The sequence below is a fragment of the Falco biarmicus genome, chromosome 3 (assembly GCF_023638135.1).
Source record: "Falco biarmicus isolate bFalBia1 chromosome 3, bFalBia1.pri, whole genome shotgun sequence".
NCBI classification, from domain to species: Eukaryota; Metazoa; Chordata; class Aves; order Falconiformes; family Falconidae; genus Falco; species Falco biarmicus.
In genome coordinates, this window is record NC_079290.1 from 108650737 (window position 1) to 108721255 (window position 70519).

Genomic DNA, 70519 nt, shown 5'->3' on the forward strand with positions numbered 1-70519 from the left:
GCAGCTTACGGAGAGGTGTCAGCAGCCGGAGGGGTGGGCAGGACCACAAAGACACGGCTCAAGTCTTTGATTTTGCTCCTGACGGGCAATGTCGGCAAGTTCCTTGTGGTCTGTTCACTTTTGGGAGTCTGAGCTGATTAGCTCAAGTTCAGCATCATGCTGATACGGTTGTAACATCTTCCTGAGCTGCCTTGTGTCAAGCCTGTGGAGCAGGAGACCGAGCTTGGATCAGGGGGATGATGTATAGTTGTCATCTTGGTCTCCCTGTGCTTCAGCTCCCCTCTGAAATTACTTGGTAGTACCAACCTCTTTAGTAGAGATACTGTGAGGATAGGTCAAGCCTGAGAGGTTCTCTGCTAACGGGAGCCCCATTGAGTAACTGAGCTAAATGGAAGTAGCTCCCTCCAGCTCCTAGTGTTCATAGAACTGACCTAGCACTTCTAATTCTGCCTGCAAGGACAGAACCTTCCAGCTAGCTCCGTACCTGTTTAGCATCATCTCTGAACCTGTCTTTTTTTCCTTGACTCTAACAAACCTACTCCCAGCTGCTGCTAACTCAGCCTCTTACAATTCCCCAAGCAAGGAATCTGCAGCTGCTTCCAACCTGCTCCTGGCTTGTGCCGGTTCTTGTGCTAGGGGTTCTTCAAAACGGCGCTTCCCGTGCCATGAAGCAATCCCTGGTCAATGTGAACCCCAGCCTGAACATGGAAGGGGAATGCAGTGGGAGGAAAGGAAATTAGGGCCTTTGATCTCTGATTTCATCTGGAAGGCATTGAGAGCCAAATGCTTTTGAATAAACAAGCTGTCAGAGGTAGGGAGTGAACAGATCCACATGGATTGGGTGGGGTGCTCTCTGCACGAGCCGGCGTGGAACTGATGTAAGGCAAGTGATGGGATGTTTCCCAAGCGTTCCCTTGGCCAGTGAGGTAATCTCTCATTTGTCATGTGCCCTGGCTAAGGCTGATCTCTACACATGCCAAGGATGAGTGGAGGCAGACTTGCTGTCAATTCGAGGATAATTAACATTGAAAGAGACCTCTGGAGGTCTCTGGTCCAACCTACTGCTCAAAGTGGGGTCAGCTTTGGGGTTACTCAGGGCTTTATCCAGTTGGGTTTTGAAAGCCTCCATAGTTGGAGACTGCACAACCTCTCTGGGCAAGCTGTTCCGATAACTGACTGCACGACAAAAAAAAAATAGTCTTTTAATCCAGGTTGAACCTCTCTTATTTCAACGTGCCCATCACCTCTTGTCCTCCTGCCATACACCACCGTGAAGAGCCGGGTTCTGTCTTCTTGCTTACTTTTCACAGGTATTGTAAGCTTGCTAGTAGCCCCCCCTGCAACTCTTCTTTCCCAGGCTAAACAAGCCCAGCTCCCCAGGCCCTTGACCATATCACTTCTCAGGAGCTTGTGGGTGGAAAAAGGCAGCTGAAGACACCCCCCACTTCCTCGGTGGTGCAGGGAGTGTGCTCGGGGGTCCTCAGACAAGGATTTACAGGCCTATGGGTGGGTTAAGGCAATGATAAATGTGATCAACACACCAAACAAGAAGTAGAGGAAGGAGATCTCAAACCAGGGCACCCATCTGTGTGACCCACAGGTGGCTGGGTGCTGTGTAGCACCCAGGAATTGCCCAGCTCATAACAGAAAGTGGGCTTCTGGGATCACGTTGCCTTCCTTCTTATTTCCAGGGTAAGTACCTCCCCCCAGCCAAAGCAACCAAATTCTCCCCCACTCCCCAGCCCACCATCTCTCCGCTACGATCATGCAATCTTTTCCCCTACTAGGCTCAAAAGTCTTCACTGGGGTGACCTTTGAAGTTACTGGTATAACTCATTTGGAAGCACTGCCTGGTGGCCAGGTCCCCAGCTGGGAGACACCGACTGCACCCAGGCATTGCCCCCTTCTACAGGCTCCTACCTACCCCCCAGAGCAGCACCCTGGGCTGAACAAGGCTCTGGGTCTTTTGCAGCTCTGCCCTGCGCTTTTCCAGAAGCAACTGGAGCAGAGATCTGATGCTGGTGCACTGTAATGAGAATAAAGTTCCTCTTATCACAGCTGGAATTACAATCAAGGTCATTTTCCCCCTTCAAGTTCCTTCTTTTCATCTCAGTCCTTCCCCAAACAGGCATCTGTTTCTTCTGTAGTGACCCCAGCATGCACACAACTGGGACGGACATCCCTGCCTAGTGGCTGTTTCCACCCAGTTGCAATATTTATGTATTTCTTGCTGTCTCCCGCTCTTTGGGACCCTGCAGCTTCCTGATCACTGCATTTCATTTGTCTCAGGTTTTAGAATTTATTTCAGTGACTCCAGCCCTGATGTCTGAGACCGGCTGAAAATAGTAACTCAGTCTGATCTTATCTGCAGCTATTAGAGACTTCAATTATATCCTCCCGGGACTATCTGCTACTCCTAAGAAATTAGATCTTGGTTATTGTTTTCTTACCCCTCTCCCTGTCCTCATAAACCTTCCAGCTATGGGTTTTGCTTTGATGAAGCTTTTCAGGAGCCAGATCAGACTTTTATAAAGTGTAAGGTAATCGGGCACTTCCCTAAATCCAGCCATGCCTGGATCCCAAAGGCCTTTGATAGCTTTGCCATCAAAGAGGTAATGTTGCTGTCAATTTATGGAGGGAGAAACTGAGGCACGGAGTAGTTATCAGTTTCATTATAAGAACTATTTCCACTGGATTCTGTTGGAATGATGGGTACGGAGCCCAGTAAGAATCAGGGCATCGCAGACCATGGGTTGGCAGGCTGGCCCACGGCTATGGGCTAATGGGGTGGTGGGCTCCAGGAGTCCTGATTGCAATTAACTGCTCGGTTCTTCCTTTTGATAACAAAAAAGCAACCAGCCTTGCAGGTGGCTTTAAGCAATGTTCAGCACCAATACCTTCCTGCTCCAGCACTCAAAAGCCGATGTTACTTCGCACTTGCAGGAGAGAGAGGGTTCCGGGAGTAACCACATCCTCAGCACCTGGTTAAGGAGCTGCTACCCTGACTCTGTAAAGCTGAAGGTGTGGAGGGAAGGCTGTCCTCTCCGGTGCATCGGTAGGAGCTCTTCTCCCTTCTTCAGCACCCGTGCCTCTTGCTAGGGCACCCTTCTGCCGTTCAGTCACATCTCTCCTCTCTGTGCCCCCCCAGGTGCTGCCAAGGTGTGCCACCCATTGCTGTCTGCCGGAGCACAAGAGGCAGCAGCGGAGTGACCCACCACCCTGCAACACTTTGCGGAACAGTTTGCTAGAAGGCAAGTCAGAGAAGGATAAAACCCCACCAGACATCTTACTAGCCAGGGGTCCCCATGAAGGCAGCAATCAGGATTACCATTCATCATAAAGAAAGCCAGAATACCTACAACTTTTCTAATTTCTTACGCATAGCACCTCATGCTTGGGAAAATCCCTGTACAGCTGAAGATTCCCCTAACGTTCTTCGCAGCCAAACTCGGCCAGATTTGTTTTCAGAAGGGACAGAGTGTAGCACTCATGGAGAAGCCACTTGCTAGGGACTAGCCTAGCAAACTAGGGCAGAGACAGCTGAGCAAATGGTACAGGCAAGCGTGCAGTGTGTAAACATCTAGGGAACTACAAAAGACACTGAAATTAATCTAAGTCTGGGTTAGCTCCTGGCCCCCTTGATCTTAGCAGAGCCATAGATTCAAGCGTGGAGCTCAGCACAGCACATTTATAGGGGTGGTTTTCCAGCATGTGAAGCACTGCTTAATTGAGGTCAAGGCATGGAAAGAAAGACAAATATATTAGACAAGATAAGATCAGAAAGATTAGACCCAAAACTCCAGTTCTTAGCACCTCAATTGCTGGTATGTTTGCAATCAAGATCTACTATCTCTGGCTTGAGTCGTTCCCTAAAGTAAATATATAAAGTAAATATTTGTAACTCTTGTGGCTAGGATCTGTTCTGGATAAATGTTTTTGTAGTGTCCTGCGCTATGATGCTTCAAAGCCAACTGGAGCCATCTGGCATTATCCCAAATAAATTGATCACTGGCAACAACAACAACCTTTTCCTTTATTTAAAAAAGGCAGTATTATTAATTTTCCAGTCCCTTCTGTTGCTTATGTGTGGCGCACTTTGCACTACAGGCTCTTCGTGTGGAACTTCTCCACTTGTCCAACACTTCAGATTTCAATACGGCACATCAGCCTGCTGCCTGGAAAATAAACAGATGCTGTAACCAGACTCGCATTCCCTGGATCTTGGCTGTCAGGCAAAGCAGGGAATGAGATGGACCACACCACAAGGTGGGTCTTGTGGCCTTGGATGGTTAGATGTCCTTTAGCTTCCCTGCCAACTTGCTAAAGCACGCTGCTGTGCCGGGCAGAGGTGATTGCCTTGGCATCTCCAGAAATCGGGGCCATCAAATACCGGGCAGCAGGGGGTGGGGGTGTGGGCTTGTGGCTTTTTTGAGTTTTCATCAAAGCATGAATCAGTGTCTAGATTTTTCCACATTTTTTCCCATGTATTCATTGAAACCGATAATAAAAAAAAATGTCAGAGGAGAGGATGTGACCAGTATGGCTGAAGCTGGGATTTTAGGCAATGTTTGTGACCTGGCTATGAAAGCATAAGGCTGTGACAGCTTGACAACAGGGATGCAACGAGGCCAGAGCTGTACCACTCCATACCCACTGAGGATAAATAAATATTCCTGCATTACAGCCTGCATGGACAGAAGCCCCGGCTGATCCGAGCGGGACACTAGGCAGAGCTAGATCCACCTTGGGACACCAGTGTGGAACCCATAGAGTTCACAGATCTACACCAGAAGTGCAGGGATGCTCCAAGCTGCTCCGTATCTCCCTGGAAGCGCTGTTGCACTCACCAGGGAATTGGTTTACTGAGTGGGTGCTGTTCAGAATCAATAAAGTCTTCGGAATCTGGCTCAGAGCAAATATTTCTCTCCCCTGCAACAGCACGTATCGATAACTCCTTCCTTAAAAAACCCTGCTTTTACAAATGTCTTTAAACACTCCCTAAATTTCAGCGTCAAATGCCAGGTGAATGTTTTCACTAAAGATAATTAAAATTAATTAGCTCTCTAGCCCAGCAAAGGCTGGCTGGAGAAGCTCCTTTTTGATCAGCGTGTTGATAATTTTTAATAGGTTTCCTTTCTACATATTCTGTAATCAACCCAGAAGTTCAAGAAGGAGTCACACACAGACATTTTTTGGAACTGAATTCTTCTTCAAATATTTTGGGGGAGGGCTTTCCTTAAGAAGGCTAAATTTAACAACTCAAATCAATCGTATTTTCAGCTGACGAAACCACGGAAAAACTTGATTGAAGTGGGGAGTGGGGGGCACAGGGACTGGGGGTTTCGGTTGTTTTGGCTTGTTCTATAAAATCCTGCCACTTCATTGAAAAGATATTTCTCTTCCACCTGCCAACCCGCCCCCCCCCCCCAAAGTTCTTTGATGTAAAATTTTTGGCCAGTTTAACCACAAACATACATAGACAAGAAAAAGTCATCCGAAGATTTTGGCAAATCACAGCTGCATTTTTTTTCCATAACAGGCACTGTTCGTTATTTTTCCATAATCCCAAGTTATTGTAGCTCCCAAATGGTGTCTAAACTTCACTCTCATACTGACCAAAACGCGGCTCATCATTTTTTGTTAATTTGCTTTCTCTGTTTTGGGGGGCTTTGTGGGCTTCTGCAAAAGTTGTCTTTAAAATTGGGTATCTAAAGCCAATAAAACTGGGTGCATTATCAATCATTAATTACATGGAACAACATATTGGCTCCATCCTCAGTAATTCCTTCAGAATTCCATTTCTGAATTGGAAAACTTTTTTTCCTTTTTTTTTCCCCTGATCATCCATTTGAGACTGTGTTAAACAGCAGACACTTATTAGAGAACACAGCTAGATTTTAGTTATAAACAACTGCTTAGGTTCCTGCTCTGACTTTATTTTATTTTATTTTTACCCAGGAACTCAGCCCCTTACGAGCTCTGAAGGGCACATAGTGACATCTAGTGACTACGTGGTATAGGGCAAGCAAACAGGAAAACGAGAATTCCAAATATATTACCTTGTCCCCATAACAAATTTGAAAGTTGTTTTGAATTATTTATGAAAAAAAAAAAAGAAAAAAAAAGAAAATTATTTTTTATATCTCTGTAGCAAGGATGCAAAAAGAAGTGAGTTCATTATATGTACGCGAAATATTTTAATTTGGAGGAAAATGTTTTTTTAAAATAATTGGAATACACCTTGTAATTGTATCAGGGAAAACAGATGGATGATACCCGTGTGGGGATGCCCCTTCAAAACAGTTGGGCTGAACCCTCACCTGCAGCCGATCTGTTGTTTCCCAGCTGATTCCCTGGGATCATTCATAAGGTGAGGACTAACTGGTCCTTAGAAAAGCAGCAGGAAAAGGTCTGTGGGGTTGGTTTGTTTTTTGGTGTGGAGTGTTTAGGCTGTGAGAATAGACATCATCTTGTGGAAGTCACATCGGGTCAGTTGCTTTTATTTGCAATCTTCCCAGAAAAAAAAGATACGGTAGGTGAACTAAAAGGCTTCCTTTTGGCTCTTGGGCAGATGGTCCTTGGGCTGTGCTCCTCTAGCAACAGCTGCCTGTTGCAAATGGTTTGGGTTTAGAGGAGAGGTAATGTTTTGCTTGTCTATTCTGGAGTTATTAGGGAAAGATTTTTTTTTTTTTAAAAAAAAAAGGTTTTGCATTTCTCTGAAAGCTTGTATTGAATATCTGGTGTTGTGTATTAACTGAAACCTTCAGCTGATGTGACCAATTTAACTTGATCTTGTTGGCTAATGTGAGAACTTGCTTTGGGGTCAGTAAATGAAAAGCTGTCTGAAAGGCTGATCTCTTCGGGCTGAAAAACTGAGAACTACCACCACACCTCGCTGCCCATCTGCTAAGGGTGCCTACGGACCCCTGACCTGGGGACATTACCGATGGAAACAAACCCAACTATTAAAAACCGGCGCCAGTTTGATGACTTAGTTCTGTTGTGGCAAACAGGATGAAAAACTGTTGGATTTTCAGGGTTCGGGCACGTATCTTTCAGCAGGAAGAACTTGGGATCAGCTGATGTGTAAGATCAGGAATGCTATCGTGAACTTCCCGGCACTAGCCACACAGCACCGATGACCAGTTTGTAGCTTTTGATCTGTTGCCAGCTCCTTACATGATCTCGGACAAGTTTCTTCACCTCTGAGCTGACTTGTTTTCATTGTAAAACTGAAACACTGCGTGCCCTTCGACACTGATTGTCTCTGTATTTTTATGTAATAATCCATGAAGTCTATTTTTAGGCAACTTTCTTGGTTAGTAATATATATATATCTTCTCTGGTTGATGAGCTGGGCAGCCTCTTTTGAATTAGCTCCCTTGACTTATTTGTCAGTCTTCTCCTTACGTTCACTTCCACAGGAGTTTGATCATTTGTGTTGGAAGCAAAACATCTAACATCTCGTAGCAAAATAATTATTCTGAAGATTCAAGGTTTTATACTGGCGCCTTTATTTACCTTAAATTGCTTAGCCTTGGAATAATTTCAGAGCTAGCTTTCTTTGGAATCGGATGGCTGAGTTTGAAGCAAGCTTTGAGCAATGAAAACTTGCTGTGTCCCTGAGACGACAGTTTAAAGACATAGGGTGGTGAGGTCCGAGGTGGAGCAATAATGCATAATTCATAGTGCCCACCAGCAGACTTGGAGGCAGGGGGGAGGAACAAAACCAACAAATCTGGTCCCATCCACTTGCCCCTGGTTTCCTCAGACCCTTGTAGGAATTGATCAAGACTGATAATCAAAGATCATTCTTTTTTTATGACTCTAGGCACCAAGCAGGTTGAATAAATACCTCAGAATAGAGAATAAGCATGTTTATCCTGACCTTGAGATGGGCTCAAAAGCTCATTTCCCCGTGCAAGAGCACTGCTGTGGCCGTCTGCTTGCTACTTCACAAGTGGCAGAAGGAATACTGGTGTATTTGAAGCCCAGGTTCTGTTTCTGAGGTACACCACCCCTGCCCCTCAGTGCAGCGGCAGAGCAAGGGCGAAGGGTGCTGTGCTGCCCTCTTTCCCTGGGGCTGGCTGAAACCACGCTTTTACTCCCACTAGGAACCTCTTCCTCAGTACTGTGCTCTAATCTCCATCTTTTATTGAGAAACTGCTGCGGTAGAGGAAGAACAAGAGTTTCCCATTGAATATTTTAATTTTACCTAAGAGTATGCCTGGGTATTCCATGGTCGTAGTGCTCAGCTGAGTGCAGTGGTTGCAAAGACTCCGAATAGCATGCAGTACTGCTGAAGTCAAATTTCCTTATCCCCTCTTGCTGATAGAGGAATTAATTGCTTTTGGTCCAAATGCAGATAAAAGCTGAGTTTGTGTTGTGACCTAGACATTCAAACCCATGCACAGATTAAAAGTGGACGGAGAACCCAGCATCACTTCTGCAGCTCTGGTTTTGTCCTACCTTAGATCCTGCTGGGGAGCAGAAGCACTACTGCTGACAGAGCCTTTAAAATGATTCTGCATCTGGTTAGATACATCTGGTGGGATGATTTTACTATGCTAACCCAGGGAAAAAAAGGGAAAACCCTGAGGTAAATGATGAGCCAGACTGAAACAGCTCTTGTTGACTTGTTTAAAACAGATTCTTCTCTTCTCTGTACTCGGATAATCAGCAGAGCAATATCCCTGCCATAGCTAGAGCAGAACCAACGCGCTTAAATTGCTTCTCTGGCTGCACATGGAAGTATTAATGACATTAAATCCTTTGGTGTTTTCAGTATCTTGCATAGAACAAGAAAATAACTCTTCTTGCTAGTGTAACAGGCTACATGGTATGATCTCTTACAAGCCATTAGTGACGTCTTGGTTTTCAAATACTCTAAGGAATTGCAAAAAATAGTTGAAACAAATTCAGTATAAAGTTCCTATGTGAGTAGAAGTAATAAGGGATCTGCTGATTGATATCTGTGTGCCCCAAAGTCTACTTGTAGTAACCCCAAGGTTACTAATGAGGACTAGTAGATTTGACTCATCAGGTTAGAACTCTGTTCAAGTGTGTTTTTAACTACAGCATTACTTACTGACAATTCTTTAACTTGATTGACCATTGGACTTACTAGCTCAGTAAAAGAGGAAATTGCATGTATTTGGCAATTGTAGTGTTTTATGAATTTAATTAAAGCTCAATACCACTGCTGCTGGAATGAGGTGAGGATGAAATTTTGAATTTAATTACGACCTATGGGCCAGGATGCAAGAACAGATTCCCAGCCCCCTGCTCTGTATGGTCACTTGGCTTGTATTCCAGAGCATTGAATCCTTCCTTGTTCCAGCCCTTGTAGGTGAGGAATTTCAGATTTGCACTTCTCTTAAAATGAATTTTACTTAGCAACATATCTATAAATATCTTGCAAGACACAAATCTTACTATTAGGCTTTCTACCGTTCTGTATTATACTACATACATCAACCTCATACCTGTTGCTCTGAGAATGCCCTTACTGCCTGCAACTGCAACACGCTATTTCAGGGGAACGATGCTCCGGGCGCTTCCTTGCCTCACTTAAATGACTTCGATACAGTTTTCCAGGTATGCCATCTCCTCTTCCACAGACAGAACATCAGGTATGACAGCTGGACACAAAAAAGGCTTCTGTTCCTCATAGGCTTCTGCATAGTGGCAAAATACAAATCATAAGCTGCTGAAGATGTGCTAATTTTAGAAGTTAGATACTTAGAAATTCACAGGAAGGATGCATGTAGGACCTGAGATGGTTTTGGTTGCAATGCAACAGCAGCAAAAATGTTGTGTTGCAGTCCTAATTCCACTTTAAATCAATCTTCTTCAGACCTCAGTGTTTCTAAGTTACTAATGCACTGGAGAAGTGTTTTTGTTATTACTTCTCTATGCCTCTACCTCAGCAAATAAGGCAATATAAACACCTAACGTCCCTGAGCAGAGGAGTTAAATGTCACTGTGGGCTCGGTGAGAAGCGGACCTTTTGCTCTCCACTTAGGACCTAATTGATACGGCTAGCAACGTATAAAACTTGCCAAAGATTTCCACGTGTCAGAGGTGACTGTGACACTTTGAGATCACAGTATTAAAAGGGAAAATTACTCTTCGTTTCCTGGTCAGATTGTACTTTGTTACAAACACCTCCAATGACAGTCTTAGTAAGTAATTCAAGAGCTGCTAGTGAGAACCAGAACACTTCTGACCAAAAGCAACAACTCGGTCCTACTCAGTCATCTTGTGCTTCTGGGTTTGGTTTATTTACCAGAGGTGTTTCTCTGGGCTACAGCCCAGAATGTGCTTCCCAGGTTCTGGCAGCAGCAAGAACATGCTCGTTTTAAAGAGAATGGACGACCCATTTAATCAACAGAAAGCTAGTGCTATTTAAACTGCTTGAAGCATTGAAACGATTTGAACAGATTATTCTGGAAGTATTTTCAGTTCTTCTTCAGAATATCACTGGTATTTTGTTGTTTGTTCTTTTTTTTAACATAAAACAGGCCTGTAGCCAATGGTATTTATGGATGCCTAACTGCTTAAAATACTACTTGGCTAAACCCAGAATCAATAGACTTTTTAGTCCAAGAAGCCCTTTTTCTGACTGCATTGTGGTTTAAGTCCTGCCCCTATACTGCTACAAGCATCAAATTAGGATGAACAGGTACATGTATTTACGTATACACGTGTGACCCAGTGCCATTCCTCCTAGGCTGCTGATCAGTCGTTATTACTGACATTAACTGAAGCATTTTTGTGCCATTGCTCAAGACTGAGCCAATCCTCTCTGCCCCTCAGTGGCATAATACAATGAAAATAACCATGCTTGCAGCTTTTCTTACGTAGAACAAGCCACCACCTATACAGCAAAAGTCTTTTATTAAAAATCACAGCACACAGATGCTTTGGCCAATAAAGGCATACATGAAAGGACATAAATACATATACAATACGCTTAAGCAATTGCCAAGAGTTTTGATCATCACAGATAGCTTCAGATTTCTAGCAGTTTATTCCGTATATAAATGCTGAGCAAATAAACCGCGTGCCACACCCCACCCCCAACGGTACAGTTATGTGGCTGCAAACAATGTGCAATTTCATTCAATTGTTGAAAACGTACTCAGCACAGCACCCCACGCTAATTCTGTTTCATAAAGGCACACATGTAGTATCCTTCAGCTTCAGATAAGCTACAAGTAACAGACTGATCCGCTTCCAAGTTGTATTAGACGTTACTTCAATAGTCTGTACTAGGAAGTGGTAACTGGCATCATATGTTGCTATAAAGTTCCAGTTCCAAGGTAAAAGCATATCTTACACAGGTACGTGTAGCAACAGATTTGAGTCTTGCAGGCAGCGTGTTCTAAATAAAATATACAGTAGTGTAGGTGTTGACAGTTTGTCAGGCATACAACAATACCAAAAACGTATTTCAAGTCTGATGCTGGAGCTGAGCTGAACAGAAATTAACAGAAATGCAGTTCTCAATCCCCTTCCCATGCTGCTGGGCTTTTAATCAAATCTGCAAAGCTAACACCTTGGCCCCCAAAATATCAGCATTAACAGGTAAGAAATACAAATTTAAACACTCAAAAATGAGGCATTTCAACTACAGAAAACCTGACATTTGTCAAAAAGATGACACGTAGAAGCTTTATTTGAGCAAACTTCACACGAATAAGGTTAGACATTCAGAAAAGAAAGTATTCAGCTACAGGAATACTAACTTCTATGCTGGGTTTCTTTTTTTAAAATCTTGAACTGACTATGGGAATTCTTGGAACCTTGAGGGTTTTTAAAGTGGAACTGTTAGTTTTAGTATGGCAGTTAATGTTTTAGCTGCTTAGTTTTACACGCTAAAGTAATTAAGTCATGTTGCACGTTAAAAAAATCACTGGGAAATAAAATCAGCTTTCTAGCTGAGTTTATGCCATTGTCAGCATTAAGTATTTCAGTATCAAGTCTTAGATATGATCACGGAGAGAGGACGTCATGATCAATTAACTTCTCTATCTATTAGCTCTGGTAGAATGCTAAATGCCTGATTTAAAAAATAATTAAATAATGTGTAAATAATAAAAAAAAAGCTCAACAGTGTTACAGATCAACTTGGTACTGGGCAGTCCTGAATGGATGCCAACATAAGCTTAAAGACTTGACACAGCTGCCTAACTTATACTGCACATCACACTGGTATCTAGAAAAGCTAAGGCGATTATTTTCCTCCATACTAACAATAGCATTAAAAATGTATTTATGAAGAGAAAACTTGGAAACCAGCAGAAATGCTAGTCAAAAAAATAAAAAGCCCAACACATCACTAACCTATTGCCACCGAGAACAGTTACAAAAAAAGAAGATATATCTGTTCCTGGTTAATTTTGTTTTCACTAAGGCCCACAACAAAACTTTCCACTCTAATGTAGCTGCTCTAAAGACCAAAACCTGCTTATTTCTCAGCAGCCCTTAAACATCCTCCCAAATGCTGGACCCACTGAAGTCAAGACTCCTCCCTCTGACTTTCAAGTGAGACAAAGATTACATCATAGTTTTTTTAAGTATAAAAACATCATATACTAGACGTCTGAGATGATGTCGGGAAATATGGAACCTAATCCTGAGAAGGTATGAAAGACAGTCTTTAATTAGCACTTTTAAAATATGCAATTCATATGTTCAAAATGTGCTTCACATTTTGCTTTAGAAAAAATGGACTAAAACTGAATTTTGGACTGAAATTCAAGTTTTAAAGCTTTGAGTGACTGACTCATCCAATACACAGATGTTTCTGATTACTCAAAATGACATTAATAGGTCTTTCACATGCAAATTCTTTCTAGTAAAATATATATAAAAAAATAATAACCCAGTACTAGTTAAATGTTTTTCTGGGTTTTTCCACACAGCATGTGGGATGCCTGCTCTCTCCCAAGTGATTCAATTTGCTTTTAAAAATGCCAAAAACCCTCTAAAAAACTCCATCTTTTACTTTTGGGGAATTTCCCAGTTAACTGGGATTGAAATGTGTATTTGCAGCAAGGGGCTGTCTACTCAGAAAACTAAAGCCACTTACCAAAGGACAGGAATCTGTCAAGCCTTCCACATTAATTTGTTTTGCACCTAGAGCAAAACAGGATTAAATTTAAACAGAAAAGGGTATAACAAAGCTGTGTCAAACCAAAATCCAGACATCAAGTACGCAAGAGTGGTCACCATCATTTCTGAGCTTCATCCTGTAGATGTGCAGGCAGAGTGCGCTGAGGCAGGCAACGGGCTGTGCTGCTGCCAGACCTGCTGTGCTAACTGCTGCAGGGCGCACACTATTCCCGACACTCGCGTACAAAACTCTTCAAGAGAATTTCTCAGCTATTAAGTACTTGTATGCATCATGTTTTCCACGGGGTCAACTATCAGATGGAGATCCAGCATTTCTTCGTCATTCTTTTTGCTAGCAATGAAAAAAAACTTCTTTTTTTTTTGCGGGGGTGAAGATGGGAGTTTTGGGTAGGGAGAGTCAAAGTCAACAATGTAAACAACTTCCATGAACACAATTATTGATAGAAATGGATAAACAGTACATTCTTACTAGCTTGAGAGACATGCAGCAGACTTTTTTGATCTGCGGTTCAGATCCCAGTACTTTAAATAATGGCTTCTACGCCAATAAATTCAAGCGCTGCTTGATATGTAATTCTCATGGACGTTACAGTACCTCCTTAAACGAATTTAAAATGACATTTAACTATCTTATTTTTCCTACACATAATACATTTTCAATAATTATAAATAAATACTCACATTACAAGCATTTAATCACATATATATACACACAACACTAGTGAACCCCAAATGGCAAATAGGTATTTTTTAAAAGGCTAAAACCAATTTAAGTTTCCTGTAATCTTGTTAAAATTCTTGTTTTGGAATAGTATACCTTGCTGAAAAGCACATCTGCCTATCTGTCAATACATAAGCATGCATTAGAATGGACACATGCTAAAAGAACTTATTTTTTTCAGTACCTTAATTTAACTTTGTTTCAGAAAGAAGTCAAAGATTTGTTCAAATTTTCAAAATAATTACCATCCTCTGCAGAAGACTTTCCTTAATCCTCAACAATTTAATCAAAACAAGATAACAAAAAAACCCATCCTTGAGTCTTTTGATACAAATTTCTAATTTGCTAATTTAAGATGCAAAAATGCAGATATATTGGCATCTTTCCTTTTTTTTTTTTTTTTTTTTCCTCTCCTTTGGAATCTGTCTCTTCCTACAGGTGGGAACAGACACTGACCTAGGGAGATGAGGAAGTGAAATTGTATGAAAGTGCAGCGTGCAACAAACAGTAAAACTGATAATTAAGAATGCCCTTCAGGCATAAAAGGAAAAACTCTGCTTATACTGAAAGATCTGGGGCTGTCAAAGGCTACCAATAGTCAGTAGCTCTGTTCTAGTACTGGGAAAAAAGTATTTCTGTATATTAGAGCACCTGCCATTCATAAATGTTTGAATTACAGACGTACTTAAAGGTTTGAACATAAAGAACATGAAGAAATTGTCTAAGTGATCTGTTCTACAGTCAAGAATGTCCTGTCTGCATTTACTGTTCAATACTGCACATGATGCTGACAAGCTTTGTCAGTACTAGAATTATTTTCAGTGTAGACAGGACTAAGGGACATAATCCCATTTACTGACATATTACTTGAGCAATTAATTTAAACCTCCTGTAAAATTATTTTTAGTTGCACTAAAAGGTGCTATTGGAGAGAAGGAGGGAATTCACATAGTCTAGCTTTAGGCATATAAATGTGACTGTTGGGGAACTAGTCTCCTTAGATTGCAATGTATCTCCTGAAAAGAGACACGGTTCTCCTCAAACAGGAATTTGGGGGCTGGGGGAACCTATTTCTCTTGACTGCATACAGAGTTTACTTTCTTAGCTGAGGTACCCACATTAGTACAATCTCATTTGACCTCTGAATAGCTTCCACTGACCTAATCCTGCTAATTTACATTTTACAGAAGTAGTCCTGAACAATATAAATCTGAAACCCACAACATCTGAGTAGTAGTCAGTGAGATTACTTACTGTTGGGGGGGGGGGGGGGGGGGATAATGTTTCTTCATGCACAGTGTGTTTGGAGGATAAGCCAAGAACAACACCTACGCCTAACAACTGAAGGTTAGCTTTGTAGCATAACTACTTGCCCCCCAAATAAGATAATGTATTCCGCATCTGCAAAATACCATAACTAACCCATCTTTCTAAATATATACTTACTCTGTAGCTGCCAGATAATTTATGTACATGATGTCTTTAAAACAACAAAAAGCTTAAGAGACAAGTTACACAGAAGGTCTAATAATTCCATTCTTGTAAATCGAAGCACTTGCCAAAGACCAGACCTCTCCCTCCCCTAATGCAAATATCCTAGGTAAAATTGTTCCCTTTACTTGACTGCTTGTGTCAATACCCAGCCACCTGTTCCCACTGGCAACAGCAGCTGATTTGCGGCCCTATTAGAATCTTCAAATCTTGCCAAACTGACACATCTTCCTTGCCAAGAAATAAACAGCAGATGCTAGTTTCACAATCTTATAGATAGCATAAAGGCCTGTCATGATCTGTAGCAAATAATTCTTAGAATCTGTTAAAAATCTTCCAGCAACATTTCGTTCAAGTTACCTTCCCCAATTTTTTATACTATCCATATTTTGCAACCCATTATTTGCCTTCAATCCTGTCATATGAGCCTTTCCATGCTTTTTGTCTATTTTTTTTTTAACATCTTTACATCATGCCACATCAGTAGCTCTTAGGAGTTTCAGGATTTCACTAATCGTGACATAATGAATCGTGCAACATCTTTTTGAGTACTTTTTAAGCCCTAGTTACCAGGATTCTCCCCAAGTAACAGTAACCAAGCTCAGAGAGTCTGTCAACATTCAGCCTTTTCCTTCCTCAGACTTTCACGGGATGCCATCCTTCCTTTGGCAACACTGTGAAGGAGGCACTCCCCAGTCATACATGTAGGAAAGCCTGAGCTTAACCTCCTCCTTACAGAGCTTTCCTTCCTTAGCCAGGGTCTGGTGCTTTTCCAGCATGTCCTCGATGCTTTGCTTATGAGTTACTATGTACTTATTGTTGCAACCTCGTGACTTATACTCAGTGTCAAAACGAGGGTCGTGCACTCTCTTCACATCAATGGGAGCCAGCCATACCCCCAGGGAGACGTCTTCACTCTGCCACATGTTCAGGTAGTCTCTGCTAAGACGCAAATAGTGCACCAGATCTGCTGAAATCACATAACCACCGCCCAGAGCATACGGTAGGTAGTAGTCACAGAGCACCCAGGCACTCTCTTTCCATTTGCCACCAGATTTCACTCGACCACGGCCAGAAAAGAAGCCCCAGTAGAGGCGACGTGGCTCCTTGGCTCTCAGCTCTTCCACGAGCACATCCAAGCGTACAAAGGTGTCATCGTCAGCCTTCAGGGCAAACTGGAAGTCCAGGTGTTGATCCAGCCAGACGTAGGTGGCCAGGACTTTAGCAGTCAAGTTCTCATAGGAATCCCGCAGCTCTGGCAGGAGGAGGAGGTCTCTGTGCCGGCTCTGCTCCAGCTCCAGGCTACGCAGCTCCTCAGCCCCCAGCCCACCCGTGCCTATGACAAAGCGGCTCCAGATGTCATCGTGAGGGGGGCGGCCGGCAGCTGAGAGCCACGTGCTGCGGATAATGCTGCGCCGCTCGCTGTACTTGGGGCCGCTCGTGATGAGCACGGCCACGAAGGCGGTCTCCTCAGGGGAGGGCGGCGGGGCTGGCGGTGGCTGTGGCCCCCTGGCACCCCGCGGCGGCAGGACCGCAGGCTGGTTGTGCGGGAGCCCACGGGGGGCTGGCAGAGGCCGGAGGCCCTCGGAGGTGCACTTGGCGAGGTAAAGCAGGACCACGGCAAAGAGCGAGAGGCCACCCAGGCCCAGGGCCGTCTTGTGGCGGCACAGCAGGCGCAACAGCTTCATGGCCGCCAGGCCTCGACAGGGCGAACAGGCCGAAGTTCCCCCCCCCCCGCCAGGCCCCGCCAGGCCCCGCCCCCCCGAGATTTAGGCGGGAACGGCAGGAACCCCGCCCCGAAGGGGGGGGAGGGGCTGGAGCGGCTTACGGCCGCCGAGAGGGGACAAGCTTCTTGCAGGAACCCTCACCGTGCTTCGCCGTCCCTCAGAGGCAGTTTCATGTCTTCTCCCCGCTTCTCCTCAGGGAAGCACCAGCTCAGGCCGGGAGGAGGAGCGGCTCCTGCCCACCCGCCGGGCCTCCAGCGCGCACCCGGTGCGCGTAGCGGCCGCAGCTTCGCTCGCCGGCTGCCTTGTGGGGAAGGGGCAGGAGGAGTGGCCGCGCCCCGCACCACCTGACCGCGCACGGCGGCGGCGGGCGGCAGCCATCTTGCAACAGGGCAGCGAGGCCGAGGCGGTGCCATTTTGGATCCGGGCGCGCCCTGCCGGCAGCTGTTTTGGGTCACGGCAAGGCGAGGCGGGGGCTCAGGCTCAGGGGAGGTTTGCGCCTCGTCTGGCTGTGCTGCCAGCCCTGATGGCAGCTTTGGTGCGTGGCGGTGCTGCTGCGTTGTGGCCCAGCGGAGCACGTAGTCTTGTGAAAGTAGTGGTGTTAGCTAGCCAGTTTAAGGATTGCTAGCGGTGTGTTACGTACAAAAGGCTGTATTTTAAGGGCTCCTAAGAAAAATAGGTAAGCGATAAGCACAAAACTGGAGATGTACCTATAAGCAGGTTTCCTGACAGTTCCGTCACGCTTGGAGGAGGTCTGCTTTATTACTAACTGAGGTAAGAATGAGCACGTGAGCGACCCCATTCAAATTTTTAGCACCGGGGAGTTCCGCCTTCCGTTTTCAGGCCGTGGCAGCTCGCCCGGACCGGGGGGGGTCCCGCTGTGAGGGGAAAATGGCCGCTGCCCTACTCCAAGATGGCCGCTGCCCGCCCCTCACACACGTTGACGACGCTTGTACGTAGCGCGCGCGCGCTCCGCTGCCTCCGCCCCAGCGTCGGGCCCGGGAACGGGCGGCGGGGCCGCGCGCCGGCTGACGTCCTTCCGTGAGGTGCTGCCGCCGCCCGCCCAGGCAGCGGGGCGAGGGGGAGAGCGGCCTCCCCGCGGGCTGCCTCCGTGCTCGGAGGCTGCGCCCCCCGCTCCTACCGGGCAGCGTCCCGGAGCTCTCGGTGAGTGAGTGTGGCTCCTCCGGCAGCGGGGTGGGCACCGGCGCCGCCCTTGGAGGCGGGCAGGGCAGCCCGGGCCGCGCTGCCGCCCTCCGGCGGAGGGTTCGCCGCTCGGTGCGTGCCCGCTGGGCTCCGTCTGTGGGGCTGGGCTCCTTTGCCCTGGCCCCTGCGGCCTGCCGGCTCCTGTGTGGCACCGTTTTCCAGGCACCAGCGGGCAGGTCCTGAGGGTCCACCCGGGGGCTGCTTTTCCCGCCGGCTGCTCCCTGTGTGCTCGCAGCTCCGCTCTCTGGGGTGGCCTTTGTAACCGTATTTTCCCTCCGTCACCTCTTTCCAGAAGGACCTTCACGTCTTTCAGCCTTCCTAAAGAGGTGGCGCGTTGAGATCTCAGGTAAACTCTTGTGCTGTGGCGGTTGTTCCTGCAGATTGGGAAGCGCAGGGATGCTGCACCTGGGCTGCACCAGCAGCCAGCAGGTGCTTTGTGTGCTGCCTTGACTTCTCAGTAAATGGTTGGGTTCCACTTGTCAGGTCTGCTCATGCCATAACGCCTGAGGACAGTTTTCTTGAGCAGAACTAGGCCATTTCAAGGCTGTTACCTTCCACAGTCAGAGGAGGTTACAGTTGTGCAGAGCGAAAACAAATTGGAGATTATTTCCTGTCATATATTTACCATTTAATAGGCCTTTTTATTCTTTCACAGCAAATGCATGTGCGTAGCTTCTTCTAAGTTTCAGGTGGCTATGTTCTAGAGTTTAATTTGCATGTGTTTTTTCCTTTTTAGATCACTTAATCCATTCCCAGTAATTAGCCAATATTTTGAACAAAAAGGAAAAGATGATGTCAAGACAGGCCTTTCTCTGCAGCTTGGGATCTCTGTATTTGTCCCTTCTGTTTGTATTTCTTCTAATGGATGTTTATGCAAGGCCTGCAAATAATTCAGCCCTCAAAGAAAAGCCAGCTGACAGCAAAGATGAGAATGAGATCTTGCCCCCTGATCACTTGAATGGGGTCAAAATGGAGATGGATGGACATCTTAACAAAGAATTTCATCAAGAAGTTTTTCTAGGAAAAGAGATGGAGGAGTTTGAGGAAGATTCAGAACCCAGAAAAAATAGGAAGAAGCTCATGGTCATCTTTTCAAAGTAAGTTGCATACATTGCCAAGAACACTGCAGCCTCCTTCTCTGATCATCAGAGTGAATTTTGCAAATTTTCTGTAATACTTAAAAATTGCAGGGATGAGGGGGAAAGCATCGTACTCTTAAGTGCTGTGTTTGTGTTAATGAGGTATGAACATACTTGTGTAAACCATTCTCAGGAGTGAGAAGGTAGTCATGATCAGTATACAGGATTGATGCTGTGGTCTGGTAACATTTCTGACAAAATATACTGTTTCTATGTAAAAAACCCTATGTAACCTCCTCAAATAAGGAAATAATACTTTTTCCTGGTTTCCTGGCTCAATGAATAATCAATTACACTTGCATTTTAGATCAAGGAATTAGTCCTTGGTTGTAGGATGCCCATGCAATCAATGAATTGGGAGGGTGGGAGTTTGTTGCAGTTTTGTTCAAGCAGTAATATGCTCTATGGCTTTACTGTAAGTTTGGTTTCAATTTGCAATGTAAGCATCTTATTTATTGCTTGGTCTCATATTCCTATGGATCTTGGTTTTGTTTCTGTTGCGACTTCTGCAAATAACTGCAGAGGAAAACCACTGAAAAGACAGTAGTAAAAGTAGAAAGGAAGAAAAGGGACAGACAAACAACGTGATGAGATTGTGGTAAACAAACTAACAGTTGTTTTCTGTTCATAAAACTTGCTAGTAGATGTGAGGTGTCTAAAATATGTTTTGCATGAAATGCGTCAAGCTTAAAAATAGCTATGCCTCACTATGCATACCAAGAATTCAGAGCTTGTCAGCTTTCTTCATTAAGTTAGCTGTGCCATTAACAAAGCATTTAGTTCCTCAGAATTTAGAAAAAGAAAAGAGGGAGAATGAAACACAAGAACAGAAACATTAAATTTTTCTTTTGTAGCCTTTTTGAAAATTTCATCTAGCTTGGTATAAAAATTCTAACTTTACTTATAGACATTAAAGCATTTTTCCTTTTATGAAGCACTTGTGCTAGATATGTTTTATGTCAGCTAACAAACTGTCAGATGTTTGGAAATCAGTGAACGTAATGGAAATGGAACTCAGTATCAGTGCCAACTTTTAGAAGCTAGGTGGTAGAATTTGCTTTATTTGCATTTTTGCAATAGAGGATTAATTTTATTAGAACAGAAACTTAAATTACATTGGTGCTTTTAATGCTGATGATAGTGTGGGGATGCTCATATACCTGAGATAAAGTGAGAATGCTTAACAGAGCTGCTTTTTTTTTTTTTCTGCAAACTTCATTAACAGGGAAGGAATATCAATAATAATATTGGCTTTTATTATTTTTTTTTCTGGTGTTCTCTTGAGTAAAGGTAGCTAAAGCAAATAGGCAAGTGTGCCTTTTTCATTTAGAGTAGAATCCTTTATTACTGTCTGCTGGTCAGACCACTTGCGTCATTGGTAGGATGTATACAAGTATTAAGATGGTGCTTAGAAGGTTTCATCTTCGTTGCTATGTACGTATTGGAAACATTTGACTGTTGGTTAGTGAATTGTCATTCACAAGCTGCAGGCTCTGTTCATTTCTGCCTATTTGTTATGAAAGTGGTTCTCTCGGGAAACTTAAAGCAATTGGATTCAAGATCAGCTTCACTCAGATACTTAAAATTACATTTCATCAGATGATCAGATTAGAAATGTAGGACAGCATTCGGAGGGCTTTGCTTTCTAGATGTACTCGTAAAGGCCGAGTGAAAAGAGAATTACTGTGAACTTCTGTGAAAACCTAGTAAGTCGCAGGCTTCCAGATGTTTTGGAAATATTTTCTTTGAAGACATAAAGAAAACACATGTTTTTTAGCTTATGAAAGCTGAGATTCTACAGCATGCTAGTGTGATATAGTCAATTCAAAGCATATATTATTGGCTAAGAGAATTATTAAAAATAAAGTTGAACCACAGAAGCAAAGCTTCCCAAACTGTGGTTTTCTAGGCAGGCAAGCTATATGTGTCTGAAAGAACATTTCATAATTCTATGTTTTAGTTTTCAAAGTCACTCTTCATGGGGAGGATATGCCTTACTTGTCTACAGAAGTGTTTTTTTACAAGTTAACCAATACTTCTACTTTGCCCTGTAAAACTGGGGCATGGTGCAGAAAATCCTGTTCATCTTTCCAGCCTTCATTCCCTGCCAAGGGTAAGTGTTCCAGGTACCTTCAGGTCAAGAAAGTCTGTGAGAGGGGCTTACTTGACATCCGTTCTTCTCATAATTGTCAAAAGCTTATATTTGCTGTAGTCTCCATTTAAATAGTTTAAATTAGCCTGGAATTATAGATTTTCTGTTATTTTTCTGTGTGGTGTAGTTCAGCTTGTGTAGGTGGGTGTTCATAGGAGGGAAGGAGAAGGGGTATTGAAAGCAATCAAGTGTGTTTGCGGTGACGCTGATTTCACTAATCAGTAGCATTGGGTACTAGAATTCAGTTTGGTGAGCTTTGCTTCTAAGGGTCAGTTGTCTTCTAAAATTACATGTACTGAACAAAACTGTTAAATTCAGGTACGAAAGAATGTAATATGTGTGGCTTTCTGTCAGAGTGCTTTTATGGTGGACTTAACCTCTGTGAGTTTGAAATTCTTCTAGCATTTGCATTTTGCTGATGTTTTCAGCTACTTAGCCACAGCCCTAGTTGTGATTTAAAAATTAAAATCTTTGTGTTAGCCGAGTGCCTTACCTTGATGGTTGTTCGTCAGGTTACAGGTTTAAATACACCTTATGTTAAATACTACCACGTGCCGAGCTTTTTGGTTTCCTTTTTTCCCATTGTTTAAAAGTCATGAACTTGCCCTTTCCCAAAGCAGAACTTGTTCTGAATCCCACAGTGCTTGCAAGGGTAGTGCTCTCAGACTTTGCAGCTGTGACTGTGTTCTGTGTTCAGACTGCGCAGAGGGAGCGGTTTTGGCAGGATCCGTGCAGCCTTTCTTAATTTGAGGTTTGTCTCGTAGCCTAAAACAGTATTAATTTCTACTGGTATGCGTTGTATCTATAGTGGGAAGGTGCCAGCAACAACAGCCAATGTTGGACAATAGCAGGTAGAATAAAGAATGAGGAGAGGGGACATTTTAAGCTTTCCCATTTTTATATCTTTGGTTTAGAGTACAGATCTCTGTTATTCAGTGAAAAAAGTATTTATGCTGTATGCTACTGGAAGGTTTTTAGTAGTGTGTGCACCTTGATTTGTGTTTTTTCCAAACCGGTACATTTAAATATATGTTGATAAATTTTGCATATCCTCTACCATGTAAAGTAGAGCTTTGCTTTGGTTTCTGTTATTAAAAATCATTTTCTGGATCTGCTTTTCATTATTTGGATGAAACAGAAACCAACTTTAAAGTGGTATGCATTAGGTGCTCAAGGAAATTATTATCTTTAGACCTTTAGGTAAGAACACTGCCTTCCTGCTCCCCCCCCAGTCCCTCAGGCAGAATTTTGGTGTTGGCATTTAGGAACCGGAAAACCTGAATGGCCAATATTAATTGATAATGCTTTCATATGTGGACCTTTTGAGAGCTGGCCACAAAAACCTGATTTTTAATGGCTTGTGGTTCAGAAACTGGGCTGAAGTATTTAAAACCTGTTGTTACAGGCTTGACTTCGATATTCAATGCAGCCCTTACTATAGGGTTTTGTTAAGGACAGGTTTAGAATTATCCTACGGAGTAGCATACTTGCTTTTTTCTTACTCAAAGTTAGTATTAACATTCTGGCTGTGAATAAATAATGAAATATAGTTTGACTAGTCAGTGAAGTGTTAACCCTGTACTTAGGCATTATAAGGAGCTGTTATGTCTGATGCTGCCCATTACTGAAATGTATTAATACTAATGGTATTTATCGTGTTGCATCAGCCACTGTCTGGGCTGTGGTTTATCTATAATTGTCTTTGGAATGAGACAAGTAATGAGATAAATTGCTCTCTGTAGTCTGTTTTTTAATTCAAGTTTATGGTAACAGTAGTCCCTGCTTTTACAAAAACTTTCTTTGCTGTCAATTCGGGAAGTAGTACATCATATACCTATGTTTTTACAAATTTGAGATAGCGCTCTCTTGTAGGAAAAGAGCAATCAAGTTCTTTTGCTTTTCATTCGGGTTTTTATTTGGAGCTGAAGACATGAAGTTTGAGAAATTGTCATGAGATTTCTGTACAGATTGCCAAGGAAGGTTTGAGCAAAGTTGTAATCTGGGATGATGTTCTTCCTTGGATTCGTCTTGTTTTCTTGAATTTAAATTCTTCCTTGGCAGTACTTGTTCTTCAGTATTTTTTTTAAAGGGTTCATTAGAATGTACTGCTCTTCCCTAATATCTTTTGAGTGTTCTGACCTGTCTGCCTCAGAAAACTGGTTGCCCATCACCATGTTATAGAATCGGTTATCCCTGACTTACCAGTATTAAGTTGTTCAGCAACAGGTAATGATCTAATCTTGTCAGTATTAGCAGGAATGTTTTCAAGCAGTCCATTCTGCGTGAGGTAGTTACCGAAGGAAGCATGGATAGTCTCTTGTTTTTATTGCCTTAGATGGTAGCCTCACAGCAGGATCGTATCTGATACTTCATGCAGTTGTAAATACTCCTCAAAAGCAGAAGTGCTGTTTATGGACCCTGAAAGGATTTCGGCTCACCTTGTACAGTCAGTGTCTGCTAGTTCATGAAAATCTGAGTCGTTGGAGGCTTCTTGTGCACTATGGTAATAGAACAAAGGGCTACTCCTGAGTTAGAACACCAGTAAATGGGATTTGTTACCTTTCTCCCTGGCTACAGTGTGATTTAAATGGCAAGTACAGCTTGGAAGAAGTAAGTTATATTATAGCTTTGATGTGAGGAAACTAGCATGTTAAATGTTGAGGGGAAGATGCTTTGGTTTCCTGTCTCACTTCTGGTAGTACCTATTCCGGATCAAACCCCACATTTGTTCACCTAGTAAGTGCAAAGTGGCGTGAGCAGAATGCGACCATTTTACTGGTCTCTTCATTGCTACTGAAAAGTCGCTAATACTGAGCCTGTGCATATAGATGTGGAGAGACGTGATACAATTTTTAAAATTACTAATAGTACATTTATTAATAGAGCTAAGTGTTGCAGAAGATAGGTGCTAGGGTTGCTATTTGGCTTAAGCTTTTAATATTTAGTTGACATTTAAAGGCAAATCACGTATCTAATAACTTGAGTTTCAATGATGACACTTCAGTACTGTTAAGATGGTGATAACAAACTGATAAAAAAGCCAGAGTTTAGCTGTTGGGGTTTTTTTGTTGTTGTTGTTGTGTTGGGTTTTTTTGTTTGTTTGTTGTTGGGGTTTTTTTATCTGAACAAGAGTGGGTTTGGTATGCTTTAAATAACATCTTGCCTCCTGAATGTTAGTTAAGTCTTTTCAGTTTTAAATAGTTACATCTTTTTTGAAGAAATACTTAATGATATGCTCAAAAAAGCCTTAAAGTGGCATGTTACTGTTTTTGTATTTGTTCTTCAACTGTAACTTTTACATTAACTTCTTCTTAATGAAATAGGCGGTATGGCAGTGTATCTTAATATGATAAAGCAGTATTGGTAATACATTAAGGAGAATTGTGGATTGTCAGATTGGATGTTTACTGATAAATTTAGGTAGAAAAAAGTTTAGTTCTGTAGCTCAATAGCACTGAGCACAAGCGTATCCTTTGACAAAGCAAAGTGAGCCTGATAACTCAGAAACCTAATGGTGAACAAATGTATGGGCAGAAATTTCAAATGTGTTAAGAATTAAAAACTATCAGCTGTGATGTGTTACTGGAGATCTAGGTACAATAAAGGAAACTTGGTTTGTTTGGGGTTTTTTCCCACTTACAAGTACTATAGTCAGAGTATCAAGTAGTTTGACAGTCCTTGCACCAAGGTTATTCACGTTATATTTTCATTGTTTTTAATGGTCACGACAGTTGTGATGTGATCTAAGCAGACACAGGGAGGCAGCTCATCAGTAAACTTTTAGAGATCTTGGAAGATAAAGGTAAAAAACTTAAGAAGATACATTGAGAGGGAGTTAGTGGCTTGAGAGAATGTGAGAGAAGAAATTTTTTAAAGCAGTGACAGTCTGCAGCAGCTGGCAGTTGACAACCCTGAACCAATAGGGAATGAGCTAATATGCCATGAGTGATCTGTTTGTGGTTTCCTCTACTTCAAAATTTTACTCAAAAGCATAATACTGAAATGGGTTAACTTACAGCAAAATGAAGTATGGCTGGATTTTCACCTAGATGTTTTAGTTAAATTAAATTATGAAATAAGTGGCTAAATTCCTACTTGTTTACTCTTGTAATTGAAAGAATGTACAACTTCTGAGAAGGGGTTATAAATACACTCTTTTCTGTAGCAGTCTGTTTGTTATTGTTGATTAAAGTAATTAGAATAAAATATATACCACCTCCCCCTAATCTCCAAATCTAAATCTTGTTTGCTATTCATCCATAGAGTGGATATAAATAACGATAAAAAGATAGGTGCGAAAGAGATGCAACGCTGGATCATGGAAAAGACAGATGAACATTTCCAGGAAGCTGTGGAAGAGAATAAAATGCACTTCCGAGCTGTGGACCCTGATGGTGATGGTAAGATGAATGATTCTTTCATCTCCTGGTGATGTCATGTGTCAGTTGCTAGTAGCCAGACCTGCTGACTGCTCTTCAGATGTGCTGTGACAGAAATCTAACTTCCTTTGGACTGCGTGTAATCACAACTGTTTTGATCTGTACAGAAGACAATAGAGCAAGGAAATAAGGTGCTCCAGTCAGCGTTGTAGTCCCGTGTTGACCGCTGTGTTATTTCACTTGTGGTCATAGGAAATGATAAGAAGTTAAGTGGCTGAGCCAGGGATGGGGTGAGGATGGTGACATAAACAGGTTATTTTCACAGGGCCTGTCTGGTCTAAAGAAACATAAAAGTGAATCAGGTGATAGCTTTCATGTTGCGATTCATAAAGCTTAGTGTGATGGCTATGCTGGTGAACCAAAAGGTTTTACCACAGATTGTTTTAAGTAATGAAACCAAAATTTGTCATTTAAGCATACTATGTGGTGTCTGAGATATGGTTCTTTCTTACAGGCCATGTGTCCTGGGATGAATATAGAATTAAATTTTTGGCAAGTAAGGGATTTAATGAAAAAGAGATTGCAGAGAAGATAAAAAACAACGAAGAGTTGAAAATAGATGAAGAAAGTAAGTGCGGCCCATTGATGTGTGTCAGCTTTTCTTTTACTTTCTTAAAACCAGAGTACCAAAACTGTACTTAATGAAAGATGAATGTTTTAGATGTTGTTCTGCTTCTACACAAATGTAGAATGTAAGTCATAAAACAAATACTAGATTTCTTTCCAACTCAAATCTGCCTTCCCAACACTCCTGATGTAAATATTTAACACTGAAAAAACTTGGTTGTTTGTTACTATTTGAGTAGTTTTCAGTTATTTATGTTTAACAGTCTGCTAAAATTTGTCAGACCTGTGTTGTGCTGTGGACCGTTGCATTGTTAATAGGGGTCCCCTAATAACCAGGTCCCTGGTGCTCCATGTGAAAGGGAGCTGCTACGTACAGTTCCTGTTACTAAAATTGTGGAGGAGTGTATGCGCTACTGAGCAGCGCTGTGTTTATAGGTAGGTACGTGCTTAGGCACTGCAGAGCAGTTGATAGCAGAAGGTTGCCTAAGAATCGTTTCATGTTTCATCTGAGTTCTCTAGAAAGAGATTGATCGTTTCTTCCTTATTACTTTTGAAACTTCCATTTGAATCTGGCTTGGTATAAACATGGGAACTCTTCTCAAAGGTAATCTCCCCACTCCCCCCATCTAGAAGTGTTAAAATTTACTGTTAAGTAAAACAAGAAGCCTTAGCCTTTCCTTGCAGGAATTAGTAATTTAAAAGTGAGTTATGTTATATTCTCCGTTTATCAAAAAGCATCTAAAATGCAAATGACCTTTTGAATTTTATGGCAGGGAAAACACCTGTGTTGCATGTTCTATGGCAGTGTGGTCAACTACGGTTTACAGGAATGCTCATCAGATAAAAGATTTGCTGAATAAGGGAAGTGTGTACATAGTCATTTTTCTACCTAGGTAACAAGCCTTGTTTGGGAAAATCAGATTAGTTATCTACAGCTTCCTGAGGACGATAAGCAAAACTTATTTTCATTCTGTAGTGCAGTGTAAAAATACTCTCTTTCAGTCCATATAATAATAATGGAATGTTTGGATCTTAAGGCATGTTCTGAGTTTTGTGCAGCACACTACGGTTTGGCCAAAACTAGAGACATGACTTAATTTATGCAGATAAGTTTCATACTGATTGCTGACAGCTGAGTTTCATTTAAGACTAATAATAGTAGGCAAAGGGAGATAGACTTGTGACTTCTAACATTTGGGGTTGGCTACACTGGAAGACTAAGCAAGTGATTTGATTATTCTGTGTTAATACTTGTGTCCTTGATATGAGTAAAACTTGCTATTTACAAACTGCCCTAAGATTCATATTAAAACTCTGAAGAATTTCTTTACCCTTCATAAAAAAAAACATTCACCGAAGACTTAAATCTTAACTGCTAGCTGCAGTTAAAAAATGTAGATGTGACTGAGGTTTTTTTCTGCCCCCACCCCCACTTGTAACTCGGCAACCAAAGCATGCAGGAGCTGTTTAAGACAGTTTATTAAATTTAAATTTTAAAAAAAGTTTATCTAAAGACTTTATAGACTTTCAGAATGTTTTTAAAACTTGTGAAAAGCCAATGCTTCAGATTTGTGTGTGTTAGTGTGTTTTGCAGATAGCAGGGTGTGCTACAGACAGTAGTTTTTCCAGTGTGTCATGTAGAAAACACCCACACCAGAAAAAGAATACTCTGTATTTTTCCTTCTTGGTTATGTTCAGGACCATTAAGTATGCAGTATTCACGTTGTGTGTTGCAGGATAGTTTTTTCTTCAAATCAGATGCATGGTTTTAGTGGAAACTCATGCACAAATTATGATTCTCCATTAAATTTAGGAAAAATTCAGCACTTCAGAAGTGTTTGTCTACATGGTATAAGATGAAGTGAAAGAAGTGGAAATGTAAAGTGACTTTGGAGCTGATGTATTTGTTAGTACACATGTACTTCAACTTGTGTTTTCTCCTTGCAGTAAAAATATTTCCCTTTATTGAATTATAATGATAACTAAAACGTAATTCAGGGCTTAGGTCTGAAGTTGGAATGCTTTCTCATTTAGAATAGACAAAGTAGCTAAAAAGAGTACGAAGTACTTGTATCCTTAAGTAACTGAAAACTAAATATGTTTCTTGGTGCTTAGCTTAGCATCTGTTCTGGATGTTTCCAAACTTTCTTTTGTGGAGTTATAGTCTTAAATCTCTCGTAGTTTCAATAAATCACATTTTTAGGCTGAAATACCAGGTGATGTATCTGAGTCTAAGGGTATAAGTTCTCTCTGGGTAGGTGATTCTTTTGAATTCTGAGCCTTTGATAGGGTGATGGAAGAAGGGAAGAGCAGAGGCAGGGCACAAGACTCTTCATAGCTTAGTCCTCTACTTTATGACTTCGCTTATACTGTTGTTTCAGTTAGATACTTTGAAATGTTTTATTGACTGCTGTAAAAAGTAGGCTTTGATTTTTCTTTTTTACAATCTTGTTTTAATACAGTTCTTAAGCTTAATTCATATGTAGTTTTCTGAAGGGTGAGGGTGCTATCTGGAATTGTGGTGTGGCTGGAGAAAAAAACCTACATTTGAAATTGTGTGGTATACATAACTCAAAATTGTGGTAGATCCTTGTATCATTTTGTTAATTTAAAACCTGTGAGCTTGAAGTACCTAAAAAGATTTCCAAACGATAGTACAGCTGGCTTTGGTTTAGATAATGTTGTGTTAAGAAATGCCAAGTTGAAATAAGAAAAGCTGAATATTGTAACAATGGGGTAGTAAAATGTGCCCCTTTTGATCCATGCTTGGAACCACTGTATCGGCAAAGTGGGCTTTACAGGTCCTGTGGAGTAGAGTAAACCTCTGTGGTGCTGTTAGCCAAAGCACTGGTGCAGCGGTGCTTCACAGATGAAAAGCATCTTTCTAGATTTAATGGTAGTCATGTTATCTGGTCTTAGAAGAAAACATGCTAAATGTTAAGGGGTTTGTTCTATGGTTATTATTTGGGTAGGAAAAGAATTGGTTGACCTCTTCCATTCTTGTAGATATTAATTAGGTGTGTGGTGTCACAACTGCAATACACAGAGATAGTGAATCTGAAGAATATTTTGAAGTTGAAGAGTGTTTTGGTTCTTTCAATGCACAGGGCTGGCAAAGTAGAAAACAAAGAATATTTTTTTTTCAGAAGGTACTGCTGGTATTCAGGCAGGTGAAAGAGCTGTTGGTAGTGGGCTTCAAAATACGAAAATAAGAAAGGTGAACTAGCACTGAACAAAGCTGGATTATTCATACCACCTACCAGAACCAGCTAACAATACTGGTAGGACAATAGTTTTCACTTGAGATGTTGAAGTTTCAATGCAGGTGTAGCAAAGTCTTTATTTTCATCTCCTAATTTCAGTTTCCGTTGTTTGTTTAAAGGATCTTTCCTAGTGTTTCAGCATAGACTAGACAAAACTAATTGCACTTTGTTTTCCCTCAGCACTCACTTTCCCCAAGAGTTGAACTGTAAAATTAATTGTTCCATAGGTCATCCTTGTTTAAACAGTTGAGTAACAGGGGAAGGTACATATTTTTTAAGAACTTTAAATAGTTTGAACATGATAGCTTACATCTTTTTCTTAAATTTCTAGCACAGGAAGTTTTAGATAACCTGAAGGATCGGTGGTACCAAGCTGACAACCCACCTCCTGATCTGTTGTTGAATGAAGAAGAATTCTTGTCTTTTCTTCATCCAGAGCATAGTAGAGGAATGCTGAAGTTCATGGTGAAAGAAATCATCCGAGATTTGGGTATGCAATTGTAAAACACATTTCTTGGGAGTTGTTTGCTTGTCCCATTTTATTGGGTAAACATGCTTACCCATTTTATTGGGTAAACGTACGTTGTTGCCCTGTCACGGGTCAATACAGAATTTTGGCACATCTTATTTGCTCTGTTCTACACATATTCTAATGTGATGAGCAGGAAAAAGAAATTTAGCACAAATGCTGGCGTCTCTGTGGAGTTGTCTGTGTGTCTCAAAACTATATTTAGTCTCTGGCTGTTAAAGAACAGCATGACATTATGTTAGAAGGATATTCTCAGTACTTCATATGAAGAAGATCAGCTGACAGTGAAGTAGCTCACTGAAGTGCTACTGCATTGTAGGGTTACTGTAGCAAAAGTAGGAAAGGTTTGATGAATATTCAAATACTATAAAATATATTGATGTGAATGTTCCATGAGGAGGACATTAATTGCTTTGTACTTCCCCAGTACAGCAACCATGTGAGAGTCATGACGTACAGTCATGAAAGTGGAAGTAAATGGTTGAGGTTTCTAAATAATTATTTTTTTAAAAAAATTTCATATGTATTGGCACACATGTTTTTTCTTCTGTGAGTCAATAATGATGCATATTGAAAACTGCTAGAACACCTGGTTTAAAAAAAAACAAACAAAACAAACTGTGACTTGCTGGTTGTTAGCTTAATAAATATGAAGAGTTTCCAGTGATACTTGAGTACATGATGCATGCAGACAACTCCAGCATGCAGTCTTTTATGAGAGATAATTTACCTCATCGCTAATACAAGCGGAGACTGGATACAGATGTAGGAAAATGGCTGTTGCAGTAGATTGAAAAAAGAAACAATCAGGAAAAAAAAGGCCCAGCTTGCCATCTGGTCTGTCCTTCAGGTCCAGAAAAACTTTTTTTTTAGCATATTGATAAGTGATGTTTTTTAGCCTTCTAAAACATTGTGTGTATACCTGAATACAGAGTTTTTGGCTAACGAAAGATATAAACAGTAACAATTATTTTCTGCTGGAGTCATGTAGACTGCTGAAACCAGGCAGACTGTACCAGTGACATCTCTGACTTGAAGGAATTTCTCATTTTTAATGGGCATTAAGCAGATAATCTTCAGGTACTGTGTGCTTCTGTTGTAGATCAAGACGGAGATAAGAAACTTACCCTTTCAGAGTTCATTTCATTACCTGTTGGTACTGTAGAGAACCAGCAAGCTCAAGATATTGATGACGACTGGGTAAAAGACAGAAGGAAGGAATTTGAGGAGGTCATTGATGCTAACCATGATGGTATTGTCACAATGGAAGAGCTGGAGGTAAGTCTTCAGATAGTTCTAGTGATTTTAAAACTGGTAGTTGACTTTTAAACACAGGATTGAAATTGCTTTAGGCACAATGAAGTCCAAAAATATTTGAATTAACAGTACGGTGTGTGGGTCTACTTTACAAAACTGTGGGTTATAGTATTGCTCAATAGTGTTTACAGATAGTGTTGTTAGGTGTTTTGTTAAAGAGGAGGAGGCGTATTCACAGGTGTTCTTTTAGGGTTTTGTCACATAAATGTATGGATATGGAGTGCTTGAAAGCGTGTCACAGACTTCATTAGGTGCACAGATTATTGGGAGAATGAGTCATACTTAGTTGCAAATGGAGTAACTGGCAACCTATATTCATTAAAAAAAAAACACCACAACAAAACAAAATAACAAAACCACCCCAAAATGAACCAAAACCCACGAGAACCCACAAACCCTGGGGCCCCAGTAGCCTAGAAAATAGCAGAGATCTCTTGTCTTTCGGTGTGTTTCTCTTTTTTTTTCTTTTTTTTTTTTTTCCAAAACCCAATTATTTTTTTCAAGTGTGGATTCTAGTTTGTGGCCTTTTTAGAATTTGGTTAGCAGAAGTAAACTTTCTAGTTCACTTCTTTCTAGTAAACTAGAAGAAGTTGCTTTCTTTCAGTAATTCTGTCTGCAGAATAGTCTACCAAACAATACGAAGTACTTTTACCCTATAGTTGTGGCAGTTTTGCAGCCAGCGGAGGAGGCTCATGGCTCACTTTCAGCTTTGTTTTTTTCCTTTCTGGATGCAAGAATATACTTTTGACTAACAGAATTCAAACTGCAGCATAGGCAGTGTGAAAGGGGAACTTATAAAACGTTGGCCTTTTCCCTGACATAGGGGGAATGTTGAATTTCCCAACTTCAATATGCAAATACGTGGGTACGAACGATAGCGGTAGTATGGATAAACAATTGTACTGTTACATAGATAACGTTAATAGCCTTTTTACTGAGATGAAAGCTAGAAAAGCTTGAAAGCTTTTAATCTGTTTCAGGTTAGGTAAAAGAGCAAAATGCTTCGTTTCTGAGACTTCTGACCTCTGTAATGTCTGCTTGGTGGTTTAAAATGGAACAAGAAAGTTCTGAATTGAACATGTTCTAAAAGGTTATCTCCAGAAACCAGAAAATTCAGGTCATATAGATCGATAGTGGCCCACTTTTGAATTGATACATCTTCACAAGATTTGATAGTGAGTTTAGTTTTCAACCAAAATGTCAAAAAATATTTTTATTGTAGACACTGGCATACATACGCTGGGAAAATCTGGATTTCTGTTAGAACAGCCAGGGAAGCAGCGAATGGAAAAATAGTTAGGAGATAGATGTAAGCCTGTTAAAAAGATGGAAGAAGGTGTTAGCAGATGACTTATGTTCCTTCTGGGGTGGCTTATGTTGCTCTCATAATTGCTGATGCTTACATAGAGCTAAGGCTCATAATTCTGATGTGTGGAAATGTGTGCTTAGTGATTGAAAATAATTTTCTTACTCGTTTTAGGAATATATGGATCCTATGAATGAATACAATGCCCTAAATGAAGCAAAGCAAATGATAGCAGTAGCAGATGAAAATCAAAACCATCACTTAGAGCTGGAGGAGATCCTGAAATATAGTGAATACTTCACGGGCAGCAAGCTTATGGACTACGCACGTAATGTCCATGAGGAGTTCTGATCCTGCTCGCTTTTCCAGAGCTCTGAAGCACTTTCTTGCTTTCAAAAAAAAAAAAAAAAACAGCCACAAAGCAAAAGAAAACCCCAATCCCCAAACAGACAGAAAGTTATTTTGCTGCTATCTGTGTTACATGCCTACAGTGTGTTGTCCTAGACTTAAAAAAAACTTCCGTCCATACACAGGATCTACAGCTCTGTTGCCTTCGGTATGAGGGGGAAAAAGGCTCATAAAGTAACGAGGCAGATACTGGACTACATCAGTTCGCCCTGGTTTGTACGGTTAATCCAGCTGAAGATTCAGTTGCTTTTGGTAATCATATTTGGTGGAGGCTTCTTAAATACTTAACTCTTCTCTTTGCCCTCATAGCTGCTGATCCATGGAAATCACAAACGACACTGAAAGATGTTGGCTTTTGTAAAGGGGATTGTCGTTCAGATACGTGTGTTCTGACCTCATGAGAATATCTGTACGTAGACAGATTGGCTAATCTTCTAGTATTTTTCTCAGTGCATCTCAACCTACTTATGTATTGTTGAGAATTTAACCTGAGTTCTCCCTTCATCTTTAGGAGCTGTGGTAACAACCTAAAACTTCTGCATCTACTTTAAAAAGAAAAAGGGTTATAGTGTGACAGGGGTTTTGTTTGCAGCTGCACTGGGAGCATGAGAGACTGGAGATTGCTTAGGTCTTAAAAAAATCAAATTTCCTCCTAAAATGAAACAATGGGGAAGGTTTCTTTGTGGACTCAAAGATGCTGGACAGAGCAATAGGATTCACCTAGGTATATGATTACTACTTAACAAAAATTCATTGTTAAAACTAGTGTAATTACTTGCCTCTGCAAGTCAATGATGCTGGCAAACACATGAATGATGAAGCGGGGGGAAATATACAGGCTTTGCTTTCAAACTGCTTTTGCCAGAGCAATGTACAGTCAACACTTGGGAAGCCTTATGATCAGTTTGCTTTTGGGTAATCTTTGAAAGCATCTTGCAACACAAGGGTCATATCCACTACAGTCTAAAATAGAAAATTTATTTTTACTCTGCTTCCATCTTTACTGTAAAAACCCCTCTTTCTGAACAGTTGCTTGAAAATCCAAGTGAGATGTTATATTTGATTAAATTTATTCTCTTAATATAATGTAAATATAAGTATTGCTGTCTTGTTTCTGTTTCAGTATTCCCCTCCCTCCCCCCCCTTTTTTTTTTCTTGTAAAATGCCTTGTATCAAGAGTCTTTTTATATACATACCCTTTTTCATTAAATATTTTTCTCCATGCTTTGGAAATGTTGCTGGTTTTAGGTTTGTCAGTGAGTGCTTTTCAGAGGGGAGACAAACTAAAATGCAATTTTGAAAGGACTCGGAGAGGGATAAATTCAGTTGATAAAAATGCAATTTTGAAAGGACTCGGAGAGGGATAAATTCAGTTAATAATCTTGTGTTTAAATGAGCTTAGAATGTCTGCCACATTAGTCAGCCCCTGTACAAACACCCCAAGACGGCAGGCTAGTGAAATTTTAATATGGCTAGAATCTGGAGATGTTCAAAACAAAATCCTCTCTCTAAAAATAGGGTGCTTAGCAGAAGTCATAGGTGGTTGGTTTAGATTGATTGACAAAAGGTCTAGGTTTTGCTGTGCTGCTGTTCTCACTGAGGCTTCATAAATATATAATGTCCTGCACTTAACTAACACAAAATTGTGTGTAAACAGTTTGGTTGTTCGCAGGCTAGTTAAGACAAAGGTTTTAGCAGTATTAGTTCATAATTGTATAAATGTCCTGACTGCACGTTTGTATTATACTCAAGTTGTTTGCGCAATCCAATTATTAAGATACAACTTGAGCAGACAAGTCAGCCAGGCAGCCGCCGCGGCAGAGCTCGGGCTACCAGCTCTGTGAGCCGAGGGACCAGCTCTGATGGAGGCGGGTGGCCTGCTCCGGCGGGGAAGGTGCCAGGTAGGAGTGACGCTGCCGGCCCGTGGGTGCCTGGGCTACCGGCTCTGTGAGCCGAGGGAATGGCCCCGCTCGCCGTTCTGCTCTCGGGCCGGTGGGCTGAGGAGCTTGCGGCCGAGCGCCTCCGGCAGAGCTGAGAGCGTGCCGGGGCGCTTCGCCCGGCCCTCGGAGCAGGTAGCCAAGTGCTCGGTGCTTCCTTCTCTCCCTCCCGTACCGCCAGCGGCTCGGCTGCCCTCCGCCGGGGCTGGCCCCTGGGTGCCTCGCAGCCGGTGTGACATGGGCTCCACACGTACCCTCGCTGTGCCCTGCGGGGCCGGACCACGCTGTGGGCTACCGGTTGCCCACGAGGGCGGCCCCTTCCTCGCTCAGAGGGGCAGGCTGCCCTGCTGCATCCCCTCCCTCAGGCCTGGTCGCAGCCGCCCCTGCCCACAGGCCGGGGAGGGAGCCCAGCGCCCCCCCGGGGCTCCGGAGGCACTTTTGGGGCCCGGCTGCCGCCCGCTCGGCAGGGCTTCCCTCGGGCGGGCACGCCGGGCTGCAGCGCCGCGCTCCGGCCGCCAGGGGGCAGCGGCGAGCGGGCGCAGGGCGGAGCGGCGCGGCCTGCAGGACTGCCGGCCCATAGCGGCTTCCGGCGGGGGGGGGGGGGCGCGCTCGGGGCCGTGGGGAGCGGCGGGGCCGCCCCGCTGCGCCGGGAGGTGCCGGTGGGCGCAGGACTCTGCGTCCTCCGCGCTTCGGGCGGGCGCCTGCGGTACCGGCCGCCGCCGCCTGTGGTACCGTCCGCTGCGTTGGTGGCTGCCGGCGGTGCGGCTGCTGTCGATACTCGGAACAAACACGTTTAGATCCAAAACCTAATAAACTTGTAATAATGTTTACTAGATTATAAATATATTGATAAGGAATCACGGCAGCCCAGAGCGACAGAAGGCGATGGCGAGGCCTGTGAGGAGTGCTCAGGGTGCCAGGCTGACCTGACACTCGAGTAACCCCACTGGGTGCGCTGTGAAAGAGGGGGGAAGAAACCAGCTGCCTGGATTTATTTATTTTATTTATTAAAAAAAAGGAGAAATGAAGAAAACCAGGCTGGCTGAGGACCTGCGCTGTCTCCCTTTTTTCCTCCTTTGTAAAACCAAACTGGTGACTGCCCGTGCACCATCGGAGGCCTTGCCTTGCTGGTGGGGGTCAGTGCGCTGCCTTAGCGTGCCTCCCCCCTCGGGAGAGGTGTAGCCTTGGGGGCTGCTCTGGCCTCCTCTTCCCATCTCTCCAATGTGCAATATCTTATGAAAGGGCAACTTGGCCTCCCTGGGAGGGAGATGCCACTGCTTTTTGTCACAGCCTCAGCTCAGCTCCCACCAGGGCTGCCAGGACCAAGGGCAACTGGTTTTAGGTCTTTCCTAAGGGCCTTCTCACCACCCTGAGATGGGCTGGGGACGTGGAGATGGGCTGGGCTGTGGCTGTGCAGGGGCCTTTCCACCACCCTGAGATGGGCTGGAGATGGAGAGATGGACTCGATGTGGAGGCAGGCTGTAATCTTAGCAATAGATTGGAATCCAGTAAGAACTAGAGCCTTTGTCGGCATAAAATATTGCTGAGACTGGAGAAAGTTGCTTAGTGGCTGACTGTTGCCGCCCTCTGTTCTGCTGGTATCAGGAAGATTGTTCGGCATGATGTCTGTTGTTACTCCAAAGCCACACCATGCCAGAAATCATTTACAAATTAAAGGACCTGAGCCTGATGGACAGAACTGAGCTGAGTAAGGCATGTTGATGCTTGTCTGTCTGTGTGACTTTGCCGTGTTTCTGGATAAGACTGAAAGTCACAGAGAAATAGTTTTGATACATGGCAGCCTTTATCCTGTGGCTTTTAATGTGTGCGTTGTAACTAGGTGCTGCAAAAAGCAGGAGCAAAATGACATTTTGTAGCTGGTTATATACAGGTGCAGCCTGTGTTTATCTGCCCTCATCTGCTGATTCCTTCTTAGTACCTGGAATCCCCAGAAGAGGGAACTGACTGGCCAGCGGTCAGTGCAAGAGATCAATTCTTTTCTGTCTCCTTCCAAATCTTTCTTTCTCACAGCTCTGCAGCAACTGGCCAGAAACCTGCTTTCATACCCCACATGGAGACCGAGTTTCAGATGTTGTCTTAGATCAGTTTCTCCCCTCTGTTTGTTGTAGGGTCGAATGTTTTGCCTGCCTGTGTCATGGCCAGTTTCTTAAAGCAGGAGAGACATACATCCCCCAGGATCTCTGTGGGTGTGACCGCCCTACTCTGCTAACCAGTAGATAACTGAGAGGCCGCTGAGGGTTTATTATGTGTCAATAAAGAGTTTAGATTAATGGATTACCAAGCAAATGCTATGTGAAGTCTTTATAAAGCTCCAGCTTTGCATTGGGAGCATAGAACTCTGCTGGGCAGCCTGAGTGCTAAGAAGAAGAAAGTCTGAGAGACCAGAGACAGACAAAGACCCAAACTAGAGAAACTAAAATAACTCAGCTTAGGAAAGGCTGTACCTTGCAGCCACTATGAAAGGCTTTCTTTGCTTTACAGTTCTTGCAGTCCTTTTACTGGTACATGGCTCCCAGGCAGTCTACGTTCAGGTGAGTTTTCTGCTTTTTAATTTATTGGAATTACAAGTTCGATAAAATACTGATACCTGAAGTGTTGTGGCTGCAACAGGAATCTTGAACTAAACTAACAGACTTGAACTTTTGCTTTGCTCTGGCTTGATAACCAACTTCATCTCCCTATGGTTCAGTTTTCTTTCTGTAAAATGCTTCAGGTATTGCTAATGTGCTGCTGCAGTTTAATTAACTTCACCACCCCAATCACTGCTCTGAAATCCCTTGCTGACTGAGGCATTGTGTTTCCAGGGTTTTCTCTTGCACATAACCCCATGCGCTGTGAAGCTGCAAGAACTGAGGACACCTCTAACTTCATAGAATGATGTAAACCAGGTGTGACGAAAGAGAAATTGTCTCGCCTGCTTCTAGGCAGAAAGTTCTTTATGAAAATGATCTCCAAGGTTGTTTGATGGAGCCCACACACATATCACATATTAAAAAAAAAAAAAAAAAAAAAGCTAAAGAAATGCTTAGCTGGATCCACTGAAATACTAATAGGCAAACAAGCTATTAGAGGAGGCTGTATCAAATTTTCTAAAACAGCACCTATTTTTTAGGTATTACATGCAACATGGAAGCAGTTAAGAAGGTACTTCAGTGCCTCTGTACTTGGAAGTGTGTTGGATCTGGCTGCAGTCATCCTTAGAAACAGTTTGGGAGATTTCAGTTTGGTTGCAATGCAAAAAAAAACTTCCTCAGAGTACCAAGAGAACGAATATTTTTTAAACAATTATTGACTCTCTTTATATATGTGCAGTAGGTTTCCAGGGATAAGGTATTATCTTTGTGCTTTGAAATATACTTTTTCTCCTGTAGATGTCAGAGATATCCAGAGATAGCAGGTTTAAGCTGTGCCTTTCTTCCAAACAATTTTTTAATGCTTAGAGACTCCAGGGGAACAGATAGATAGCTTCCTACTTAATGGAAAAAGTCACAGTTTTCCACTTGGAAGCATAAAAAAATAACGATATGAGAATAGCTGTTTCTAGGTCGGGTGTAGAAAATACAGCTCTGGGGTTTTAGCTCCTCTTTATAGTTTGAATGTTATTAAATTAATCATTACATCTGTATTCCCCCACCCCCCCAATATATGTGCAATGTACTCTGCCTGTGTGTTGCACTCTTTTCACTTGGACTACTTGAGAACCCTAAGGTCTGACTCTGTGCACACAACTGGGTTATAAAATCACAGAACCATTCAGGTTGGAAAAGACCTTTAAGCTCACCAAGTCCACCCGTTACCCCAGCACTGCCAAGCCCACCTCCAAACCATGTCCCTGAGCGCCGCATCCATGTGGTTTTTAGACACCTCCAGGGATGGTGACTCCACCACCAACCTCCCTGGGCAGCCTGCGCCGGGGCTTCACCACCCGTTTGGTGAAGACATTTTCCCTAACATAAAATCTAAACCCCGCTTGGTGCAACTTGAGGCTGAGCTGGCTGTTCAGTGAGCCAGCGGTGTGGCCAAGGAGGCCAGCAGCACCCTGGCTTGTACCTGAAGCAGTGTGGCCAGCAGGACCAGGGCAGTGACCGTCTCCCTGTACTGGGCAGTGGTGAGGCTGCACCTCAGACCCTGGGTTCAGTTTGTTACGTTCTTGTTTTCTGAAATTCTTCCCAAGATATCCCTTCCCTCTCCCATAATATTTCAGAAGTCTTTCATTTAACAAAACGTTTTGCGAAGCAGAAGTGAAATTCATGTGAACTTCATATTGTGTTTTTGAAGACTGAGTACTGCTGTCTTGAACTTGCCATCGCAGATCTTGAATGAATATGATGGAAATTGGAGGAAGGTGGTTTATTAGGTGTGGAGTAAAACCAGAAAAACTATGGAGATGGATTGTTCTGGCCTGCACTATTTCTGTGATAAAAATCTCTTAGTTTAGTAACACAGCCTGCACTTTCACCTCGAGGGAAGATGCTGCTCAGATTGAGCTCTCTGTGATACATCTTATCTGAGGTGGTGGTGGGGGTGTTTAATTTTTTTGCTGTTCCTTTGTTGCTTTTTGTCACCAAGACATATGCATTTCGGGGTTTGTTCCTACTTTCTGATTTCTCTGAAACTGTACCTGTGGAAATCCATCCTTTTTTAGTTGTCTGTTTTATGCTTTTGAGATCTGTGACTGACAGCTGCATTTATACAGGAAAAGTTCCTTTGTCATAGACAATCATAACTGATAAATTACCCTGACTAAAATCATATACTGATTGCACATAGAAAAGATTTTGACTTTAAGTAAATGTGTGTCCAGAGTTTATCTGGTTGGGGTCTTTTTAATTCTTTAGCACCAAAATTCTGTGATTCTGTAAAAAACAAAAACAAAAACCAAAAAAACCCCACAGAAAACAAACAACAACAACAAAAAAAAAACAACAAACCACCCAACGAACCAAAGCAAACTGCCCTCCCTTGCCACCTCACGCTATTTAACACTGGGATCATGAGACTGTGAAACAAGTGGCAATATTTGGTCTCATGCTGTATCAGTCACTTTATTTCTTTGAAGGAGTGGGTGTTCTCAGCACCTGTTGGTCGTTAAACCAGGTTAAATCACATGCTAAAGATGCTGGTCATTAAACCAGGTTAAAACACGTGCTAAAGATCAATTTGAAAATGTTTATTTCTCTTCTGGGCCAAACTCTGATTATCAGCAGACGTTCACAGGCTTTCTGTGCCTAGCTTAGCAGTTGCAACACCTGCAATTTAAGTTTACAACCTCCACAGCGACTCACTTGAAGCTGAGGGAATGACCATGAACTGATGCGCAGGGTCTAGCAATCGGAAAACGTGGAGTAATACTTCCCAGGATACTATCGCAGCCTCCTGAAGCTTTTGGTATCGGCTTTGAGTCAGAAGTGTCATGTTTATGCTGCTAATAACCTGTGTTCCACTGATTGTGTGGACGAGTTTTAATGTAACGGAAATTAATCCCAGTGCCTTGGGGTGAGGGATTTCAGCTCTCGGCACCGTGCGGGGTGAGGGAAGAGCCCCTTTGGCGTGGTTAGAGCTGCCAACGCTTGAAGTTCTCCACTGCTGTGTTAGAAGAAAGGGTGAACAAAATAAATTCCCATTTACCCCGTTCAACTCGTTATTTTGTAAGTCTCTGCTACCTGTTACCCACCCAGTCATCTCTTTTCTAGGCTGAAGATTCCCAGCCTGTATCTTTTGACTCTGGATTTTATGGTGCTGTGTCACGGGAGCGAGAAATGCACTAATCCTGCCTCTGCCCCTTGGGACACAGTGAAGCCCTGATGGGCCAGCTGGGTCTCACAGCTGCTCTGGAAGGTCTTTGCCTGGAAGAGCTGCTCCTTTTGCCTTCAGCCAGCACCGATTTTTATCTAGGCTTTGTTTCAAAAACTGTCTTTTCCATATAGTATAGTTTTTAGGAGAGCTTATGGTTGGAATGGCTTTGCCTAAGGACTGGCTTCCTGACACATTTTTTTTTTTTTCTGGTTTTTCCTACATAGGATGGAGACTTGAAATTCTCCCTTGAGTCTGTGAAGAAGCTAAAGGAGCTGATGGATGAGACCAGACGCGCCAATCCTCGCATGGCGGTTTCAAAGACTAGCTATTCTCCATGTGATGAAAAAGATCTCCCTGAGGAGTTCCAACCTGTGTGCAAAAGAGAAGATGCATCCATGGTTTTTGAGAGGCTGAGTATGTAGCTCCTGTTGCATAGTTGCCATTTTTATTGCACTTTTCAACCTTAAACATCCCAATAGCAGCAGGCAAAGAAATGTAATTACTGTTCTGTGGCTTCTAAAGCAGCTGAGAGAGTCCATGCTGCCTTTCTACTAGCCCTCCTACAAGGGCTGGAGTACACCAGCTGTGAGCACCCTGCAGGAGCATCCCTGCTGTGCCCAGCTTAGTTGTAGCCTGTACAGACCAGGCTGTTGTAGCCGTGAAAACGCTTCCTCCTAGTGGTTGCACGCTAGCTTACGTGACTTCAAGTGAGAAACCCCGTGATCTTCGGCTTACAGAAAAAGCAGGGCTGTATCGCTCGGTTCTAGCTAATTGCAAGTTGTGAGCAGGTCTAATTGCTTCCTCTAATCGGTGTAGAAAAAAGGGGGTTTTCCAGGTAGCCTAGAAGAGGTGTGTGAGATGTAAATGAGGTGAGTCAGCCTTCGGTGTGGTCTGTCTTCAACGTACACATACTGATTCTTGAACTGGCTGCTAGTGTCTCCTTTTTTATTTTAATATGTCGCATTTATCTACTGTCCAACACAGTGGATACTTTAGGAAGAAATACTACCAGTATAATGAATGTTGTGGTCCTCCTACAAGCCACATTCCCCCCACCCCCCTTCCCACAAGATGTCCTGTTCTCTTACCTCCCCGGTTCCCATTGCTTCCCCAATGAATTCAGGTTTGATTTCATTCATTAAGCCCATTGTTTTCAAGGACTGTTTTACTTCTACCAGTAATAACTTCAAGGAACATTAAAGCTCATAAAGCAGTAATGGAAAGGGGTCTCCAGATCCCTTCATGTGTGGCCTTGCTCTCCAAGAAATTCTCTTGCCATCTCATTGAAACCCTCTTTTTTTTTTTTTTTTTTTTTTTCTCTCTAACAGACCTGGCTGTCCGAGATGCTGATTTGTGTGAAATCTGCGCCAATGCTGCCTGTGCAGGTTGCTTTTGAATAAAGTTTAAACAATCCAAAGAAGAAAGCATTGAGCTAGGAAGTCTGTGCATTCATATTGCAAAAATCACATACTTTCCCAAATAGATATTTGGCCTCCATCTCCACTGCAGTCAGCCCGGAGCTGCTAGCTCAGGGAGAGATCCCGGGGTAGCCCTGAAGTAGCCACCTCAGGTGCCACCAGCAGTGCAGTTCTGGCAATCAGGAGCCTCTAAAAGCTCATCTGCCAGGTTTCAGTTCTGCCCGAGTTGTGTCACACGGGAACGAAAATATCCTGGGCACAATTTAATTTTCCACAATCACATCTAGATTGGAACGTGATGGGTGAAACTGAGCAGCCTCCTGCAGCCTTTATAATATTAAATCTGCCTGTAATTTGGCCTCCCCGACATAAACCGCCCAGCAGCACTGGGTTATCGGCTTTTCCAGCCCATGCTCTCCAGCGTGTTGGAATACTTACCTCTCTACCTGCAGGTCTGCACGTGAGATGCGTGTGTTTGTAACAGGACTGCAGCGAGTAACTTAGGGCAAGTTATTGGTGTTTAGCAACACTTTCATAGCCAGAAAATTCTTATTCTGTTACTTGTACTGATTGTTGCCAATTTAGGGAATGGACACAGAGGAGCACAGGAATGCTTACTACGTAGTTGTATGGAAGCTCCTTTGTGTTGGCAGATATTAATGTTCATTAAGCTTTGTTTAGGAGAAAGGGAAGTCCAAACCACAATGCTGGAATCACTTTGAAATTAAAACATTACTTTATGTATTTATTTATTGGTGTCAAGATTGTGAAGAAAGGATCTGCCCATGTTTATATGCTATATATGAAATAAAAGCTAGTAATGATTTGGGGGTTATTGGTTTATGTTTTTGCTGGGGTTTGGGGCGGGCATTCTTTTGCGATAGCCTGCTTGCCTACTTGGTTTTCTCCTGTATAAGGTCTTTCACGTCTGGGTCTTCACTGGAATAAAAGGTATCTTGTTAATATTGTCCTGAACTTAAAACCATTTGTGGTCCTTATATGGATCATAGTAGTATAAGACTACATCATAGCTTTTAAATTATTTCCTTTTACTTTTAACTGTTGAATTATTATCTCCATTTTGTATATATGGGGCCCTCAACTCAGCAACTGAGTTCTCAAAAGACCATCAATGCTATAAAGTTCAGCACTTATCCCAGGATCTAGGTGCCTAAATCCAGAACTGATGTTAAAAACCAAAAACAACAACAACAAAATTAGGTGTATAAATTCCTGTTTCATTTGACAGAAAAGTTATATGGGTGTAGAATAGAATTCCTCACATCCAGTGTGTTGACTGCTCCAGGACAAAAAGCATCCAGCAGCAAATGCCAAAGAGAGCCGCACACTAAGGCTCTTCCTGCTGCCTTGAAATCGGCACCTCTGGGAAATGGGATTTCCTCACTCAAAACCCCACCTGGGCTTATTTTAACCCTAAAGTTCTTTCTCTGCATACAGAAATGCGGCTTATTATTTTCTCTTAAAGCTAACTTGAGACATTATCAAGCCTTAGCACAAGCAGCTTGGAGGGGCTCACACGGAGAGGACAGGTTATGCATTTTGCAAAGAAAACTCGGTGGCAACGTGACAAAAGCCAAAGTCTCCCTGCTGATACACTGCCAGCGTTCATGTGCGATGAGGGGGCTGGCCTGGAGCCCCCCGTGTGTGTTCTTCTGCAAATCCCCTGCCCTTTGGTCTGCAGAGCTCTGCTGTCGGCAGGAGTGCCGCAGACCAATGTGGGTAGAGCATCATCCTGATGCACAGAAAAACAGGGTTCAAAGAGGGTATCAGACCTCTGGTTTGCACTTGCTGGATGAGGTTTCTAGTAATTGGGGATTTTACAGCGGGAGGGTTGTGGCCCTGGGTAGAAAAGCAGCAAACCGAGCAAGCCAAGAGCCCACAGGCGGGAGCAGCGTTCCAGTCCGTAGCAGGCTGCGGAAAACCCATGAGAGAAACCGCATTTTGAGGACGGCGTTTCCCCACGGGTGGGAACTGGAACGGTGGGCACGGCGTGCTCAGAGCAGAACTGGGCTTCCTTGGGCTGGGCCACCACCAGCTGGGCCACCAGCCATTTGGCAGCGGCACCACAGTCTGTGGGGAGCATCCTGCGGGCTCCGTGGGTGCGCAGCGACCCCGAGCTGACCTGCTGCGGCTCTGCTAAGAGACCTACTAGCCACCGGGGGGGTCTGTGTATTAACCAGTGGGGGGGTGTTGCTTTAATGGAGGAGATTTTTTTGTTTTAAGAAGTAACCCCCATGGCAAATGTTAAAAGTGCTTCTCCGCGCAGGAAAGCTGCGATCTATTCCTCTGGACTCATCAGCATCACCTCCAAGGCCGGCATACTAAATGAGAGGGAGAAGGAAAAACAGATTTCAAAGAAATATCCTCTAGTTTTCATTGCCTTTATTGACAGAGATAAGACAAATTCTTCAGCTAATCACAGCCTTTTCCTCAGCAGCGGTGAACTGCTGGCTCAGCTCGGTTATCTCACCTAATTGCACCTTTCAAGGGGAGAGGGGAGCGCCATCCTAAATTGTAACCTTCAGGCGAATGTCAGGTACCCTGAGACAAACAACCTATTTTCAGTCTGTTTTTCCTCCCACAGCCTCGCCTCAAGGTGTGTTCAAGGGCAAGCAGACGGGGGCTGTTGGCTGACGCGTGTGTGCGCAGCCCTGCCGATGCCCAGCCCGCGGGTGTCTGCAAACACTCCGCTTCCCCGGGCAGCTCCACCGCTCATCCCGAGCCCGACGGACCCTCGGGAACATCCTCAGCAGCAGGAGGGGCTGGCCAGGAGCGCGACCTTGCACCCGTGCCTGGGTGAAAGCACAGAGGCAGCCCAGGGACCAGGCTGGCAGCTCTGTCCATGGGCTTTGAACGTGATTGCTTGGGCTGAAGCCTGGGAAAATAACAAGCGTTAAGCAAACGTTTTATTTAAGTTTATTCTAATTTTAAATTTATTCTCATTTTTAAGTTTATTCTCATTTAAGTTTAGTCTAATTTTGTTGGTCCACATAAATGCTAAACAAATGATTAATTCTGCTTTGGAAAACCATGTTTCGAGGTAAGGGTGTAACGCAACTGCAGCATAAACACACTGACGCCACTTGGGAAAGGTCAGGCAATTACACACTAATTGTCTTTGTTCTTCTCCATTTTCATTTACAATTATCAAGGGACAGAAATGTAAATTTTAGAGCATGAGTGTCTGAGGAGCTTTGTGATCCAGGACCCTGACACTGCAAGGGATTTAAAAAAAACCACCCCCACCCCCCTTGTGTTCTATTTATATGAGAAGTAGAACCACATGTTGTAGAGACTGATGCTGTGAACTGGTTCCGTTATCCTCACCCATACTAAAGAAATAAATAGACTTGTAACAGCAACAGCCACAACAGAGCCCTACACGCCCTTTCAAGGATCGTTGCCATAACCTCATACCAATGTGAAATGTGAGACCTACAACAGAACGAACACAGAAGAATTAAAAATACTCAGTAAGTATTATTAAAAAATACTCAGGTAATGAGTAAGGGAAGCTGTCCCTGGTTAAGGAGTGTCAGATGAATTCAAGACCAGAGTCGGGACTGTTTTCAAATGCTGTCCAGCTTTTTTCCTTCCATAACTGAGTTGAGCGGATCCCCTTCAATGCAAGTTTATTACACAAATTCAGCCTTGAGTTTTAGTACTTTCTCCCCCCCTAATTTAATAGCTCTTGACTTTCAGAAAATATTGTAGTGGGCACTTCCATGCAAGTGTCCCACAAAGATAGAGAGTCACGAGGCAGGGCTGAGGTCAGCCTGGAAGGTCAATGTGCAGGTCAGGTTCAGGTCCAACGATGGTCACCAGGAGCTGCTCCATGACTGCCAGGCAGGTCCCTAATGAAAAGACAGGTCCAAAGTCAGCCTTGGAAATCAGATCGTGGGCTGAGGTCCCTTGGAATGGGTTTTGTGGCCACAGGTGTGGCTGTGCTGGAAACAAAGATCAGGCAGGGAGCCATGGACATGGATGGAGACCCCATGAAACTGGTCAGCACCGTTAAAGCCTGCAGGTGCCCTCAGGGCCCTGCTACTGTCTTGATCTAAAAGGCTCTTCAACCTTTTCACAGATTCCGGAGGCTGAGCGCTCTCCCACTCGCAGGGGAGAAACAGCTCTTCAACTTCTTCTCACCCTTCCATAGTTCAAGCATACCTGATTTTTTCGTACAAAAAAGGTCAGCATTGCAAAAAAAATGATTCGAAAGCCCGTTCCTCACCAAGGGCATCATGCAGCCATTTCTCATACAAATGGCATCATGCAGCTGCTTCTCGTCACATTAAGAAATACTTTAATGCACAAATTACACTTTTTATTCTAATAACAGCACCTGGAGAATGTGACGCCTCAGAGCCACAGTGGAGGGACAGGCTTGGATTACAAGAAATCTCAAGAAAATTCACTCAGCCTTTTGCTTTTGCTCCTCAAATGACTGGAACCTCTTCATAGTCAAGGGCACGCAACGCTACGTTGTGAGCTGGAGAGCTTGTTAATCACCAGTTCTAACATCTCAGATAGCTTGAGGAGGTTCATAACAGTCTTCACCTGCTTGACCAGCTCCTGTATCGAGCATCCATTATGCCACGTGCCTTCCGACCGTTTCCTTCTCAGAAGGTACCTTGTGCTCATCCTCCAGTTATTTATTTGTTGAAGAGCTCGCAAGGGAGATCCGGGACCTGAAGCCAGCCCTGCCTGCTACGGGGAGTCAGAAGCATCTCTACGTTGTCCGTTTTTTCTCATAAAGTCCCATGTTTTCCTAAGAAACAAGTTAGATGGAGCTTTATAACACATCATTCTCCGGGAGAAGTCGAGAATTCCACTTGCTATCATTTACTGCCTGCGTGTTTCCTTCCTTTCCTGCCTCCTATTTACAATGTCATAAAAGCTACTGGGTTATGATACCAAAAAATTGTCTTGTCTCATTCATTGAGTTTTCTTCTGCATGAATGATAGACTAATGTTCTTCTGAAGATAAAAATAATGATTTACCTTGTCATGACACACGGTATCTTTTCTTTCCAATTGCTTCTGCCTTTCATTCAACTGAGAGAAGTTTCTGGAGTGTTTCTGGCTCCAGTTAGCACTTCTGACACTGAGCCTCACAGGTGAAGCTGAGGTTCACCATATCCTTTCCACGGCATCGTAAATGCTTCACATCATTTTGGGTAGTCATCCAGGATTGGAGTTATGGAACTATGTTCAGTGCTGAAAGGACCCGCCGTCCAAATACATCTAGGAGCTAAAAATGGGGAACCAGTGAATTGGGAAGAGGACTTTTATGTGGATCATCTTCTGAGCTGCCTGCCTTCACTGAGCAGCCTCTGAAGGCGGCGAGGGGGGCTAGAAAAGGAGCATAGGGATATCAGACAGACCTACCCTTCTCCCAAAACCAGATGTTACATTCCAGCATGTGACAGACTGAAGCTGGAAGCTGAGCAGCCATACCGCAGCTTCATGAACTTAACCAGATGTTACTGGTCCTTACCCAAACCACCCTGGATCTGTTTTCATTGACAAGGAGCAATTTTGGGTGGTTTCTTTTTTTTCCCCCGATTCATCAGTTCCATGCGATTTCCTATACAGGATCAGCAGCAACATCTGTAGTTAAGATTGCATTCATGTTCTCATTACAATAATAATTTTCCAGTGGCTTCTAATCTTATGTAACTTTTACTTTTTCTTTTAAATGCATGCGCTAGGTCTAGGAGAGGGACCAGGTCTACTCGTGCTGTGGTGAGGGATGCGTGGGGACGAGCATGTTGCCCGGAGGATGTGCGCTGCTGGCGCTGGCGAGGGGGCACGCTGCTTTTACAGTGTCCCAAACTGTATCTGCTTTGGGAAGAGCCCAGGGTGCTGGATGCGAGCAAGCCCAACAGTCACCAACGTGAAGTAGAAATTAATACTGAAATGGTCCAGTACAATTTTCTCCTGGGAAGGTTCTCGAGGGACTGTTTGACTACAGAGATTCAGCTGGTGGCTCCCCTGACCACACATTGCCTAAGAAAACCAGCCACTTCTTCTGCATCCAAAAAATGGTGAACCTGGTATTTTAACCTTTGGAAATTTGGACTGCAGGCTGTGCTTTGAGCTAAACATCCTTCTAAACGGTGCGTTGTCAGATATGGACTCTCATATCGGTTTGAGGCGCTTTCTGACCTTTGAAAGCCTCTCCTTGCCTGGGGAACAGAAACTCCCTTTGCTGTGTAAAACATCTTGAGTGCCTCGTATCGCTGAGGTACACAGTGATGTGGTCCCAACGGAAAGAGTTCAGAGGCATCCAGGAAAAACAGGGCAACTCAATGCCGTGTTCCCAATGGGCAGCATATTAAACAAGAAAATGTTAATTACTTCTCACAAGGTCCCTTCTCAAAACATTCAGCGTGTTTTGTATCCAGACTATTTCCTTTGTCTGTATTAGTATTTTTCCAGGAAGATGCAAGCAAGGTCATGAAGTTGTTGCTCGGTAAACATATAAATTCCTATAACGAGCAAACAGCAATAAAGCAACAATGAAAAGACTTCCTCTTGTGTGGATTCAGAAGAGAGTAAAGCAATAAATCAATGTGAAAAATACTTCTAAATCAGTGTGAAAAATACTTCTAACTGTCCATGCTTGTGTTTCGTGTTCTGCTCATTTCACATGCAAGGCCACAATACAGGAGTTTTGCACCATGGACAGCATGGGCTGCATACGGCAATAAACCTGCAATAAAGTGCCAAAGGGGTGGCAGAAGAGTAGAATATAATATTACCCCTTGCTGCTGTCCTGGGCAACATGGAAACTTACTCCAAAGAGCTTCCCTAGTTAGTCCTCACACTATGTTCCTCCTGGTCATCCCTGAGCCCATGGGCAGAGGATGGATGTGATCTTGGGAGGCTGTGGTCTGAAGTTAATGATCGTAATTGTGATTAAGTTCATGATTTTTCTCCTACCTAGCCTTGAGGAATAGGTGACCTGAGGGGGTAAACATATAGAAACTACCAGAATGTAAAACCTTTTCCCATGGGAGCTGGGAACCCTGTGCCATTCCTTTTCTCTCACTGAACCACTGGCTTCTTGTAGAGGAATGAAGGCAGTGGGTTGATGTAGAGGAATGGAGGCGGTGGGTTGATGGGCATTGATAACATGTAGCTGTGGCCATGCCTCGGAGGCAGTGGGTTGATTGACATGGATGGTGTGCAGCTGTAGCTTGTTCCCACTAAGGAGTTAAATAGCCCTGAGGATTGTGGGAGAGGGGGGTTGGGTGGAGGAGGAGTGGTGTGGTCTCACTTTGGGAGGAAGGAGATACAGTATGGACAGTAGAATCGGACTGATGTGCTGCAGCAAGGGGTGCCCGGTGTGAGGCTGCCTGAGTTGGGCTCTGACCACAACTGGTGCCCAATGCAGCTGAGACAAGTGGGAGAACCTGTGCCCCGTAACAGACATGGTGAGAGGTGAGCCCTTGCAACTAATTGGTATGGGTGTATTGCAATATTTGTTGTCCATCTTAACTCAAACTGCAACTTTTGGTACCCAGAGTAGATGGGGACTAATTGATAGGGGTGCAGAAGAAAATTCTATGTTAACAATGCTTATAGATACATTTGAAAAAAGTCGCATAAAGTACGATGAGGTGGCAATAAGAACTCTGCTAGGGTGGCGTAAAAGGAATAATGTGCCCATCATGGTAAAAAATGTCTCCAACATTCAGATATGGCAAAGTGCTGGATTGTTACTTTTGGGGGCTGCCATGAGAGGGGACAAAATTGCTATGTCTTTGACAACATGGAGATTGGTCTTAGATTTACTAGAACAATCAGAAGCGGACAAGGAGACAAAGGCTGCAGTTGAAATAGCCACATCCCCAGTTGCAGAGATGATGCCCAATAAGGTACCTTTGATGCCATCAGATTCTCTGCCACCGCCTGATTCACACAGTCGGGGCTGGCAGGAGGAGCAGAGCCGGTCCCCTTTGGGGTGGCAGGGAGATCTGCTCATTGTCCTGTTGCCTGACTGTGATCCTGAGCCACCTGCGATAAGTTTATCGGAGGAGCCCTCGGGTCATGTTCAACAACCAGTCCAAATTACAGCATCAGGACCAGATCCTGCCAAATTCTGGAAAAAGATGCGGGAGCAAGCACTCACGGAAGGGGATATCAATGCCCATCAGCCCACTGCTTCCATTCCTCTACATCAACCATCTTCTCACACTGTTGCTGAGTAAAATACTGAAACTGCAGAAACAAATGGCAGCTCCTCAATGAAGGAATTATGAGAGGTGTGAAGGAATCTAGTAAAGCCAGCAGCAACAGAGGCATTTTGAAAGCTAACAGGCAATGACACCTTTCTAGGTGATGCAATAGGGGTGTCCTGTCACACTTTTGCACGAGCTTTGGCTTCAAGGCCAAGAAGTCATACAGGAAGATTAAAAATGTGTTTCAAAGTCTGCAGCTGATAAATGCAATTTGGAATTGTCCCCATCTCTTTCTTTACAGCATCACATGTGTACAGGAATGTGCTCCCATCTCCATTTTCCCTTCTTGTGGTTCAGTAATAGGGATTTTGGATAAATCTTGGAACCCAGCATATTCCTTACAGGACCATTTAATGACCCCAGGCAGCTGAGGGAGCAAATTCTCAGGATACCTCTCCCCTTTGCACTGCAGCATGGCTATCCCTGCTGTTCCCAGGCTCTTCTGGATGAAAGAATGGAATTAAACATTTCCTATTAATGTTTAATCACTAATGACAGTACAGACGTCAGCCTGTTGCTGATATCTTTCTCTCCTCCTCATATGAGTTTTACAGACAATCAACTCTTGGCTCAGGGCTCCTGTTAGACAAAAACCTGTTTGATATGATATTTCTCTAATTGCTGTACGTAGTAAGTACGCACAACATCTACCAAGGGGGCAAAGGGCAGAATAAGGCAAGAAATCGTGTAGGAGCACTGTGAACGGACCCTGCAAAGAATCTATCCAGTATTTCCAGGCTGTTTCACACTGCCTGCCTCTCACCCCCGTACAGGCTGGGTCACTGGGGTCCTCCCCACAGTGCTAAACTCTTCTAAAGCCCAGAATGTTTCCCTGTTTACCAGCGCTGCTTGGGAAAAGTTGGCGGAGTTTAATCAGTATTATGATGAAAGGCAGTGAATCAGAAGGACCCATGGTTTAGCTATAAATCACACTTTATTGCCCATGTCACTAAATCAATAGCCGTTACATCAGAACAGTAAGCTCAAAGAACATCGCGGAGGAGAGAAATAGAATTCAAAGGTAAATATATTCACCAGCAGAAATGCCTAGTCATCTGCAGACCAGAGTTCTTTAGAAGAGTAACATAACATGAATATCGGTGCAATCACATTTTAATTATTCTAGCTGATCGCAGATATGCTTTGTCCTTTTTCCCCTGTTATACAATTAGCTTTCTCTAATACACGTTCTTGTGTCTCATTGATGACAAATGAATGTCGGTCAGATGAAATACACCTCCAGCAGGGATTCTGGAGAGTACAAGATAGCAGCTCTGTGTGTGCGTGTGTTTCCCTGGTCACCTCCATCAGATTTATGTGGAACCCTCATTCAAGTGAATAATGAGCAGTTTTTTCTGCATCGGCTGTTTCCCACGTCTCACCAAGGAGATATTACCTGGGGGCACTTGCATCTCCAAGTTCACTTTCAAACGAAGACATGAGAGTAGACACCAGCACACCTGTGGTTGTGAAGTCTATCGCTTATGGTGGTGTAAGAAAAGGTGCCAGTAGAACAAACTTTGTGTACACTCGATCTTTGGGGATTGCCCCAATACAGCAGGATCCCATCCCATCCCACCTGTGGAACTCTGCAGGGGACTGGATATGCTGGGAAGTTGACCCAGTGACAAATTATTAGTTGCTTTCTGTGGAATTAGTTTGCAAGTGCAGCTCACTGAGTAGCTAAAGCACTGAAGAGCAGTAGAAGCAAGAGGGTATACGTGAGGACAGAGTAGCTGCATGGAGAAAACCCTCTCGGCAACTGCACAGAGTTCTGCCAGACTGCAGCATTCCCGTAACTGCTGCATCCATACTGTCTCTCTTGGACCATTTATCCACGTCAGGTACCTTTTTAACTTGGGATCCCTCACAGAGAAATATTGGACTAGACAGAGATCCCGAGGGATCAAACTTTTGCCTATTTGTGCAGACAAGGAACCGCGCAGGGGCCGTGATGCCCTGTGCGGTGAGCAGAGGCAGCTCTTCAGTTCCATGGGCCACCAAGGTGAGCTGGCGGTGACTGTGCCTGGGAGGGAGGGTGAAGGATGAGGGATGCAGGAAGGAGCGAGAGTCAAGAGTCAAACAGAAGCCATAAAGACACACGTCCACTGTAAAGAGTAAAATGGGTGCAATAAGTGTTGCTTGTTTCCTCTGTGCCCCGTTCTGACACTTCAGATCCCGGCCACTGTCCTCAGCGCCCGGCTCTCACCACCACAGCCGTTGTGTTTTGCACCTGGATGAAAGCAGTTGTGCAAATCTGAATGTGCCCCATAAATTATAATCCCCAGCAGAATGACATGGCTGAGATCTTCCATGTTTCCTAAGGTAGCTGCATACCCAGTTTCCCTTAATTTTCATTTAGCCTTCCATGCCTTTTTTCTTTTTTTTCCCTTTTTTAGTCATGATGGAGCCACTTTTGCTCAAGAAACATTTTATACATTGCTTTGTCTTGTTGAGGATTCAGCTTTGAATTTTATCCTTTATGGGGCTTGTCTGGGAATCTGCTTGTAATTGCAAGAGCTGCGTGAGAATAGACTGAGACTTTCTGTTTAAAACTTTTAAATTATGATCTTGCCTTTCAGATAATATTTTTTTAAACTCCCAGCATCTGCCACACCCTCTGGGCTCCATTCCTTGCCTCTTGCAGGGGCCACGCATGTGACCTGATAGTGGTTTGACTTTGCTCGCCAGAAGTGCTTGTTTGGAAAACTGCAAACATGCCTCTGAGTCACAGTCGAGGTAAAACAATTGTCAGGCAAGGCCAGGCCCTGCAGCAAGGCAAGCATTTATTTTTTTTTATATGTTCAGCTCAATGTTGTAGTGTTTTACACTAAATATAGTAAAAGTGGAAGGCTGGCCATAACAGTGAGAGAAGGTTGGTTTATGGTGTGCTTGCCCTCCTCCCGATCAGCACGCTCTGTCCTGTCTTCTCATTAAACTCCATTTCTAACCCTTTTTCCTGGTACCTTTTCCAGGTATTGTTTATTCTGTCTGGAAGAAGGTCTGTGTTCCAGCGGCCAAAGTGGCCCTGTGGCTGGGGGAGCTGGTGTGGCAGCAGCCGGAGCCGTGTGGCTATGTGAGCGTGCGACCAGGGGGCAAGCAGCTAGAGAGGTTTGCAAGCCAGGAGTCCCTGAGGGTGAAACACCTGGAGGATTTGGCTGCCAGAGGCACTGGGGGGGTCCAGGCCAACTACTGGAGTGACCATGAGGTCTGGGGGGTTCAACGTGCCCACGCATGGGAGACAAAGATGCGGGAGCAGCTATGGAATGTGATGTGCAGCTGCTGCAAATATGTCCTTGATCTTGCTGCTGGCTGGACCTGGGGCAGCTTTGCCTCTTGGGGTACCAGGTTCTGCAGCTCCCCACGAGCCCAAACATAAGGAAAGAGCCGCAGCTGTTAAATCAGTGAGGGACCAGAGTGTCTGCGAGGAGGCATCCAGCATGGGTTTGTGAGTGCAGGGTGTCAGGAGGTAGCTGGGTTTGAAAAGAGACTGGATAAATTAATGCTTAAACACAGTTGTGACAGTGTTTGTTTATTAAGCATCGACATGCTTAGGATTAAATAAAATCCAGAAGATAGGTAGGAATTTATGGCAGGAATAATGTTTGCTTGGTATAAATTAGAGGCAATTGCAGATCCTGTTTCCTGAGCCGGGCTGATGACTCTGAAGGTCAAAACTGGCAAATGACCAGGTACAGCTGGGTACCAAAACACTCTCCTTTGCGGTGACGATTTATGGGAGGATGTGGGCGAAGGCTGCTGCATGCAGCCAGCTGGTATCCAAGTCATCGGGGCCTTTGTAAAGCTATTTGCTTTCTCTCCCACCAGCCTTTCATCTTCTTAATAAAAACAACAAACCTGTTGCAGTAACACTCTGGCACTCGGGGCTGAGCAATATTAACATTTATTGCCTGATAAAGCTCCGCACGTAACTGACCTCACCTTCCAAACACACACCAGCCCTGTGGCCTGGGTGTACCAGAAGATGCATCCAGAAATGCCTGTGGCAGGTCCCCGTGGTCGGCAGCCCACGGAGATCACCCCTCCTCAGGAAGGGGCTGTTCCCCTGCCCGGGTCACACCTCCTCAGGGTCTCTCCAGGACACCAGCCAGGGGCTGGTCAGTAAAACCCAGCAAGCCCCCAGCTAGCACGGTACCACACATGAGCCTGGAGAAAGTAAGACAGGTAAGAAAGTCCGTGGGCTGTGCAACAGTATCGCCTGAGGCAAAAGATAACCGAAGGAGAGGACTTACACAGCGAGGTTAAAGATCAGCGTGTGGAACCAGATAGATGGGTCTGGCTCTGGAAGGGTGCAGCTGTATGGCTGTGGTTTAATTAATTGTTTAGGGCATTAGGAATTAAAGGGGAGGAACGGAGAGATGCAAGTACCATCGGGCTGCCCCCCTGGAGCTGACGAGGTTGAGCCCATGTGAGAGCAGAATAGTTCCCACGACTACCGACCCACCCGGATTTATAGCGAGCTACAGATCTATTGATGCACCCAGTTTATAGTGAGCTGTGGATTTACATTTTCTTCCTAGAGCAGAAGTGATGCTTTCTGTCATCCCTGGGAGATGCACGTCCAACTAACTTTTAAGGACCAACAAGAAAAGGAAGCGCCACAGCTTCCCCAGTAAAACCCAAAGCTTCACTATACCTGTTATTTAAATATTTTGGTTTTGAATTAACCCTCTGCTGCAGTTTAAATCCACTGTTCCCAGTTCTGTTCATGGAAATGATCAGACCAACCTTGGTCTTTTTTACCAACCGCCTACAAATGCAATTTTCATCCTCACCCCCCTCTTATCTATTTTCTGCTGATTTTTTCTGTCCTCCTCAGTGGTCTGTCCCCCCAGGGATGCTTGCGGTCCCCTCTGGAGGCATATTGGCTGTCCCGCATCTTCTCTGAAGTGCCTGTGAGGATGTCCTGCCTAAGGGAATGGAAAAGGTTAAGGCCCTGGTTCTTCGCATCCCTGGTTTTCCCTACGCAGTGACCTGGCTGATGCCTCCTGCTCCTGCCCTGCTCCATGCCTGCTGGTCCTGGTGGCCACGTGCTGTGGACAGGAGCCATCGAGGGGGAGCTGGTGACTCTCCACGTGTTTGGGTGGCGATACAGCATGCCGCAGTGAGGCAGGTGGACGTACCCTTGAGAACCTGCTTGCTTTGCACCTTCGGAGAAGGGCTGGAGAGCTGAAGGAAGGAGCAATGGCTCTGGGGAGGCCAGCAGGAACCTTCCTTTGCCAATCTATTTCAGCTCCCCACCCCCACCACGCCCCGCCTTTATCTCTTTCCGTATCCACACGAGGGCAACCTTATCCCATCCTTTGTGGGAAAGGGGCTCAAATCCTCTGCCAAAGGTTCCAGAACCTCCCAGCAGCTATGTCCTAGCAGAGAGCGCAGAGGGAAACATTCCCCTTCGATTAGAAATGTATTCAAAGACAGAACTTAACTCAAAGTTGGAAAGAAAATATGAACAAAAGCTGTTTATTATACTTTTCCTTGCATCAGAAATACACTGACAGCACGCGGGCTTGCCCCGTCATTAGCAGCAAGCAACCAGGAGCTGCAGTCGGTGCCCACGACCAAGGCGAGCCAGGGTCATCTAATAAACCTAACAGGAAAAAAGTCTTGAGGGCTGATAACAGCATGAGGGCTGACAATCACAGGCCTAAAAGTTGGTTTAACTTTTTTCCTTCTGTGCCTCAGATGTTGATATTTCAGCATGGAGCCCCCAGACTGGGTCTCTTTGGTGTAACCGATGCTTCCAAGATATTTTACTTAATGTGTCATACACTGTATGCCAACAGGCTTCCATTTCCCCCTTTTTTATTTGATTTGTATTTGATTTATTTTTATTTGACTGTCCTCTCTCACGCACATTTCAGCCCCAACGGATGAAGTGCAGTACCAGTATACTTGTTTCTGCTGGTGTTATCGTGATGATCAATTCCCATCGGTAATGGAGTTTCTTGCCTTTTAAATTTATTTCTCCATTCCTCCTCTCATCATGGTTAGCGCTTGCTGGTGCTCCACCCTTGCAGTAGTTCTCTGGATACTGCTGTGTGAACCACAAAATCACGTAGGGAAGATGACAGAAGGTCCCTGTGTGCTCCAGTCTCCCAATCCCAGCAAACCCAGCTAAAGCAGGGTGCCTAGACAGGCACTGATTATCCGCAAGGGCACAAATCCTGCCGCCTCTCCCGCCACCTCTCTGCATCCCTCTTCCAGTAACTGACCATGCTCACTGCGCACACACACAAAATATTCCTGAAGTAGAGTTGGAATTTTCATCTCCTGGATTGTGCCCGTTGCCCCCGAGCCCAAGCTCCTTTTCTGCGGAGCTTCCCCCCTCGCCAGCCAGCTGCTCAGTATCACGCCGTGCCATCAGACGCAGCGCTTTGCTTTTGCCTTTGCTCAACGTCATGAGGTTCCTGCCAGCCCCTTTTCCCAGTCTGTTCCCATCCCTCCAAACTCTTAACTCTAGCCTATTGAATCCCTGACAGCTTTGGAATAATCTGCAAATTTACTGCAAGTGCGTTCTATCCCATCATCCAGATTATTGTAACAGGCGTTGGATGGTGTTGGCCTCGATAGTTCCCCTAAGGGACACCCTGGGGACTGGCTGTCAGCTGGATTTTGGACCACTCATCAACACATGGAGAGTCCCATGGGCCAGAATTTTCTGCCTCCCTTAGTCTTTCCATGCAGTTCAGATACCATTAATGTAGCTCTATTATGTATACTTTATATATATATATATATATTTAATGGGACACCATGTCAAAGACTTTGCTAAATTTAAGGTATGCGATGCCCACTGCTCTATTATGTATACTTTATACATACATATATATATATAATGGCATACCATGTCAAAGACTTTGCTAAATTTAAGGTATGCGATGCCCGCTGCTCTATTATGTATATGTTTTATATATATATATATAATTAATGGAACACCATGTCAAAGACTTTGCTAAATTTGAGGTATACGATGCCCACTGCTCTATTATGTATATTTTATATATATATATAAATAATGGGACACGATGTCAAAGACTTTGCTAAATGTAAGGTATATGATGCCCACTGCTCGATTATGTATACTTTATATATATATCTATATACATATATAATGGGACACCATGTCAAAGACTTTGCAAAATTTAAGGTATACAATGCCCACTGCTCTATTATGTCTAATTTTTATATATATATAAATAATGGGACACGATGTCAAAGACTTTGCTAAATGTAAGGTATACGATGCCCACCACTCCCCCCCAGTCCGCAGAACCAGCCACCTCACCACAGGAGGCAACTGGGTGACCCAGGCACGATGTGCCTTCAATAAATCCCTGCTGCCTGTGCCCAGTCACCTTCTTTTCCTTCACGTGGCTGGAAATAGCTTCTATGGGGATTTTTTCCCATGACCTTCCCAGGGAACGAGGTGAAGCTGGCTGGTGTGTAGTTCCCCACATGCTCCTTCTTTTTCTTCTGGAAGATGGGTGAGATGTCTGGTTGTGGGTTTGGTTTTTTTTTCCCCAGGAATCAGGAGCCTCCTTCTTCACCATGACCTTTCAGGGATGATAGAAACCAGTCCTGCAATAATGTCAGGCAGCTTGCTGTGCACCTTTGGGCACATCCCTTCCCATCCCGTGGACCTGTGTGTGTCCAACAGGCAGAAGAGATCCCTGACAGCATCTCCCACTGCTGTGGGAAATGCTGTGCTCCCACAGGCTCTGCCGGGAGCGTTTCAGGGCGGACTTCAGCAGGGAAAACTGAGGGAGGCATGAAAACATTGAGTATCTCCACCTTTTCCATGTCCTTGACACTATGAAATCAATAAAAGAAATCATACACAGGCTCATTTTCTTTTCAGAAGCCAACGAATGATGAAGCACAATGATTTCTGACCTAGAGGAAAGTGTCAGGTTTGTTCAGATCGTCCAAGACCTGAGTACAAAGCATCCCAACTTCAGAGCTGGTTACGTATCCAGAAATTTTACTGTTCTGCTTGCCTGATTCCTCAGCAAGTCCTTCACAGGGATCAAACCTCTTCGCAAGAGAAGGCAGAGTATAAGGGGTAAGCAAACCTGCTGTGCCACAGAGATTTAACACATGATAACTCCCAGCCCCCGTGACAGCAAGTGCACCCCGTAACATCCCATCGCCAGCAAGCAAATGCACTTTTTTATAATAAACCTCACAAAGGTCCAACTGAACAAATCTTTTCAGGTGTAAGCACCGAGCTGAGCAATATATGCTTCTCACCGTGAGCAGCGAATGCAGAGAACTAGCAGAACTCACCTCCTGGGAAAGGATTTCTTCAGCTTCAGTCAAAAGTAAACAGTGTGATGTCTACCTGTGTGAACAAAGTAAGGTCTAGGGGCATGGGGGGTTGATGATTTCCCAGCTGGGGAAGCAGCTTGGGCAGGCAGACCACTGGTTTTAAAGCAGGTGACCTGAACGCTGTTCACAGGGGATCTAGAGCAGCCCTGGAGCATCTGGTTTGATACCCTGACATCCTTAACTGTTCTAATGATTTTTATTACAAAGACTAACGCTGCCGCACTCCATCACTAGAGCAGCAGGGAGGCTCAGCTCCTCCGTGAGGGAGCGGCAGGCTCAGGGTGCTTTCTGCAGGACACGATTTGTGTGAGAGAGCCTGCAGAGAGAAGGATCTGTGCTGTTGGAGACAGTCTCAAAGCTGTTAAAGAAATGTTCTGTCAGGTCTCTGGTCCCAGGGAGAGGTTCAGTTCAGTGAGGAACCACCCATCCTGCCTCTGATCCAGAGTCGCTTCAAAAGGGTGGAAAACATGCTGAACCCTAGTTTGGGTAGGATAAGAAAGAGAAACACCTCTAGAGGAGGAAGAAAACTTCAGTTGGGCAGTGGTTAGAGTTGAATTTTGCCTCTACTCCCTGGGCTCCTGAGCACGAGGTAGCCATGCCCACCGCAGGACCTGGTTTTCTTTATCCTTCCCTTAGTTGCTCTCCTCTGCATTGCAGTGATGCTCTGGCTGCCATCAGATGATCCAGGGGACTTGCTTCCCAAGTATCCTTCACGTCTTCAGGAGTGGCAGATACGAATAAAAATTTGCATTTAGAGATTAAATCTTGAGCTGCGTGGCTATTAATGCATTTTAAATAATGGTTCAGGAAGAACAAAGAGGAAGAAGCAATCACAAAACAGGCAGGAGATGCAAACGTTGATACCAGTGAAGTCCCCGGTGCTGAGATCACATTTTTGTGTGGTACTTTGGGCAGACACAAACTCACTCTGCCACAAACAGCTGGAAACCATGACTAGAGAATATCGAACTAATCTATTCTGCCTCCCAGAAAAGTGAATTAGCTCAGGCTCTGTGTCTTGCTCAGCATGTTAATGAGATTTTTAATCTGCTTTGTGCACGGGCACAGCGAGCTCCCATCTGTTGTAGAGGCAGGCACAGCAAGTGGGCATCTGAGGGCAAACTGGCATGTAGAGATACCAGGAGGAAGAAGCAACTGCCATTTTTGTACCATAGGGATGTCCGGAGGAGGAAGACTTCATGCTCTCATTGTAGGTTTTTGCTTTTCACTGCCTTCTTACTTCCTTCTATATGAATTAAAAATACAGATTTCATCCAACATCCTTTGGGAAAGGTCAGGTTTACAGCATCAGCTTCTCTGAGAGTAGCAGACTTGCAGCTACCCAGGCCTGGAACATGTAGTTCTGTTGATGTAAAATTCAAAGAACTTGCAAACTCCCCAGTGCCTCAGAGAATGAAGGTGGCAGCTGCTTGGGGGGTGCTGGGGAGCTGGTGAACTGGGCATCTCGGGCACATCTTGTAACATAAACAGGCTGGGAAGAAAGAAACTAAACAGCCCATCACCTGTTGATTCACCCAATAACCATTCCACTAGATGCTGATGGTTGCAATAATGCAATACAGAAAACGGACTGGGAATTATAGAAATACCTCTGCTAATAAGCTAGGGTCTTCTCTGTGGGGGAGGAGATTGCCCACTAAAAGTTGCTAAGTTGAAATAGATATATATGACATTTTTGCATGCAGTTATTTGGAACCTGCTGGACCCCTGTGTTTTTCTTTTGTCCTTCAGGCTGCATAGAAATAAAAGTGGGAACAGGAGATGTTGCCTGTGGATACATCTCCAAACACAAACAGAAAACACAGTCTTGGGTCTAAAAGCCAGAATATGAGGCGTGCTACACCGTGAAAGTAGGGCTCTGGCTGATGCTTCCGCTGGAGCTTCTTATGCAGGGCTTTCCCATGCCCAGTCTGCCCAGTGCCTAGGACGGCTTGGGCTCTACATAAGGCTTGTCTTAGACAAAGATAAAGAAGGAGCATTTCTCAGGCAATGCCCTCCCCAGTAAAAACTTCTGCCTGAATTGAGGTGCTGCTTAAAAACAGATGCTTCACTCTGATTTAAGCCAGCAGCATTCCCTGATCCCTGATCAGTGGTTCCAATACGAAATATTGTAAGAATGCAAAAGTGTCTCTCGGTGTCCTAAGTGCAGTGAGTTGCCTGCCTCTGTTCCTATTGGTTATAGAATAAATGAACTTAGATTCATTTTTGGTCATTCACTCAATGTTTACCTTTTTTTTCCTGCTGCTCTGAAGAAATCCCACCTATCAGAAGCACATCCCCATAAAAACTCTTGACACCATAATATTCTCCCGAGTAAATGAAAGACAGATTCTTCAGGTAAGGTGTTCAGACTTCAAGTTCTTAGAACACTTTCCCCATAATCCACCTTTCTTTTTGTTTTGCTAGGTGAACACGATCAATATACCTAATAAATGGGATAAAACAGCTGGAGAGCTATATAGAGAGGAACCCCTGCATGCTCTAGAGATATGACAGCTGATACAGGGGTGACTGGTGAAGAAATTGATGATGCAAGGAGATATTTCTAGCATTGCCTTCAGAATTAATCAGAATTAATCAAAATTAATCTTTGCAAGAGATGACACTGTGGTCTAGATAGAAGATAAGCTTTAGAGCAAGCAATAAGTCTTAGGGAGCATCCACGCTTGCTGACTTTTTAAATGAAAAATAACAACACAAGTGTGTCAGCAAGGTGATGCAGCCCTGGGATACATTGACGGGGTGGTGGTGAATCGGGGGACTTCAGATTTGTCCCTGATGGACCCAGGCAAAGCTGTGACTTCCCTGATCTCCTGCCAGCGATTGTCCTGCCCCAAGCCTGAGGCTGGACCAGGGGCTCTAGAAGTCCCTTCATCCTAGCTTCAATTAGGAAAGGAGCCAGAACAAAAAAATAACAATGAATTCTCCAGGATTACAAAGGGAAACCGAGTGGAAGATTAATGTGTAAAGGCACGAGTAACAAAATATCTGCTTATCCCCAAAGACACAGGAGGAATCTACATTTCTCAGGTTCTGCCTAACAGGCTTTTGTTTATGAAATACAGAATTACATTAAATCCTAAATGTGACTAACATTCTTAAGTGAATTAGGGAGCAAGGTGGCGTTAATTGTGAGAAGAAAAGCTCTTTTCCTCCAGGCTAGGTTGTCAGGTCTATTGGTACAAGACCACAGTTCACCAGCTGAACAAAATGTTGTGCCTGGGAGAGGTTTCTGTGAGACAAGGTGGCCCAAGGCGTTAGAGTACCTTGTTTCTTCTTACTCCTTTGCTAACAAAGATAGATGGCACTAAAACCAGTTTGAATCAGGCCAACGACTCTTGTTAGCCTGAACAAGGTGGTGAAGAAGTCTCAGAAGCGACGGTATGTGGTGGGCATGGGGCCTCCAGGGCTCTGTCCGTGTTAGAGATTGCTTGGTGTCCCAGAAATACCTCTAGAGGCCTTGCCTAAATATCTTAGGAAGAGCTTCTGGTTCAATTCAAGAGGTGGTTGGGGGAGTACAAGCCCAAGGATGTCACATAAAGCTGGGGGAATGGGAACAGAAGCTGGCACAGGTGCTGGGGAGCACGAGTCATCTTCTGCTGTGAGGCTGTTGCAGCACCACCATGATTTTCCCTTGTGGGAGCAGGGGTTGTGGTAAGAAACATGCTTTAAATTGGACCATCCCGGCAGGTATTTGTTGAACACGTCGTCTTTGTCTCGTTTGTTTTGGAAGAAAGCTGTAAGGCTATCAAAGGGTCCTCTGGGGTGCTTAGCTGTATACCGAAGCTCGCGATAGTTCACAGCCGATCTGGCTGACATCGCTGGTGTGTCAGGCTGCCTTTTCTGTACACAGGTGACATGTTCTAGCAGGAACTGTATGCCAGCTGTATGTCAGGGGCCATATGGACCGCAGCAGCTTTACTGGGATTCACTTATTTTCTAGCTGAGCAAGAATTGCTAACTTCTAACCTAAAAGAGCTGGCTGAGATCTTTCAGCTTGTGAGTTTTTTTCCTGAGCTTGCCGGAGGGACAGAGCACGGGTACCAAAGTTGGGGTCTAACCATGGTACCACGGTCTCTTCCCCATCATACACAAACGCGCTGCTTGTCACTCTGCGGTCATATGGGTCCGGTAGGAGCTGCCAACGTGGAGCTGCTCCGCACAGCTGCATGAGGCAGGGTAAACTGCACCTTCTGTTCTTCAGGGAACTTCTTTTCCTGAAGTCCGATGTGGATCCTGCTGGAAAGAAGGTCCTGTGCATGTGCTGGCTGGTATTGCGCAGTGCGGGCTCACCTGGTGCTCCTGCTGACCCCTCTAGCTCCTGGTTGCTGATGTGTTTTGCTACATCAAGGCTGCGCATGGCACAAAGGTGTATCCACGGTCGTCAAACACACTTTCCTAACTCCTTCAAAAAAAAAAAAAAATCATCTGGCTTTTGTCCAAAGTTGTGACCTATTGCCCTACTCAAAAGTGGCTAATTGCCCAAGACTAATTCGCTTTAAGAAAAGGAGCCCTGAATAAGAAGACCTGAAGATCTTCTCTCTCATTAAACCATACAATTTTAACAGGAGGTCGTCACACATGACACGAGAAAAGATGATTCAGTGTCATGTGCAGGTGCCATGGCCAGGTATGCGCGGTTCCCAGATGGCTCCAGGTACTGAACCACGTCTCATTCTGCAGGAAAGACAGAGCATCCCGGGCAGTCCTTGAGACACTGGTGAGAGAGAATTCCTTCTGTGGCCCCTGGAGTAATCAGTGTAATCACAAACACTGGGCTGGGATACAAAGATGTGGCACCTTGGCAGCATCAGTGCTCCTGGCAGCCGTGCTGGACCCATCCTGGACTCCAGAAGCCTTTCTGGGGCTCACAGGGGTGCTGGCCTTGCTAGGAGATGCTTTACTGCCCACGAATCCATTCACTAAGTGGCTTTCCACACATCAGGTATTTTGTCATACAAAGGAAAGACGGAAAAAGATGGGAAGATCTATTTAGACATTTTAACGACTTCTTCCCACGTCTAATGGGAAGGTGGTTAAATGTTGAATTCCATAACTCTTTAAAAAACTTTTGACAAGTACTGCCTGGGGTGGTTGTGAGTAGCCTTATTAACTGTGAAACTCTCCAGTCCCCGCTTGAAAGTTCTGAATTTACCAGGGTTGTAAAATCTGAGGGCAATGAACTCCAGCTGGTAACCTGCAGCTGACTGAAACCACCTCAGTGTAACCTTACTCAGTGGCTAGTAACATTTATAGCTGGGTGATGCAAGCCATGTGCGCCCAGATCACAGTAACTCCAGACTGATAGGCAAGTCCAGATGGACAGTGTATCAACTAAAATTAATAAAGCAAATACAATTTACAACTGTTAAAAATTAACAGCGATGACCTGTGCTTGGGATGGCCCCTGCATTTGGTCGTCTGCCTGTGTCCCTGCTATCTCAGGAATATTTGCACCTCTGTTTGCTTATGAGACTGTCTAAAGTTTGTGGACTGGGTGGGATGGAGTTTTCCTTCATGGTAACCCCTGAACTCACAAACTCACAACCTGGGATATCTCTGGTCATAGGTCTTCAGCTTAAACAAATTCAGCTTCTGTCAGCCTTTCTGTTTTCCATGCACAGTCAGCCTTGTATGCACTTCACAAACACAGAAGCACGTATCCCAAAAAATCTGTGTGTTTCCCAGGGTGCCAGTACCACCCTGCCATGGTCACCAAATTTTTACCCGATGATCTGTAGATAGAATTAGGATCTGTCTCTCCTGCACTGGATCAGGAAGCTTTTTTGCACCTTTCCTTGCCCAAAGCAGAGGGTGGGAAGGGAGGCATCTGTATTGAACATCCCCCCACACACAAGAAAGTCTTTTTGGGTACCACAGAGCTAATGCAAGTTCAGGAAAAGAGGTGTAAATTCATGATCTTTTGCATGTGTGCTTTGCACACTGATGGCTTGGCCAGAAAGGCAGAGGCAAGAAAAGACTTCAGGAGAGGGTCCCACACAGGGGCAGGAAAGAGGGAAGGGGGCTACCTTTATAGCAGGTTCTGAGCTGGACAGAGATTTAATATATTTACTTATGAATGTTCTATTTTGTAACTGGTGTAATAGAAAAAAATTTTGAAGGTTCTCCAAACCTTACCCTTTGTTCCCAGATAGGCTAAGGCTGAGGTGTATGAGAAATATTTGTGTTTTCCTACCGTTGCAAAGACATGGGGGGGTACATCAGGAGTTACATCACAAGTGTCAGAGTCCATCTCAGCCACAAATCTATCAAAGTGCTTGCCAGTATTGCTAGAGCAAGAACTAGAGGGACTGGCTAGGAACAAGCCCACTTAGGGTGTTTTTAATAGCTTTCAAACCTTACTTCTGCATTAGAACAGGTTAAGGGGATGCCCAGCTGAGAACTAAGAGGCAAGAACCCAAATAACTAGCAAAATTGCAGTCCAGATTGATTGAAACGGTTTGGAAGAAATTCACTCACTTTCTTCAAAGTATCCTTGTAGTCACTGTGTACAGCATGCTGCCACCGCAGGGTTGGAGTTAAAGAGGAAAATACACCGCTTTCAATATTTCCACCATATTTTAGGTACTTGCCTTGTTGAATGGGTGCCTCGTTTGGACCAGGCTTCCCGCATAGATGAGTTTTACTTGTGGTTGAAGAGTCTTTCTACAACCGTAGCTTAACCATTAATAGCCTATTTTTCTGAGACCAAGAAGTACAAATAAATTTTTTAAGCATCAGAGCCCCTTTGAATAAAGACTGAGGAGCACTTTGCCTGTTTTTTTGTTTGCTTTGTTTTAAGAGAAGGGCAGAAATGAACATGGAAATTCCCTTCTGTAACTGTGGGTTTGCTAATACCTCTTGTAAAAATCCATCCAGAGGGTGTTTGCACCTCTCACCCGGGAGATGGCAGAAGAATCCTGATGATGGGAATAGTCATCCTAAACCATCATTTTGCGGGGTGACTGCTGCCTAAGCAGTGGGAAAAATCAGGGAGCTGTCAAGGGACGACACAAACGATCAAAAGCTTACAGATTACAAGCAAGGCTTTTCGTGCTCTCTCTAAATTTATGTCCTCATGCTATATATATGGTGACGTTTTATGGCCTGATTTCATGTCACACATCCCTGTCCTGGTTTTGGCTGGGATAGGATTCATTCTCTTCCTAGGAGCTGGTACAGTGCTGTGGTTTGGGTTTAGTATGAGAATAACGCTGATAACACACTGATGTTTTAGTTGTAGCTGAATAGTTCTTACCCTAAATCAAGGACTTTTCAGTTTCTTTTCTGCCAGTGAGCAGGGGCACAAGAATCCAGGAGGACGCAGAGCCAGGACAGCTGACCTGAACTAGCCAAAGGGATATTCCATACCATACACCAGCATGCCCAGTATATAAACTGGGGGGGAGTCAGCTGGGAGGCACCGATCGCTGCTGGGGGACTGTCTGGGCATCGGTCAGTGGGTGGTGAGCAACTGTATTGTGCATCACTTGTTTTTCTTGGGGTTTATTCCTCTCTCTCTTTTTGTTATCTCCCTTCTCATTACTATTATTAGTAGTAGTATTATATTTTACTTTATTTCAATTATTGAACTTTTCTTATGGGTTTTACCTTTTCCCAGTTCTCCTCTCCATCCCTCTGGGGGGCAGAGGGGGTGACGATGAAGCAGCTGTGTGGTACAAAGTTGCAGGCTGGGGTCAAACCACAACAGTCCCTCCAGCTAAGGCAAAGTGAAAAGTCAGTTCCAACGCTTTAGCTGGGAGCCAATGAGGTTGTAAAGGGCTGGCAGGGAGATCCTGGGTCAGCAGCGATGGGGTGACAGTGCCAGGTTTTAGGTTAGACCTCAGTCTGCAGGGCTGAATTCCTCAAAAGGAGGTCACCAGAATCACATTTTGCAAATCTGGGGGTGGGAAGGGGAAGAAAGTGGGACTGAGGGAGCCCCGGTGCTGCACCACTCAGCCCGAGCTCCTGCCCCTAATGGCACGTGAAGTGGGCCAGCGTACATCAGGCACAGGGCTTCCAGGCAGCAGCACCAGCACCAAGAGTGTGGGGCTGGCTGAGAGCAAGTCAGAGCGGCTCCAGGTCAGGACTGCCACCCACGAACATGTGATGAACATGTGATGAACATGCCACCCACGATGTGATGCTGAAGTATTTTGCAGGCATCGGGCTGCCTGGTCAACCCCCAAGCAACAGTGGCAGTGCAGCGTGTCAGATGCACCCAGCCCATGGAGGTGCGAGGGGAACAGCCGTGACAGAGCCAACAAGCCAAAGGGTGTGTTTAGATGGCCAACACAAAGGGCATGGACCTCACCCGAGGGGTTTTCTAGCTGGAGGGCTTTTCTGCTGCACAAGTGTCCTGGTTCAATCCCCTCTCCATCCCAGCTGGATGTCCCACCTCCTGGTAACGTGCCCTCATCAGCAGGTTATAGGCTGGTTTCCAGTGAGATGCTCTTGATCTACCAGACCGAACAGTTTCTCTTTAGTTCCATGAATATTTAACTGCTTCATAGGAAGCTGGATATCTTTACCAGGCAGGAGAGGAAAGCCTTATTGGAAGATATCTTAGATCTACTGTTCAAGGTTTTTCACACAGGGGAGCAAAGAACGATTCTGAACTGCTTAATTGTATTCTGCTCTTAGCTATCAATCAGCTTTTGAAATCTATAGTTTCAAAAAGACGCTAAGACTGATTTTACAGATCTTACAGATCTACCCCATAAAAATAAGGAAATTAAATACTAACGGCATGTTTTAGGCAAGCGCAGAGTTCATAAGGCAGCAATTGCCTTAATTCTGCCACCTAATGATAGCAAGGATGAGTAAACCCAACCTTCTGTATGTTTTCAAAACCACTTTATCTGAAACTATAAAATCTGCAGCCATAGCAGTAGTTGTGCTGTGGTTTCTTTGTACAAAAGAGTTAAAGTTTAACTAGGTTACTTAGTCATGCTGTATTTTTTTAAGGTGTTATTTTTGTTTTCTCTGTAAGGTCTTTGCATTTGCTGCTGTGCACCTCACTCAGCTTGTAGAAGAAATCTGATTAATTCAAGAGTTTTCCAGAACATCAGAGGCAAAAGGCACATACTGAATAATACAAAAATCTTCTTTCTTTTCTTGCAAGGTATATAAATAGCTGCTCTTTCTTTTTAACAAAGACCTTCAACCTCATTTTCCATAGAGAAGTATGGCACTATTGCAAGTGAAGATCATGTATGAAGAAATGTCACTTACTGGATCAAGAATCTAAACTGTTTAACTGTTTCCAAGATTACCATTGAAACGGAATTAATACTTAAAACCAACATTAATCTGTCTATGACCCTGAAATGCTGTAGTGAAGGATTTTTGTTGTTACACATTAGCTCTGTCCAGGAATTTCTTAAAGCATTTAGGAATTCGACATTACTTGCATCTGAGGGTGAATGGGTTGTGAAGTTACCTCCACAAACCTTCTTGCACAATATAAACAATGCCTTTTCCCCCCCTCCCTTAACAAATTATGCATTTGCTTTTCAGTAGACCTGTGCCAAAAGCATTTTGTCACCTGCTGGAAGTGAAACACACGAACACAAACCCTTTTGCAGTTAGTGGTCACTTCTCATCAAGGAAATGGATGTAAAGAAAACATTTCAAAGCGTGTCCTGCAAAAGCAATGAAATAATGACCCACCAAACTCAAACGGCTGTTAAGTCTTCCCCTGATCTAGCTAATGGAATGTACTCTTTCCATGCATCCCACTCATCTTCTTCATTAGCCATGTGCTATCAATGAAGACCTTGCGCTCCACATGCCCAACCTCAGTGTGCAGCACGCAGGCTCTCCGGTGCAAAGCTGCCAGATCTCATCTGCTGATGCCCCCCTGCCCGCCTCACAGCACCAACATCCACCTGAGCCCCGGCCAGCCGTGTGCGGAGCAGGACACCAAGCAGGGAAGATGCTGGGACTCCACACCGCTGCCAAGCAGGGAGTGCTGACCAGAGACCCTGGCTACAGAGCCGGGGCTTTTCCTACAGCCCAGAGCTGCAGCAGGAGATCCCCCTTCCAGCAGCAGCAGATCCCCCTTTGGGAATTTTTGTACCAGCAAGCCATACCAAAGCTGATCACCGGCCCAGCCTGTGGCATAGACCAGATCCACTTGGCTTCTGCTGGTGGTGGTAGGTGGGGAGGCGAGAAATTCAGGGTCAGGCACTGTCCTCCGGTTCCTCACATTTTTCTAAAGGTATAATAAATGTATAAATAAGTAAAATAATAAAGGTATAAATAGGGTACTGGATTCAACTGGCTAATCACCTTCCAAAAGACAGAATTCACCCCACATGTGAACAGCCGCAGATCACTTTACACGATGGGAGCAGCAAAAGAAGTAGGCAGAAAAGCAAACAGCACTGGCTGCCTCTTTGCACGGGTGGCATCTTCACTACCACAGTGGGCATGAGTCCTGGTTTCTACTTTTGTCTTTTCTTTCCCCTGTCCCCCTCCAGCTAGCTGATGAACATTCCCAATTTTATTCCCCCTAATGGAGATTTATTCTGAGAGCTGCTCAGAGCTCGCTGTGGTCTGCAGCTCTTGGAAGACCTTTCACATCCTCCTCTTGGCAAGATGATGCAGGCTGGGAAGTGACAAACCCTGTCCCTATGTAGGATGACACCTGCTCTAGATCAGCAAGGCTGTGGTTTTGGTCTTTCTACTAAGCTTTTTTTCACCTGTGCTTCTATCTACTGAGGTATCAAACATCATCACATTTTCTCCAACAGGTCCCTGAGGTGACCTCCTGAAAGAAGATGACCCTGTGGTGAAAAAAAAAAAAAAAAGGCACCACGAAATATTGGATTTTTTTTTAAAAAAAAATTCCAGTTATGGTAGAAAATGAAAGGGAAACTGGGAGGAGCATCCCAGGGAGTCTTTGCTCAGACCTGTGGTGATGTTTGCTGAAAATTGTTCCGGGTGACAGCATTATTTAAATCTGGGTGGTGACACTGTTTTAACAGTGGAGCTATTGAACCAGATGTGGAGCAGAAGGAGGCATGGGAACGTGTGTTTTCCGTGCGGAAGGCTGACAGGAGATGGAGATGGGAGAGGAAAGGCAGCCATCGTGGGCTTCATGCTTCAAGCACTTGCTTCCACAGCACTTCTCCCAGGGCCCTGAGGCTTCTGAAAGGGGACTTTTAAATAATTACAATTAAAATCTGCTCCTCAGGAAACTAGCAAAGAATGAGTAGGCTCTTGCTCTCCTCTTAGGCATTCTGGCTGGAGGGAATTTAGTTTGTATAGCAGAATGCAATGCCTGTCATCTGATATCCAGGAT

The 70519-nt window shown here is 44.1% G+C and overlaps 3 protein-coding genes and 1 long non-coding RNA gene across 7 annotated transcripts; 2 read left to right on the forward strand and 2 right to left on the reverse strand.

Moving 5' to 3' along the window:
* Positions 1-10882: 10882 nt before the first annotated feature.
* Positions 10883-17470, reverse strand: B3GALT6 (beta-1,3-galactosyltransferase 6). The gene has a single exon (XM_056331062.1). It carries the CDS (start codon positions 17038-17040, stop codon positions 15997-15999), a length of 1044 nt encoding a protein of 347 aa, XP_056187037.1. The 5' UTR covers positions 17041-17470; the 3' UTR covers positions 10883-15996.
* A 51-nt stretch (positions 17471-17521) lies between these two features.
* On the forward strand, positions 17522-34496 carry LOC130145757 (45 kDa calcium-binding protein). 4 transcript variants are annotated; one of them, XM_056331060.1, is made up of 8 exons: positions 17522-17850; positions 18572-18625; positions 19016-19376; positions 25834-25970; positions 26464-26577; positions 30171-30329; positions 31471-31646; positions 33166-34496. In XM_056331060.1, exons 3-8 carry the CDS (start codon positions 19069-19071, stop codon positions 33340-33342), a joined length of 1071 nt encoding a protein of 356 aa, XP_056187035.1. In that variant the 5' UTR covers positions 17522-17850; positions 18572-18625; positions 19016-19068; the 3' UTR covers positions 33343-34496. The 4 variants fall into 4 exon arrangements, with proteins under 4 accessions (XP_056187035.1, XP_056187036.1, XP_056187032.1 ...); XM_056331057.1 differs by lacking the exon at positions 17522-17850 and adding an exon at positions 18043-18240; XM_056331061.1 differs by lacking the exon at positions 18572-18625.
* Positions 29009-30163, reverse strand: LOC130145760 (uncharacterized). The gene is made up of 2 exons (XR_008820673.1): positions 29833-30163; positions 29009-29798 (listed from the first exon to the last, which is right to left on the reverse strand). It is a non-coding gene; the product is annotated as an uncharacterized LOC130145760 (long non-coding RNA).
* A 1558-nt stretch (positions 34497-36054) lies between the features above and the next one.
* GUCA2A (guanylate cyclase activator 2A) lies at positions 36055-43395 on the forward strand. Its single transcript, XM_056333620.1, has 3 exons — positions 36055-37888; positions 41378-41567; positions 42482-43395. The coding sequence occupies exons 1-3, from the start codon at positions 37814-37816 to the stop codon at positions 42547-42549; spliced, it is 333 nt and encodes a 110-aa protein (XP_056189595.1). The 5' UTR covers positions 36055-37813; the 3' UTR covers positions 42550-43395.
* The last annotated feature ends 27124 nt before the right edge of the window (positions 43396-70519 follow it).

Coding starts and splice junctions, on each gene's coding strand:
- B3GALT6 (XM_056331062.1), bottom strand. CDS start 17,040: ATGAAGCTGTTGCGCCTGCTGTGCCGCCACAAGACGGCCCTGGGCCTG.
- LOC130145757 (XM_056331060.1), top strand. CDS start 19,069: ATGATGTCAAGACAGGCCTTTCTCTGCAGCTTGGGATCTCTGTATTTG. Junction 19,377..25,833: donor CTCATGGTCATCTTTTCAAA/GTAAGTTGCATA, acceptor ATTCATCCATAG/AGTGGATATAAATAACGATA. Junction 31,647..33,165: donor TCACAATGGAAGAGCTGGAG/GTAAGTCTTCAG, acceptor TACTCGTTTTAG/GAATATATGGATCCTATGAA.
- GUCA2A (XM_056333620.1), top strand. CDS start 37,814: ATGAAAGGCTTTCTTTGCTTTACAGTTCTTGCAGTCCTTTTACTGGTA. Junction 37,889..41,377: donor CCCAGGCAGTCTACGTTCAG/GTGAGTTTTCTG, acceptor TTTCCTACATAG/GATGGAGACTTGAAATTCTC. Junction 41,568..42,481: donor CATGGTTTTTGAGAGGCTGA/GTATGTAGCTCC, acceptor TCTCTCTAACAG/ACCTGGCTGTCCGAGATGCT.